The sequence below is a fragment of the Haliotis rufescens genome, unplaced genomic scaffold (assembly GCF_023055435.1).
Source record: "Haliotis rufescens isolate VD_foot unplaced genomic scaffold, xgHalRufe1.0.p SCAF_2, whole genome shotgun sequence".
Classification (NCBI taxonomy): Eukaryota; Metazoa; Mollusca; class Gastropoda; order Lepetellida; family Haliotidae; genus Haliotis; species Haliotis rufescens.
In genome coordinates this window covers 47,599,831-47,650,532 of record NW_025963890.1, presented here as the reverse complement: position 1 = coordinate 47,650,532, position 50,702 = coordinate 47,599,831, and the positions used below count along the sequence as shown (strand labels likewise).

The 50,702-nt window shown below is 37.8% G+C and overlaps 1 protein-coding gene across 1 annotated transcript; it reads left to right on the top strand.

Annotated features, from left to right (window-relative positions):
- Positions 1-1,061: 1,061 nt before the first annotated feature.
- LOC124142220 (sodium-coupled monocarboxylate transporter 1-like) lies at positions 1,062-49,751 on the top strand. Its single transcript, XM_048399339.1, has 17 exons — positions 1,062-1,141; positions 18,667-19,007; positions 20,031-20,099; positions 23,795-23,846; positions 25,568-25,635; positions 26,347-26,427; positions 26,732-26,802; positions 41,927-42,064; positions 42,527-42,662; positions 43,425-43,513; positions 44,195-44,307; positions 44,830-44,903; positions 45,096-45,182; positions 47,244-47,440; positions 48,559-48,659; positions 48,818-48,900; positions 49,358-49,751. Exons 1-17 carry the CDS (start codon positions 1,126-1,128, stop codon positions 49,460-49,462), a joined length of 1,821 nt encoding a protein of 606 aa, XP_048255296.1. The 5' UTR covers positions 1,062-1,125; the 3' UTR covers positions 49,463-49,751.
- The last annotated feature ends 951 nt before the right edge of the window (positions 49,752-50,702 follow it).

The following is a 50,702-nucleotide window of genomic DNA, read 5'->3' as shown; positions in this document are numbered from 1 at the left end:
TTATCAATTTCGGTCAAATCAATTTTATGAATGAAATCATCTTTCTTGTAAATATCATAACGTTTTGGGGCATTTGTAAGTTCATCCGAATGTTGATTATCGTTAAGTGGGGTTTCGTCTTTCATTGTGGAAGATTTAAAGTTACATTGTATGGGACAATGAGCATCAGAGTACAAAGGGTTAAAGTTTAAAACGTTAATGTTTGAAAATAAAGATAAGCATGAGTGACTACACAAAACTTAATCAACTGTACTTTTGTCACAACATGTTACCCTGCCTTCCGAACCGTCATGTCAGTAAAACATGTACACAATCGCACATGCAGTAAAAGTGCACATTCTCACATTCAGTAAAACACTAACATAATCGCACCTATTGTAAGGCAAATACGTATCCATACTACTGTGAAACATATTGTGTAGTCTAATAAATATAGTGACAAAACCATTTCCATAATTGTATGCACACTAAAATATTATAAATTGTTTCACATTCAGTAAACACATTTAGTTTTTACCATAGTGAAATAGGTAGATACTTGCACATTCAGTATGTTATATATTTATTGTTCACACACAACAAAACATTGCCATTTCCTCACATACAGTAAATAATGCTATATATCCACGTCTATTTTATACCAACTAATGCACTGCGTTTTACAATTTTTCAGTTGTTTTCAAGTTTTTAATTAAACTAACTAAAAATAATATTAATGCCTTTTCTATAGCGCAAAATTCAACATCAGCGATTTACATGCTCAATGCACATATTATAAAGGTCGAATGCGTAATGCATAACTCGTGACAGCGCGGCGGGAGAGGCTTCAGTGGTTTAACCTCACTGTGCCCTCACCCCAAATGTTGTAACAGTGAACAGAGTTCACCCTCAGAAGAAGGTTCACTTTAATGACACAGACTATACAAAGCGATTCAGTGATCTGTGTCTCTCAATCCCCTATAATCCAGTGATAGGTGAAGGCACAGTGAGGTGTTCCCGCTTCAGTGCCTGTGCAGCGTCACTATCCATATATAACCCGAGTCGGCCTGACCTGCTTCAGTATCGGTGTTGAAGCTGTGTTGTGAAGAACAGAAGCGTTTCCACCAGCCTCACTACATTATCATCATGTCCAGTCCCCAAGGTAGGCGTGTCTCGACATTGTTGTACCTGTTATCTTGGTTACACACAACCAAATGTTTTCCCATAGACTTCTATAGTGACGTTATATTTTGTTTTAAAATAATTAACCATTCAACGGCTATTACATGTATGTGTGTGCACAGTTTGGGTTAAGGGCAGCAATAAAAAAAAAAAAAATGCATATGACTATCTTAGCCAGTTCCTTTTCCGAGTACACCACCCCCAGTTCCGCACCAAATGTCACCTACTTGAAAACATCTGTGGTCACATTCAGCATGAGTCATCATGTTAGAAAAGACAGTACTAAATATAGAAAAAAACATGGTCACTGTTAATAACTGGATGGATGTACATTTAACCCTCTGGCTGCCACCTAAAATAGCCTGTGTACTATCGCCGTGCCGAGTTTATTGGCGAGTGACGTTCTGGAAACTGCACATCTTCGTCTAAAAACGACGTAACGTAACAACGGTAAAACCCACAATTTTCAAATTTCACACTATAACAGTACAACCATTTCCCTAACTGTCTATGTAAATATTGTAAAGCATTAACGTGATTACCAGTAGTTTATAGCTCGGCAAACGTATTGAATATGCGATTGTTTACAAAATGTCCATGGCGGCTGTTTTGTTGACATTACGCACTGGATAATTTGTGCGTCTCGTCAGGTTGTAAATCTCCACTAATGTAAAAACCAAAAAGATTATGCGAAAGCCTGTTTGTTTCCCGATTACCGTGTTGAAAATGAAACATCTCCGTGGAAAATCGTCCGCGAAATCGTCGATTACGAATTTGTTCAAATATGTGTGACGCCATTTTGTCCGTAATTTAGTGAAATTGTAACGTTATCGTTTGCATATCATATCGGAAAATGCATATTAATGAAAAAACTATTTATAAGTAAGGAATGAAATCTCTGATCCATAAAACCTGTTGTTTATTACCTACATGCTCATATAAATTGTAATGTGTAACTTTAACTATGAAATTTAAAATTACGTACTTTTAGAAAGAAGAGAACGAAACCGCATTTCAGTGTAAAAGTTATACGCGGTGTTGAATAAATCATTATTCTTTTCGGACATTATTCATTTTTTAGTAAGAAAATCACACTAGGTAATCTGCAAAGAACATGCCCTTATGCATGGCATATTTTTACTTATCTGGCACCGAAAGGTATTCCTCACGGCTCATGTAAATCAGTTCACTGAAAAAACTTCTACCGGGCGATGGCGGACATGTCCATTTGCAAGTCGACGAAATTTGCATACTAGACAGACGAATGAACGAGTTAGTCTCGTATCTTTATGAATCCTAAATAACGTTGTTTTATTTTCATTTTTAACTAATAACGATTATACAAACACAGAACAATAAAAAATTCACATGAAGCAGAAACAATACGAAAATGCCTTTTGTGAAGTCGACAGCTTTAGTTTTGAATATTTCAAAATGTCGTCGACCGTGTTCAGCGGTGTTTTGGATTTTGGATTTACTATAACATCTTTGACAGCAACCGAGATAGTAAAGTATATTTGAACATCATTCTGTAAGCATAGCTTAGTGTTCTAGTGATGGTCTGAAATCTGTCGTAATTTGTAGATGTTTAACGCATTGATTCATCAAAGATCCTAACGTTGCGATCTGGTCATATTTTTCCGATTTCCATTTCCGTCCCTGCTTACATCATCAGCCACTGAGTGACCATCAAGCAGTATTAAAGACATGGAACCACTGATCGCAAACCCAAAGGAACTGTATTAGCTAACATGTATTAGAGTCAGTTGGATTTATATGTGATTTTTGTCATGAAATGTTCAAAGTGTAATCAAAATTGATCTCCATAATTAATCTTTCTGTCGGGAACTTTTTGACCAATGATTTCAATGGCGATGTGGTAGACTAGCTGTCATGAATACCATTATCCGAAGTATATTTCCACGGACATGTAATACAAATCAAACTATGTCTAACTGGTAATGTTTGACGAATTTGAAGAAAAAAAAGGTAATCTTTGACGAATTTGAAAAAAAAGAAGGCACAGGTTACCCGCCCGAAAAAACCGGACAATTCAGATTAGCGCAATCCGTAACAAATACGTTCCCGGCTTGCTGTCTTCTCTCACGTCCGCGCTTGCTCGTGGCATTTACCGCTAAATTTTATGGATTACATTATGTCATTTGAGCGAACTTGATCAGAATACGTTACGGCAAAGACGTGCATGTGTTGCAGCGGTTGAAATTGGCACTTGTCCAATAGTCCTTGCCAAACTGACCAATAGTTAAAGCATAATACGCACAAGTAGAATTAGCAATTTTTAAGGGTTTATGATTAAAAGGACTAGAAGAAAAAACATTTAGTTTCTATAGTTGTGTAGATGTATGCACGTCATTGGTTATGATAACATTGGAGAATCCATTTCTATACATCAATTAATAATTAAAAGGTATGCTTACAAATGCATACATGAATAATCTGTGAACATGTTTGAATATTGTGTTAATAAAAGTGCCGCATGTTTGCTGGAATATTGCTGAAAGCGGCATGAATCATACTCACTCTATTTACATGAAGTACATAATTGTGAAGAGAAGAGAATCCATACACAATGAATCGCCACGAATCAACTGGAATATTGCAAATGTGGCGTTGAATCATACTCACGCACCAACATGTCCTTTAATAGATACACAAATCTATTTTCTACTTACAATGAATCGCTGTGATGTTGCTGTTATATTGCAAATACAGTATTGAGTCATACTCTCTCACAGAAATATTCTTATATATATATATATATATATATATATATATATATATATATATATACATACACACACATTGAGTATTTACAGTATGTACATATAATATACAATATATATAAGTCCTACTCACAAACAGATCCTTACATACATACAATAATTACATGTACAATAAAATATAGAACATAATATGAACATATGTACATTAAACTGCCATATTTTGGCGGGAATATTGCTAAAAGAGGCACACAACAAACTCACTTCATTGACAATAAGTACATAATTATATACAATAGACAATGATCTATTTACAATGAACCGCCATGACGTTGCTGTTGTATTGCAAAAACGGTGTAACGTCATACTCTCTCACAAAAACATCCTTTAATATATATACACAAATATGAAATATTTACAATAAGTACATATATACAATATATTTATTATCTATTTACAAGATTCGCTGCGATGTTGCTGGAATATTGCAGATGCAGTTGGATTTCCTACTCACAAACAGATCCTCGCATACACACAATAATTACATTTACAATAAATAGTGGAGGAACCGCATGATGACTTGGGAGCGATTCCTCGGCATGATCCCCCCGAAGGAAGGTGTTGACGCCAGCCAGTTCTTGTCCCCCTCATTCCAATAGGAAGCGATGGTTGGCTTCTTGACGACACCCATGGCCAACAAGAGTCCAAGAAATGCCCGTATTTCTTCCCGGTCTACGGGTCTCCATGCCCGAGCCCTGCTCTTTGGTGATAGAGTGCGGCCCTGCAGGTACTGCTCAGCATACCTGTTTGTCTCCTTGACCAGCAGGTCGAACAAATCAGTACCTCGATCCCCTCCTCTGAGTTGCTGATCGAAATAGCATATAGGAGGGGCATGGTAATCTGAAACATATATCATAATTTATGACCATGAATTATTATAAATCATGCTGACACAAATCATTGTATTTGATTCATGTACATGTAATGATAATCTTAATATCATACAACTTATATCCACATTTATATCTAAACATGTAATTAACCTTGTTCGAGACACCAAATATGAAACAATTCCTTACTTTTATTTTTGGATGACAGGCATTGTCTATGTTGATTATGAATTCATGCACTTAATGATATTTGTATTTATCAATTCTTGTTACCTGGAGGGTTGAAAAGCCCGCACTCCTCGGCAAAGTCAATGCTGTTGCCGAGGTCAAAGCTGTCCGCACAACTGTATTATCAAAATTCAAATATCCAGAAATTTAAAACTTTTCAAATAATTTTAATATTACTGCACTTTACCAAAAACATGTGTAGGCCACATGTAGACATGCTAAAACTTCACTACCCTGAGAGCCTTTCTTTCAAATCATTTCTAAGTTTCACATTTCATGAAATACTAAACAAGGAAGTTGGCTGTTTCTACTATGACTATCATGGTATGGTAGATATTTTTAACATTTGAAACATCACAACTGTCACGAGTAGATCTAGATCTAGCCTACAATTACGAAAATTGCAAAAACATAACAAATTCATATTCCCGCCATTGCTTTGTCACTGACTGTACACATACTCAATTTTACTGAAAATGAATTAATGTTACTTACCGCTTATCTCTTCCTGGGAGTCGGACTCGGAGTCGGAATCGAGAGAATCGACTGATATGTCCGACTCGAAGTCCGACTCCCCCAAATCATCGTCGTCTTCTAGACCCACCGCTGACATGATTCCTGATGGACAGCTTCAATCGCAATGTTGACGTCTGTCACATGGGGCTATTTTTATCCCTATGAATATTCATGCTCTCGGCGGGAAGCGAACGTTTTTCATATTTCATTTGTGTTCATCGCGCTGATTCGATAAACAAAGCACGATGATAAATATTAAAGCATATAATGTATAATTATTTACATTGGATGTCATATTTAACACTGTTGGTGATTACAACATCGAACTTTGTTTTGTTTTACTCGGGCACCTGTCACCTCTGTGACGTGGCATGTCACGGTATTTCGTTCCAGACGAACAATCGGAAATTTGCCGCTCTTGCCAACTCCGAAATGGTGGATGATTGAAACCAAAATGTCGATAACCGTAACAGCTTCATTTGTATTCGTGAAATAAAAAAACCCTTAGTCTTGCAATAACAATAAGGTATTTTACAATAACAAACCGCATGAATACCAAATTTACATACTGAAATTTAACGAAAGATTATTAATTTAATAATTTAGTAATGAATTCTACTGTCAAAGACCTAGCCATTTATATTTAGACATACGAACGCGTTCAGACCGAGGTAATAAATAACTCAATCGGGAACCGGTATTCAAGAAATTTTCACTGACATTTACACGTTCATAATTCGTCTTGTTTATATATTTATATAACCAATAAATTATAAATATAGTCGGCACTGCATGAAATCTATATGCCGTTGTTACCAACCTACTTTTCAACGTCTTTTAATAAATTGGCACGCCTCATTAAACATACGAAAACGTGACTTAATTATAATCAGTCACAAAACATTAACAACACAAACCCAAAAGGGTGTGTCGAAGTTCATCATGTGCGCTTTCGTTTCTTCTAGGAGACATGCTTTCGACTTTTCTCTCTCATGAAAAGTACCGCTAAGCGACCTTCAACTTCGGTCGCCATTTTGTTTAAAGTTTCGGCGAAGAAGTTGCGGTACCTTTTATGTGTTTTTGCAGAATTTGAGGTTTGGAAAGCATTAATGGAATTTCTAAGTATACGTATGAATATGAGAAGTGGCACATTTTCACACAGAATGTTTTTACAGATGTCAGTAGGTATGTATTACTGTATGAATGTTTTTTAATATGCTTTGATACTCAATGTGATGAACGAGGCCTTGAACAAATACTGTGAAGAAAAAATATACACTCCATTCACCATCAATAAACTGGGCATTTAGTGGGTTTCATAAGCTAATTAATACATAGATGTGTAGATGTTTGATCATTTTCAAACTTTTAACCAAAATATTAATGAAGGTTCTAAACATTCCTTCGCATGTGGATTTTCAATCAGTCGGTGCAATTGGTTCAAAATGAAAAAAATATTTCAATGGCGGCACATTTGAACGAAAGTGTAAACTCCATATGCGTTATTTATTGACAGTAGAGTTGTGAAAATGACACAGATGTTTTGGAAATTTACTATTTTTTGCGATGTTGCAATTGCTATGGGCTTGGGGTAATCCAAAAATATTTTATTTCAATTCTTTTAACATGTTTCAGAAGGACATATATGTCCCTCTGGCACAGCAACTGCGTTTTGTGTAGGGACATATATGTCCAAATGGCATCCAGGGAGGTTAAAAGACATAACAATCTTACACAATATCATCCAATCACAGCCTGCAGATATCTCTCAATCTGCACTGAAGGCTATGAAAACCGCACTGTCCCAACTGGTTCTTATTTAGTGTAGTAGAACCTGAAACACTCACCGCTATTCGTGTGTTTAGCAGCCATGTTCAGGCAGACATCGGGTTAGGGTGACGTGTGCACATGTTGGTGATGTGTAACCATGTTAAGGGCTAGTATTCCTTATGCTACACTCGGGATCAGGGAGAACTATGATTTGTGAAAGAATGTATGATGATCGACTTTTTTGTGATGTCAGGCAGTCGAGGGGTGTTGTTCATGTGATGAAGTCTTTGTTTTCTGTGGCACATGCACGGCATTGTGTCACGATATGTCATCAAATAAACATCGTATTTACGGAAATATTTCATTACTGCAAACACGGTAGCACTTATAAAATTAATAAAATGTTCATTGTGCTGGACGTAAACATGTGTTCCTTTGTGCTGGACGTAAAAATGATCTTCGAACCCTTAAAGGGGAAGTTTACACGCAAAAATCACTTTCTTTCTTATTTTAAACGAAAAAACAATTTTGGAATTAGTTAGTATCAGTGTTTGAAAATAGACACTCATTTTTCTGACCGTGACAGTGAAAGTACGAAGCTCAAAATAGTGTGAAAATGTCATGCTGTTATGAGGCCTTCGTTCTCCCCCTTAGATTATGATGTAATTGGTGCCAATTTAACTGGGTCCTAAATTACCTATAGGCTCATTATTACATTTTCAAAAGCGGACACGTAATATTCTGAGAGATTTTTGTCACGCCTGGTAACCCGCATGCTTCGTCAGCTGGCCTGGTAATCCTGATCCACCCTTTTACGACCCTATCGCTGGACTCGGCATTGTCGTCAATCTAAGTTTGTCTTTATATAGGGGAATAGCTATATAACTATTCCCACAACTATAGGCTACAGATCAATGTTACTTAGCAATATCCAAAAACAAATACACATTACCATCTGATTAGGAGATCATATATAGCTTTGAGTAACACGAAAATGGGGTACGCCCTAGTACGTTTTCTAAAGTCGGTTGCCGAGTGGAAACGTACTTGGAAAACAAAAAGATTCTCTTTGATTTTTCCCCATCCGAATTCAAAATAACTGCCATATTTTATGAATAAGTGACTGGATGTCTTACTTCACACCAGCACCAGCCGAACAAAACCGTCCACATTTGAAAGTGAAACGATAGATCAAATTAATGCATCAGAAACTGTTTGAATCGTTGAATAAGAGTCAGAAACTCTTGCCATTTTGTTTGACTTCAATATTATAACAATAATAATAAGTTTTTCACTGGGCTTCAAAGGTCACAATGAAACAATCATCAAGAACGATGCCAAATATTATGACTAATGCGTATCGTGTGTATACACGATCCCTGCATCAACGAAAATCTATCTCTGAACATCCCGCTTAGAACTGTCAGTGAACATGCCATTTTGTCCCAGATGGTCACCGGAAGTAAAGTCATACCTAAACATTGCTGTACATATGTGGTATTTTCATTTAGGTGAAGGTCAGGCGAATATAAGTGCATACAATCATTCCAACTTGTTATTTACAGTTTCATTCATAATGTAGATTTTGCACATCATATAAATGTTTTGTATTATAGTTTATACTTAACCATGATGATATATCAATATACTTTCTCATTCCAAAAGCAGCAAATATATGAACCTCGGATGATCTAATGTTTCTATGTACGCTGTAAACATAAAATTACGACAAATATTGCCTCGTATGCTATATTTCTCATCATTAGATCGAAGATGAAATTCGATTAAGGCAGGGTGTGACAACTTAGGAATGGCCAGAAAGTCCCAACTTGATCAGACAGAAGGAATCGAGCTACAAAAACAAACTTCATATCATTGGAAAGCCTTGGGAATTAGATTTATTAGATTAGATTAATTGATCTGAATTATGTCCAAAATAGTATTTCATTTACCACAAATGGACTTAGAAAATACATTTAAAACAATTTCGGCAGAATTTAATGCTGATCACATATATTCCTTTATCTGTATTATTTGATTCAGAAATATCAGAAATATCACCCATCACTTTATGTAGACAAGAATCTGCAATTGTGTTGAAACATTAAACTCTGTGGTAAATTAATTAATTTGGCAGTGAGTGACAGACAGATGAGGGAATGGGATTACCAGCAAGTACTATTTTACACTCACATTGTTTGAAAGCTACAAACGAAAACAATAAGTTGATACCTCAACGTCAACCCAAACCGGACAGCAAAGGGGGACAGTATGTTGTCCCGATAGAACTGTCCAGTGACCCTTTTTGTGTGTTCCGCTCAGTCATAATAATGCCACCAAATAATACAACCAATCCACCGACAAATTGGTCGTGAGGTCAAAGGTAGACATTGATTTGCCGTTCATTTCGACGTCGGCAGGAACGACAGCGCCTATCAAGGAAGTGCAAAGTGACTCGGGACTATCTGAAAACATGAAATGTGTCAAGCGACGATTACCCAAATTCAGACGTCTTGTGTATGATTGACGTTTGTTGGCAATATGACGATTTGTAAAGGGCGGCACAACGCGTGGCTGTCGGGCATGGACATGAGCTGCATGTAAACAATTTCTAATCGTCTGGCTCATAACTCGTACTCCAGTAGCCTGGTGGAAGTTTGCAGCAATTTGATTCGCCGTTTGAGCTCGATTTTGTTGAGCTTGGTTTGGGATCAATCGACCCTGTACTCTTGCCGTTGACTTGGGACGCTCTGAACGGTGTGGATCCTCAACATTTTGAGTATGTTGGTACCTGTTCCATAGTCTTCCAATTACAGGGGATTATGGGGATTAAGATTTGTTATCATTGATACTTAGACACCCCAAAATAAGTCATGGCTTATATGGCCTTTAGATTAAACATAGTTTCAAAAGAAATAATTATTCAATGTTTTGGTTAATGTGACAAAGTATTTGTGGTTTAATGTTAAGGTGATTTAGAACGTTGTAATTAAATTTTATTTCAATACTTTATGTATTAACGTATATTTTGTGAATAACTGCTATTAAAGGTTTTCTAAAAGCTTTTTATAGTTTTAAGTATATAGCACTATTTCAAAATTTATGTTCATAGTTAATGCCCATGCTAGTACCACAGGTCAGATATGCATCAAGGATTTATGCTACTTGAGTCCCGCCTCCCGAACAAATGGACTGAAGAATATTTTTGGTATCCCTAACCTCCATGTTAATTTACAACCTGAGAAGTACTAAGTATATTACATCTCATTTGATTTAAACATATTTTATTGCGGAAAATCAAATGGATTAGGCACAAGTGACACACTTACGAAGCCTTCTCCTATATACATTTCCTTACATTGTGGTATGTGAATAATGATAATGCAGAATAAATGTACAGTGCATAGGAATTTCAAGTAATGAGAAAATATAATAACACACATATTCATATATATACAGGATTACACACAAACACAAACACATATTTAAAAATTCAGTTATTTTGTTCTTCGGATAGATTTTTGTTACTTCTAAGAATTGTTTCTAAATTTGGCTGAGTCCCTATATTCCTTATGTTGATAAACAAAGATTGTCTGATTGAAGAATAATTTGTTACATTCAAGAAAATAGTGAAAAGCATTTTCGCACGGGTAACCGCAAGGGCAAGAAATAGTGTCTGACAAATTAACCCTAAATAAATCATCATTTAGATTGCTTCATCTATGTCTAAGTCTTGTGTGGATAATATTCATTTGACGCTTTCAGATATTATTTTTTATATTTTTATTTTGTGAATTCCATTGTTTTAAAAAGTCTATAATAAATGATTTCTGAAATGTACTTGTTCTGGCAAAAGGCACAGTCATGTTCTGTTTGTTACGTAGGTTATAATTTGAAGCACCTGATCTATTGTTGGGTAACAAATCATTTAGATAAGAGGGACATTCATTTATTACTATTTTGTGCACTGTCGTAAGTTATTTAATTTTTCGTCTCTCTTTTAGTTGTATACAGCCGGTTTCGAAATATCAGCTTTCTCTCGAGGCAAATTTGTTCAAACCTGTCACAATTCTGGCAGCGTCAAGTTGTATTAATTCAAGTTTATTTTCGTCATAAGCATAACAGTTGTCCCACACTTCCGATGAGTATTTCAGAATAGCTCTTATAAATGTAAGTTAGATTTTTGACAGATTATATCTATTTAATTTATATTATATATATTTATATTATATGAGATACCCCTGCTTTAGTGATTTTTTTACTTGATAAACTACCATTAATACATACTCTTTGACAACGGGCTGACAAATAACCACGACACCAAGCTAATAATTTACCTGTTATACCATATTGTTAAAGTTTATGCAATATACCTTGGTGCCATACCATGTCGAATGCCTTAAAAATATCGCAGAATATAATACAAAAATATTTATGATCATCAAGCAAATTACAAATGTGATGGTAAATTTCAATTAATTGATATGTAGTACAATTGTTTGGCATGAATCCCGATTGATATTTGGAAAGAAGTTTATTCTCCAGAAAGTAATTATACATTCTTTTAAAAATAAGTCTTTCAAATAATTTCCCAAGACAAGATAACAGTAAAATAGGCCTGTCGTTGGAAGGGTGGGATTTATCTCCCTTTTCGTACAAAGGCATTACATTACCAAGTTTCCACTGTGATGGGAATGTGCTTTGTTCAAGAGACAAATTAAATAACAAGCGTAAAGGATTGGCTATGGATAGTGATATATATTTAAGTACTCTGTGATACAGGTTGTCGGGACCGCTTGCTTTATTTACCGGTAGCGACTTTATGAAATCTGTTATTTCTTGACTTTCAATAACGGTATAATCCAAACTATGATCACATAGTTTAACAAATTGTGGTAGTGATGCACCTTCATCACCAACATTGGAAACTGACGTAAAATAATCGTTGAGAGCTTCAGCTTTATCAAGATCAGAAAATGCTTCAGGTACAGTGTTGTTGTTAGTGACCAGAGGTGGGATCACGGTGCTGGCTCCAGACTCTTTGATCAAGTGACGCAGATGTTTCCAATAATTAGAACTGTTTTCCTTGATTTGTGTAGATAATAATTCATCTAAGTTAAGATAAAAGTTTTCCTTGGCAGCTTTCTTCAAATTGTTTACTTTGTTTTCTATATATAGATAACTCTCGTTCACTGCATGTTCGTCTAGCTTTTTTTCTCAGTCGATCTCTTATTCTTATTTCTCTACGTAGTTCACTATCAAACCATGGTTTATCTTTTGGCCTTGTTGTAACAGCACGGCTTGGTATGCATAAGCTTATATAGTTTTTAAATGGGGACAGAAAAATATCACATATTTCATCAATAGACTCGCAGCTATGAAACATGCACATCCAATCAGTTGATTCAATCAATTCAGTTAACTTCGCATAGTCACACTCTTTATAAATTAGAACCTCTCTTACATAGGATTTTTTCATGTCAATGCAGTTCGTTAGCGAAACAACAACTCCCTTGTGGTCACTTATATCCGTGCTGAAGTCGACAACACCCGACTCTATACAATTGCAATCGTCACTGATAGTGTCAAGCAGAGTTTGTGAATGCTGAGTGACGCGTGTCGGCTCTTTAATTACATTACCTAAACTCTTCCTAACTAAAATATCGTGCAGATGGTGAAGGTTGCTGTTGAGTAAATCTTCGTTATAATCACCGAGTAGAACACCGAAAGGCGTATAATCTAGAGCAGTTTCAAGTGAGTGTTCTAGTTGATCCCAATACAACACAGGGGTGTTGGGTGGTCTGTACCACACACATAATAATATTCTCTTCTGAGGCAAGAAAACCTCGAAACACATATTTTCATAATTGTATGATTCTAAATCTTCCCTACGTTTAACGTACAACAATGCCGAGAAATGTACAATAATACCACCCCACCAAAACAATTCCTATCCCTCCTATAGGGAGAATGATAAAGGTCTATTTTCAGGTCATTTGTGTTTACAGAATCATCAAGGTGTGTCTCTGTAAAACATACAATGTCATATTCAGAGATTTGCTCAGAAATACGAGGTAGTTTATATCGGAGACTTCTTACATTTAACTGAAATATGGATGTTTCCTTATTGTGCGAATTTACTGAAACAGGGCCAGGATTTTGCTCGACATCTCCAGCAATAATGAGAAGTAAGATGAGGATTGGTATACTATTGGAGTTAGTGAAAGACTGTCCCGAACAGAGGTATATTTGAACAAGACTACAGCTGATCGATAAGTAAAAGTGTTTAAAACATCCATGGAATAAACAACTAAAGTAGGCAGTGGATGATTGATTGATAATGCGGAATGTTCCCTTTTTTTAGGCGAGTTGAATAACATTTGTTGTAATGCAAACCTATCGATGTTCTGTACGCACTCAAATCAGTCATTGGCTAAAACAGGAAATACTATTATCCAGGCAAGGGCACCGACAGGTTTGCTATTGTTTATGTTATGTGAATTAAAGTTAATTTGTCTTTTCCAAGTATGAATCGTACACCAGATACAGTATCTCAAAGTTCTATAATTAAAACTTGTAAAAGTAGAACACCATTGTACCACTAAACACATGAGTAAATGAAGGGTATTTACATGCAATGAACTACTTGTGTGTGCATACAGTACAAGGGTGAGTGTGATGAAATATACAGTAGCAGACTAGCAACAAAATGAAATAAAGTGCAGTGATAAACATATACATATATACTGAACAGCATTAAAAAAGCACCACCATGAAAATGGATGTATTTTTATCCGCGCTTAAGTCATATGAAAATATATAAGTGAACGAGTAATATACGACGTTCTGGACGAAGCATGAAGAAGAACAGCTCGTCAAAAAACATTCCTAATTTTTTTGTGAGCGACATCGCCAAAACGCAACAAATTGCGTGCACATCATGGAAAACGTGTTTTGTTTCACGGGAAGCATGCAGAATAGGTCTATAAAAGACAGACTTTTAAAAGCCACATCACTTGTTGCTGCAGACGTAAAGGGTACTGACACAAGAAATGCCAAGATTAACAGCAGAGGAACGTGAACGTGCCTTGGGCATGCTTCAAGTTGAGACGTCAAGTAGAGTCGTTGCACAACGGTTTCAATGTCATCATTTAACAGTCCTCAGGCTACTGAGCAGATCCCAGCAGACAAGAACCACCAGAGATCGACCACGTCCGGGTCAACGTCGTGTAACTACACCACGACAGGATCGCCATATTGTTCGTCGGCATCTTCGTGATCGTACACTTCCGGCTACCAGGACTGCAGCAACCGTACAAGGGACGGGGTTTGATCAGCGCTGACACCGTTCGTCGACGTCTCCGCTCAGCAGGGCTACGTGCTCGACGTCCATATGTTGGACCCATACTCACTGATCGACATCGAAATGAACGTCTGCGTTGGGCCAAGAGCCATCGTCATTGAGATTGCGGCAGTGGCATGGTGTGCTGTTCTCTGATGAGTCCCGTTTTCATTTACGGAATGCTGACGGTCGAGGGAGTGTCATGGTGTGGGGCGGCATCAGTCATAACCATCGAACAGAGCTCCATGTTTGTCGTGGAAGAGTTAATGCCCTTTACTACAGGAATAACATATTGGCAAATCACGTCATCCCATTCTTTCATCAGCACCAGGATATGCACACCTTCCAGCAAGATAATGCGAGAGCGTACACAACACGTGTTTCAACACAGTACCTAGCGAACAATAATGTGCCTCTGCTTCCATGGCCAGCCCTGTCACCCGATCTATCGCCAATTGAACATCTATGGGATTACCTGGGTCAACGCCTCTCACGTCGTCCGCAAGTACAGAACCTGAGGGAACTTGAAGATACACTACGTCAAGAGTGGAATGCCCCAGAACACTCTTCACAGACTTATTCGATCAATGAGAAGACGTTGCATGGCCTGTGTTGCTGCCAATGGCGGACATACCAGATATTGACTTTTCATTTTAACCCTATGTGTCTTCCTTACACTGATGACGTAAATGTAATTACTGTGTGGTATTCCTGTTTCCTTTGTCGTCTTTCTTAATAATCCGTCTATGTCTGTTCTAATTAAAATCGGCCATTGCGCAAGTTGTTTTTGTAATATTTCAAAATTTATTGCTGGTGCGTTTTCAATGCTGTTCAGTATAGTAAGCATTAGGACTAAACGTGCGTTTAAATGCAATGATGTGCGAGATACAAGCAGATGTAGTGGAGTGCAGTACACTGTGCTACTAAGCCATGTTGTATGGATACTGGCAGTTTGTGTTGTGGTCAACACATATGAATGTGTTAGAAAAAATGACATGAGTAATATGAAAGAAAGATATAGAGCTGTATCTCATAATGAGTGCACAGAACTTGCTCTGATATATAATTGAACATACTATTGCAACTTTCGAGTCTCATAAGCAAAATTAATTGTATATGGATGTGAGATCTCAGAGTTTGTTTTGTTCTCCATTCGAGTTTTAATTATTTAACATTTTTTCGATGTCAGTTGTGTTTTTTATCATGAATCGTTTTCCACCTATTTATTTGCAAGCAAAGATTCTCTCATCAAATCCAAAATGAATACAATGAAGTGGCCTTGTTTAGATTTAGAAGTTTTCTCACCAAGTCATGGCGATACTTTGTTAGGTCCTCCGTTACAAATATTCTGGAAGGGTGACCCTTTAGTTTCTTTTTTGTCATGTGGACCTTGGTTTTGGTATTGTGAGCAACAAACTTAACAAGGACCTGTGCTCGGCCATCAATGATCTTGCCGATAAGATGCGAGCGATCAATATCACGCTGAGAGATCTTAACATGGAGACTTGTTTCACAAATGTCAGTGATTATTTGGTCAGTTTGAGCCTTGTCACTTACATCTCACAACCTGTAATAGACGAGTTCAAGGCTAAAAAAAGTTAGAAATTACATAAAATACCATGAACATCATCAACAGTAAGAGGAGATAAATAACTGTCAGTTTTGCCAAGAAACTATTTGGACAGCCATTTAGACCATAAATCATAATACTGACATAAAACTGCAGTTTCTTCATATAGGGGTTTAAAGGGGTAATTCCTGTCGTTGTGAACAATCATCCCATTATTTAGAGTTTTAATCGAGTACCAATTAAAGTAAAAACAACAAAACGACAAAAAAAAAAATATTATTAAAAAATATTACGAAGGTAATAAATATATTGACTAATCGGAGAGCTTCTTTCCGGCACGCCCCCGTTCTGTACGGGTCTAATGTCGGCCATTTGTGCCCATATGGAGTCTACCGCTATCGGTCGATGTTATTTAATAGCAATAAATAATTGGAAGGTTTCATATATTGGGATCGATAGAATGATAACGATAGACAAGGTACATGTAGATATCAACATGGTTTTTTTGCGATTTTACTCTAGAAACAAATGCAAGGCGAGTAGTGTAAAGAAATAAATGTATTTGTATATTTAAGTTTTATTGTACATTTTCATACGGGTACACTTCAAAAGTCAAAAACCTTTTCTTTTAACATGGGTGACACTGCCCTCAATTTTGCCAATCATCATGGGTGACCGCACGTGGTATATCTTGGGCCATGAGTGCCTAATGATAGCTGGGCGTTTTGCCATTTGGACAGCAGTGTTTCAAAGTCTTGGTTGTATCTGAATAAATTTGCTATTTGTCAGAAAAAGTATGCTCTAGTGTACAGCATAAAGTGCTCTGCGCAAAGTTTGAATGGATCAAGTATTGATGATATAATAAACATCAAACAAATAAAGATTGAAATATCCCGGTACACAATGATTGGGTAACTCCTATCGGACCTCAATTTCATGATGAACGGGCAGGGGCATGCTGTCATGGGCAGGACATGGAATGAATACCAGACATTTAGATCAGCAACCCAGCGATATGCAGGTGGTCGACAGCATTCTCCCGACTGCAGCAAGACGACCTTACTTTATAACTGCCATCACATCCAGAAATGACCTGCGGAATGCGTTGATGCCTACTTACAGCAGAAGACCATTGCCCACATGGAGTGGCCAGCCCGGTTACCAGACCTCAACCTTGGGAAAACATGTGGAACGAGCTGCAGATCTCCCTGCCACGGAAACACTACAGGAACTCGGCAATGCTCTTACTGAAGAGTTGGTGAACCGTCCTTTGGCAACCTTCCTGACGATAATTGGAAGCATGAAGCCACGTTTCCAGATTGTGGGCGCATCAAGTGTATCATACGCGCTACTGCGCATCTTTGGACGTTTTAGTTTTGGTCTGATTCTCTCATTTTGACGGGTGATCTTTTACTGATTATTGGTTACATGTTGTTTGTTGGCATTGTGTGGCAGATGGCAGCTGACGTTTGCTCATTAAACGTCATACAATACTGTCTTTGGCTATTTCAACAGATGCACACAATTTGACCTATTACCTGTTGAAGGGGTGCACGTGGTTATTAGCAAACTGAGTAGTATATTTTCAATGGGCCAAGAACAGTAATATATACATTTATAAAGGGGACGATATGGTACAAGTCAACATAGGGAATTGCATCGGACATCATATTTGACACTGATGCGTCAAATTTGGGAATGTCCTCCATATGTGTGCCATAAAAACTTTTTGAAAGTTTTACTGAGACCCTCAATGTTGTAACTTTGATCAATCATCTTCTGAGGAAAATTTGTATAAACATCATGCACGATTGTACCTCAAAACTTGTTAAATGTAGACACCGAGGGCTGGAAGTTAAGGAATTATGCTCGATATAAAGGGGAAGTTGACTTATGGAAAGTATAAGTCATCCCTCTCGTCATACAGTCTTGCGGAGGATGTTCGTTGTCACTCTGAATCATTATGCATAGATCTAATATGAAACGGTCTTACTGGTCTCCTTATTTCTAGTTCAGGTGGGTAAATCAGTATCTTGGAATTGGCTGTTTGACTGTTATTGAACAATATCAGATCATCGATATATCTGAAACTTAAGTTGAACCTCTTGCCCAAATTGCCTTGCTTTTGATCAGAAAGCAGATTCGGTGCACAATTTCGATTCATATGAATAAAGAAAAAATCTCACCAAGAAGGGGCGGAAAATTGGTTCCCACGAGGATGCCTACTTCTTCTCCACAATTTTACATACATGTTCTCAACACGTTTTTAAGCTTGAGACGTGAATACATATATTGACAAACATGTGTATAAGCATGTGTAAAATAGAACCAATATTTGATATGACAGGGTAAAATTGAACCTATACTTAATATGGGCTCAGGTATTGATATGTTGGAAAACCATTTAAATCCGAATATAGCATTTTTGTATGAATACTTTGTTCACAGCGCCAATGGAGTCTCACGCGTTTGGAAAATGGGATTACACAGTGTTTGGTGTCATGGTGGCCGTCTCGGTTAGTATTGGTATATACCACGCCATAGTCGGCAGACATAGTAAACTGGAGGAGTACTTCCTGGCTGGACGCGCAATGCCATTCTTCCCCATCGCATTGTCGATGCAGGCCTCGTTCACGTCGATCGTTACCATGCTTGGAGTATCAGGAGAGGCGTATAGTAATGGCATCATGTGGGCTCTCAATGAAATAGCGTATTCTGTGGGAAACGTTATAGACATGTGCCTCCTGCTGACCCTTCTGAAGAGACTGAACTTATCAAGCCCATTTCAGGTAGTGTTGGTTTCATATTCTCGATGACCATGAACAGTCAGTCGACAGGGAGTAGCTTAGTGTGTAGTGCATTCGCATTTCATATCCCCAACATATTGTTACCGTAACAGCAAAAGTATGGTTGTTAGTTGCTCCTCTCAAAGTTTCGGCAGAACCTATAATTTGTTATTCATCATTTCAATTTGAACTGGTATTTGACCGTTATTTGTTCAAAATTACTTGTTCTATGTTTGAATTTTCAAAAGCCAAGCCTATCGTACGATTCCGACTGTATCACACATTTCAAAATTTGAAGGATCAGTGACACAAATGATGTTCAGTGTTATTGATTATTGTGTCTTGAACTATACGTCCTGGTGTTTGTTCAGGTGAACACTTTACTTGACTTGGCATGTGCTTGTGACGGCTGCCACTTAGAGTGGCAGGATACGGTTATGTTTCCGCGAAAGCCTGTCATGACTGATGGATAGTAATTTATAAATAAAATCAAGAAAACCATTTCCATAATCATAAAAAATCTCTGCTAAAACAAGAGTCCATGTTATGATTCCTACCCCATCATGAGCATATGTGTATGGACAACTACAACACAGTGATGATACCAGGTACTTGCAAAAAGGTGAGCGTATCCTCCCCTGCTGGTGCCACCCGTCACAAACATATACAAAGTCAAGTGTTCACCTGAACAAACACAGGAACGTACAGTGCAAGAAAATACATCAGACATCATTTTTTGTGACCGTTGCCTCAGATTTGGAGGTCTACCATACTCCTTTATATTGTCCGCACAAATGATAATTCTTTTAGCAGAGATTTTTTTTGGATTGTTTAAATGGTTTCGTAACTTTTATTTTTTGTGAATGCACAAACGATATATTCTGTCCATTAGATATTATTTCATAATAATGACACGCCTGTAGTATTTCAATGAATTTAATTGTCTTAGATCGAGTAAACAATGAGTAAAAACATGCGTCAAAATATATTTTGAAAACAGATTTCCATTGTTCTTCTCTTTTCCAGTATATCGAGGGTCGCTTCAAGTCAAGACTTCTCACCCTCATGGTGACGGTGGCGTCTTGTTTAAGGAATGTAAGACCCCTGTTGACATCAACAGTTCGACCTCTGAGTAAAATATATTTCGTGAAGCCAGTGACAGTAAATTATACGTTTTATGTCTAGACATAGTATCATATGTATTTAAGGACAGTTTGGTTGTATGGTGTTTAATGATCATCATAAATCGTATTACCAACTTTCTTTACAAAGACTGGAAACCATGCTTATAACTGCTTTATAAGGAATAACTAGAGAGCCAGATGAAAATGATTCTATATTCTTCAAATTGAAACCTGGAATTCAAACATGTTTTATTTGTAGTACAAATTCAAGTGATTTATATTTTTTGTTAAGAAGCCTGTTATTTAACACACAGAAACAAAGTCTCATGGCTGTTAATTATTTACATTCATTATGGAATCCTCCAATAGTCTGTATATTGTTCACAAACACTCAAATATTTATAAATTAATGTCCACCCTCCACTACATTGATGGCCCTCTAATAGAGTCATACGTGTTTATCAGCCTTGCGCGTATGCAAAACGCACAATTTCCTGGCCATCAATGACGAGCATGTTAAATTAAATATAGACGCAAACAATGAACGATTTTGCATCCTAACAATAGACTCATGTCCATGAAACATGAATTGATCGTGACGATGTCAACACAAGCTGAAATGACGTAGGGTCAATTGTCAGTTTACAACTCAGTATTACGTATGACACCATTTAAAGAGACACAAGCTTGACAACAAAGCCTTATTAGATCGCTCGTTAGATACGTTTTGAAACAACTCGTAAGATAAATGGTATCTGACAAGCACTCGTGTAGTAATCTCTATAGATACACCCCCTTTTGATGTTTGTATCACTTGACTTCCTTGTGCAGAAAGTATGTCTGTGTTGTAGGGTTGGTCAGTTGTAGGGTTGGTCAGTTGGAAGGTCGTTAATGTTATCTCTAACACAAAGTTGTACAGCATTGAACTTGCTGCTTACTATAAACAGTAATAGTAAAGTAAAAGTAGAATGATTTACTTTCTTATCTATCACTACTATTTTCTGTGTTGTGTGTTTTGGTGATCGCTGCGCATGTTTGTAGGCAAAATCTTACAAAATACTGAAAGAATTCCCTCGTTCAAAATCGCTGAAAGTTTTATAGATAAAAACATGTTTTAATGAAATTAGTATTCAGATGGTATATGTTTGCTGTTACATGGAAGGATATTGTATCAGTGAAGATTATCAGAGTCCTTTCCATCATCCATCATCATCTTTATAAGATAAACATTGTGCATATTTGTAATGCCATCTTTTACATTATGCATATGCATACTGTAAATATATATATATATATATATATATATATATATATATATATATATATACCTCGGTTGCCCTGTTATGACTAAATCAAGCACAACGGAACAACGTCGTCAGGCGATTTTTAGTAGCAGAATCACAGTCGACAGTAGCTAGTATATTCAATTTGTACCAGAACACTATCTTTAGAGTTTTGTATCATTAGCAACAGCACGATACATCATATGACTGATCCAAGTCAGACTGACATTGGTTGCCCAGAGCATTGCAGACCACGTTCATAAATCAGGTCAAAGACGCAAGTCAGAGGTGATGTTTTGGTGCAAAGACATGGACATCTACAACGTCATTCTTTTGCAATAATGCAGATTATGGCCTCACCGTCGATGGAAAACTATTTGGTTCAGCGACTAGTAAGGATTTATGCTGCATCAAGCTGATGGTGTACCGACGTATAGGGTCGACAGCTTGGGCGTTTGGCGGAAATATCACCTTGTGCGACTGCAAGGCAGCTTAATTAAGGGCCCCTAACTATCGAAATCATACAGTCCAAGTAGTTCCCATAACGAACCATGTTCACGTCGTCTTTCGACAGAACAATGCTAAGGCATACAGCACATGCAACAACTGAATTTCTATGGGACCTCGCTGATCAGGTAGTTACGTTGGCCTCTAAATGGCCAAATTTGAACCCCTTAGGATAAGATCGCTGCGTCCGACAGAGAAATCCTTAACCAGCAAGAGCAACAGCTTGCACATGCACAACAGGACGAGTTGGCTAACATTCCCCAACGTGTTGTCCGTACTCTCTTTTCGTCCATGGACAGGAGGTGCCAGGCAGTAGTTGACCCTAATTCTCATAACCTTGACCATCTTCATTTTCCATGCAATGTCTTCATATTGGGCACATGTCTACTGACGTCTCGCTTGCAATATGTCATAGCCTGGTGTCTTAACTATTTGATAGTGATTCATAACACATGATCATAATATACTTCCTATGGACACAGAGAGCGTTTTGTTTCTTTTATAACCCTAATGTGCTGTACATGTGTGTTACTTCCCACATCAAACATCTTACCTGGTGTACACTTTGTTTAAACAATTTACTTGGCAATGAATTGCTTTGCAGTTTGCATTCAGATGCTGACCAATTGAGAGCCATTACAGAGATGAATAAGGAATTATGTTTTATGTTATGTGAATGACGGGAACTTTTACAATCTGCAGCATAAGTGATACTCAATGTTTCTATGAGAAAATCAATTTGAAGATTTTCTGAAAGATGTATCCGTCTGCAGTCAACACGACATGTTTGTGTACAGTTAACCAATGCATTCCATTGGATGAAGTTTTGCTTTCGTATTTGCCAAATAGTGATACTAATGTTACCTTGGCTCCAGTCATTGACCTTTATTTTGAATTGTAACAGGTTTCATCTCAGTGAATACTGTACATCCTCAGATTATTTTGTGCCATTTAGTTTGTGTGAATAGCAATAACGTATTTGCCCCCACAGGACGATCTTACTTTCTTTTGGTTTTAATTTATGGTGTTTTGTACCTCCAGCAAATACTTTTTTTTATGAATATTCCTTGTTCAGAAGACTGTCATCGTCAATATGAGTGACATTCATGTGTGGCTTCTTCAACGCTCGGACCCCTAAAGATTCCGGGGTAGAATAGGTCTTCAGCAACCCATGCTTGCCGTAAAAGGTGACAATGTTTGTCGTAAAAGGCGACTAACGGGATCGGGTGGTCAGGCTCACTGACTTGATTGATGCATGTCATCGATCCCAATTGCGTTGATCGATGCTTATATTGATCACTGGATTGTCTGGTCCGGACTCGATTATTTACAAACCGCCGTCATATAGCTGGAATATTGCTGAGGGCGGCGTTAAACAAACCAACCAAACAACGAACCAATCTTAAACGCTCGTAACTGGCAATACTCATGACCACCAAACAAAGAGCACTTCAGGCTTCGCAACATGTTTACATCCCTCATGTATCAAATTGAAGAAATGATATTGGTTTATTAATATGGACAGTTAAACAATACCATTTCATATTGTTTTTTATGTTTTATTTTTCAGTAAAGCAAACTTTTTTATCATCATCGCATTGTTTCATAACATTCGATTTTACTCCCGAAAAGTAACACAGATAACGGTCGACAACGCCTGTGACTACGTGTATACAGGCACGTGCAATACCGGATCCGTCCAGTGAAACACAGGTTTAGCGCTATTATACAGCATTAAAATATTCTGTTGTTTTAAATTGTTAGGTTAACAAGTTGGAGAAACACTCCCCGTTTTCAGTTATATTTATCCAATACCTGATACTTGTGTGTTATATCCTTACATATTTAATCTTACTCCTTATTGTTTATTTTTCAGATGTTCTACATGAGCATAATCTTGTTTGGACAGGGAATGGCATTGCAGGCCGGTAAGACAAAAGGACGGCATTGATTAAGACATCCTTTGTTGTATATTTACCAAACAACGAAGGTGTGCACAGTTGAAACATTCTAGCCTAAACGCCATACCTGTACACCTACAGCTACGCTAGCTATCCCCCACACACAAACAGCACTCATAATACACTTAAGCGACATCCAATAATAGTACTGACACCAACACCATCACTACAACGTTTGTACAATGTACAGAGTTTGTACTCCACTTTTATCAAACCTGCATACAACATGTACCACTCATGTTTCACATGACCACCACATTTCTACTTTTAAGGGCCACAACCCTTCAAGTTCATACCCTACCTGTAGTAAATCATCTTCATCTATGACAGAAAGTATATATTCAGTGGTGTCGTGAGTTGGTCCATCTTAAGGTGGGGCACAACTCCCTAGTCTATGAAAACAACAACCGCAGGATATACGCGAGGAAGCTGGAGCTAATCAGTGAAACAAAACCATAATCTGTAATATTTGCTAGTTTCATAAGACAACACCCTGATACGTGAACAGAGAAAAATATAGGGAAAATATGTGTAACATGTTCATACGTGATTGAACGTAATTGTGTAGCTGAACAAAACAATGTAGACCTATTATCGATCCGGAATGTACCCAGTCAAATGATTCTGCAAGATCTCATGACGATAGCACTAACCAGCTTGGCATCTCTTTTTACGCTTCATTGAAACCCTCAACAATATTCACAAAATGATCGTCGATCCACTACCCCACAACACATGCCTAAAGCAGAGGTGAGTTGAATGGGATCGAGACACTGACGGCGACTTCCAGATGAAGACCGACGTCTCTTCAGACGGGCGAATGCATCCACCAATCAGATACTCAGTCTGGGAAAACCTGAAACAAATTATAATATACTCAAACAATCATGCCAAGGTTTATTATATCTAGAGAGAAAACGTAATACAAGGAAACTTGGGTACACATCTCACTCAAGCAGCCATTGCGAAAGTTACGAGAAAAATCGTCATCAGTGTGATGCGTTCACACTCCTTCATTGCAAGAGGTAATCAGCCGAAGTTAGATGAAGAAGTGTGATGCCAAGATCCAAGGTCGGTGGTTGCAACCTAAAGACAAATTAATGCTAGCCACAATCGTAGAGATATTTGTGACCGTTGTAGTGGCAGCTACGTCGTTGATCGCAGCCAAGTACGTAACACGAAAGAGAATGAGTTGGGGAACCCACGACCTCAGCGCCTATGGGTCAACGGCAAGAAAAGCATGCATGACCCAGGCTGCTTGGAGGTGAACAAAGTGATCATGGGTGTGTTCGGTTGAATTTTTTTTAAGAAGCTCCAAACCTTTGTTCCCACATAGTATCGAAAGAAGAAAGGGAAATGCAGAGTGTGAGATCAATTTTAAGATTATTTTTTATTGCCCATTATTTCTTTCTCCTTTTTAACTCCACTTGAGAAAATGTACTGATCATGACCGCCGTCGTCGTAGAAAACGTATATATGACAGCGGTCTGAAAATAATCGAGTCTAGGTAAGAGAATCCAGGGATTGACATCACTAGATTCCAATGAACCAAGTCACCACGTCTGACCATCACCAAGTCATTTAGTCACCTTTTACGACAGGCATAGGTTGATGTGGGCCTATATTCTTATCCCGATTCCCACAATGTGGCGACTCAAGACAATTTACTTCTTGTGTATATTTTTCAGTGACAGGGTTCTCGACGCTGGGTTCAATCTTAGTGACGTCAGCGGCAGCTGTTCTCTACACTTCTATTGTGAGTTATTCTTTGGCCACGGTCACAAATCATAAAGTGTATTTGGGGATCTGTGATTATTTTGTGTTACAAAAAATATTGTTTCCGAAAATGAATTCATATTTTGCATCTTCTTTCTGAGGTAACCATTGTATGTCTTGGAGCTCTGTCTGAAAAATGAATTTGGTCTTCCACCCCCAGAATATTATAAACGGTCGTTTCCCGATTGGTTTGACTGTATCATTCATTGTTTATTACTTGTGCAATCCTGCATAATTGATAAATATAGTTTGATTTAGTTAATGAAATGTAACTTCGAAATGTACTATTTTCATTTATAAAAAAGTCTAAACAATCAAGTCAGGCCTAGACTTTCATATGCGGGATAACTTTCAAGAGCAACGATCCATTCCATCAAGTCACACTTTATTAGCACCTCTTCCTCGTTTCTTTTCTGAATCTAAATAATAATGGCAGTGACGTGGCATTTGGTGGATTTTCTAAGCGTCACATATTCGCTGGTTTTATGTATTACGAATTTGATGCATCTTTGCAAATACCTGAACATGACATTAATCTCATTTCGATAAATGTACAAGATGTATTCAATATCTGCTGAAATGTTTTCACATGATAACCGTATAGTTCTCAAAATTTATGGAGTATCAAAACCGATATTTTTACATTTCACTTACATTGTTATCTATAATGATATATTTATAATGTTCCCAGGGTGGCCTGAAAGCGGTGATATGGACAGATGTTCTCCAGTACACCCTAATGTTTACTGGAATACTAGCAGTCACTATAAAGGTGAGAAGTATTGCTTCACATATAAGTAGCATATAATAACATCAAATATTTCCAGCATCGTTTAACGGATAAGGTCACATCACGTCACGAAATACGGACGTAGTCGTCCTCGTTTGTCATTGTTAGATTTATGACAAATGTGTCCCTAAAATACCCAAAATTCTACTGTGATGTTGTTTAGGGTGTTGGGATAGGTTCGTGGTCATTCATTACACCCTAACCCAGCCCAAGTCATAATATTGCTTTTTGTAATATTTCCTTTATTGATTGGACTTGTATTCAGATATTAAATGAAATGTAACAGGGCACTATTGACGTCGGAGGAGTGCAGGAGATATGGAGCAGGGTAGAGTCTGGAGGAAGACTTACTTTCATGTGAGTACTGGTTTTGTCATAAGCGAAAAGAGGAGGAGGGTTGGAGTGAATCTGTTACAGGGTTGTTGGAGGGAGATAAGCCTTCTATAAGATGGACTGCAGTTCATGTATTCAGTATCAGCAAGTAATTGAAGTGCTAGTAAAATGCCGACTTCTGTCGTGACCAGATTTAATAAGTGTCATTGGTGTCGAGTGGACTTGTTTATGAACATGACAGGTTTGATCATTTGAGAGGTATCGGTATGAGACAGTTTCTTCCACATGATTTTCGTCTTATTTCGTAGCCAAGTGATCATTCGATATATATCTGAACACAACAATTTACTGCCAGCTTCCAACACTAACCTACATTCAAGAACGGAGAAATACCTACATACACTGCAAACACGAAAACGTCGTTTTTTTCCGTATATGGTCATTGGACGGAAAAACGACGTTATTTGGACGTTTTCAAACCATCGTTTTTCCGTCCAAATAACGTCGTTATTTGACATCGGAATTTACTGGGAGAGAACGATACCGTTAAGCTCCTCCCTTTCTTGATTGACATTGTCAATCAAGCAACAGCGTCTACCGGTATTTCTACTTCTCAGATTTCATTGGTCAGTCCTCGCGTGTTAGATTACAGGCCCGCGTTTGACGCTGCACTCGAAGCGCTAAGCGGAAGTACTGAAATCAATCGTTCTGCGCATGCTGATTACTTAATGCCTTGACCAAATTTCCGTTCTGTGCATGCGCGATTTCGCGTATTGTTTTCTAGATTTAATGTCACCACTATTTGACAATGATTCATAAACACATTTTACGTGAAGGATCGGAATCGTAACAAGTAACTCCATTTAAATTGAAGAGGATCCCCAGTGATATGGGAGATTCCAAGATGAAACTATTCTATGGCTATCTAGACTGCCACCCAAACCGATCTAAACGGGACCCGATAGCTTATTGTATGCTATATAGTCATATAGAAGTGGACAAGAACTATACAATGTATTCCGGCCGATTGTTCTTGCATTTACTTATAAGTCAGGAAAATGGACTTAAAAGGGGAGTTGTTGAATGTAATTATTTTAATTATTAAATGTTGCCTATACACTAATCTGGACGAACTTCTCATTGTTCTGTTTATGTCATCCTATATACTATTAGTATGTTACCGTTCTAAAGTCAACCTCTCACATAACATTATATTGTTCATACTATCAAAGTTTAATCAACAATATCAAGAGCAGCAATTTAAACCACTGAAACACCCAAACACAAGGCTGTTATCAAGCGCTAGTGCAGACGTGATGCATCGTAAAAACTGTATCGTGATGTCTTCAGAAATTCAATTTATTATACTACGAGATAGTACGGCTAACGATTGACTCACGGGGGAACGAAGACAATATCGCTAATACAGATATAACGTATTTGAATGTTAATACTAAAGACAAACAATCATTATTTTTGCAGTGTCGATATAACACTTATACACGTTTATTGGTAACTTTCATCAGTTTTGCTCTTCATTTTAATAACTGTGTTTTCACATATGTATGTAGCAATACCCGACAAGCATGTCATACATAATTATGGGGCAGTTTTCAATCTTGTACTGACTTAATCTGGTGTTAATGAGCGAAGTTTATTGGCTTGTGTGTAAAACCCCGTTTTTCTGGTAATCCTATTATTACTTAGTTTATTTCTATCTAATGACACCCTGTTTTCTGGATCATGGCTCCGTGACTATCCATAACAATTAAGATGAACATTCAGTTCAAGTAAATGAATGAGTTTGTTTTGACGCTACAGTCAGTCAAAAAAACAATGCTGTGAGGTTTGATAACACACTTCTACCAGGTCGAACATCGTGGATCCTCATTTTCTGCCTAAAGAGAACCATAGTTCATATGCTAATCCATCTGCGAATACCCTCCCACTCAAGATGACTTTACTTGTTGCTAAATCTATCATCTATCCCCCCCATCTCACCCCCACGCCCCCACCCCACACACGCAAGCACGCACGCAAACACGTACACACACACACACACGCACGCACGCACACACACACACACACACGCACGCACGCACGCACGCACGCACGCACGCACGCACACACACACACACACACACACACACACACACACACACACACACACACACACACACACAAACACACACACACACAAACACAAACACACACACAAACAACGGACCTAAATAACCTGGACAGTAAATACTGCTGACAGCCTCTAGTCAACTCAGCCGCGCCACCGCAGAATGTTCGTCCAACTCTGCAGGGGGCATTCTCAGTGGCTTCAAACGCGCTGAAATGTTTTCGCCTTGCATCCAAGATGGTGGACAAGTGAAATCGTATGAAATTTGGCTATTTTAGGTCCTTTCTCTTTTTTGATTACCCAATAAAGTCAATTCATAGTTACACGGTTGTGAAGAAGCTTACAACTTTATAAGACTTATTCATCTCATTCCAAAAAAGCTACTCGCACTCACATAAAGTTGTAGTTATTATGTCACTGTTTTATTTCTTTAAATATATATTACATGTTCAACAATAACAATTAAGATGAACATTCAATTTCCGATATAAGTAAATGAATAAGTGTGTTTTACGCCACAATCAGTCAAAGACCAACGTTGTCCGGTCTGATGACACACAATCTACCAGGCAGCATATTGTGTACACCCTATCCCCATTGAAGTCTCCACTGTGGGTATTCCTGGGGACGAAAAGGCCCCATGTACCTAGGAATTTCATCAATACATTCATGCGCGGCATTCTCTGCCTAAAGAAGATCATATAGTTAACTTGCTTATCCAACTCGAACTACCATCACGCTCAAGATGAATGTTTTATGTAACATCCAACAGGCCCACATTTACGCACGCACGCACGCACGCACGCGCATACACACATTTGGATTTACCAGTCCCTGAATTGAGAAGACGTGCGCTACGAAGCTCCTCCAAGTCATCATCAATATCCGTATATGTCTGTGATATCATTACCTATCCAAAGGCGAATATACATTTATTGTGCTTTCTTGACAACAAATGTTATAAATGGGATAACACTTTCGGAGTAAAGTACAGATTCTCGTACTTTCTTGGGTTGAGTCCCGTCCGGGATTTGAACCCACACTGTGAGTGGGGCACCCAATCGCCAGAACACAAAGTTGGCGATCTAACCCAGCCACCGAACCAAAAATGTTAGTCCAGATGACGTATACTTTGTGTTCTCCTCTGACAAGAGAAAAATGGCACGGCTTCTATGGCCGAAAGCTTTGAACCAACAATGCCTTTAAGAAAGTTGTCAACAGTAACACACATTATATTTGGATACCACTTTCTCAGTACACTACATATTTTTAGGGTGGAGATAATAGACGTTGATGGTTGATTATCAATGGACAAATTAAAGCCAAAACTTAACTTATGAATGATTGGTAATGGGAAATGGACAATGGGCAAACGGGAGGCGGGTAAATCAGCGCCAGTTATCTGTTGGCTTCCCTTGTTGCGTTCCCTTCTTTGCTATCTTTTTACTTTTGTTGTTCTTACAGGCAAATATATGTTCTCTGCCTCATAGCATTTAATAATATTCACCTGATGAAGGAGAAAGTATATATTCCGAAACGCAGTGTTCCTCCGTTGACATCCATAAATATTTTTCCTTGTGTGTATCAGTTCTTAATGCCCTTCAAAGACTCAATCTTGCTTTCTTTTTAAATGTGGTGATATTTGCGTAGAATATAATATGGTCATGCCTATATACATTTGGGTCATTGTCTACATAAGCATTTAGACATACAATTTAGAGCTAAGGACATTGCTAATTCTGCAGGAATGAAGTACACGTCATAGCAAGCTGTGATCTTTATTCATACTTCGATATTCGTAATGGAGATCTGTAACTGAAGTTTACCGTAATCTTCCGCAACTCTCACCTCCTGACCAGTTGAACGTCTTAGTGCATTCAGATGCCATTGTAAAATTCCAGGCTGCCCCTCTTTCTGTGATGTTTTGACGGATGAAATCTATTGCGTTATAATACTCTATGTTTGCTGATATATAATATGTACATGGTGTAAAATATTTACGATATTTTAAACGTGTAATTCGATGCATATGCAATGCAACGTGAACATAAGTGCGGATGCACGAAGGCGGTTATAGTCATAGTTATACTGCGATGGATGTAGGGGAATGGTAGGGGGGTGTATGTATGTATGTATGAAAGCACGAATACCGATACATGAGGGCGGATATAGTTATAGTTCGATTGATGTTGGGGAATGGTGGGAGGATGGATTATGTATGAAAGCATGCGCATGGATCCATGCTGGCTGACGTGGACATAATGGTGGGGAAAGAAGAATGTGAATCTTTTGTTTCACTCACTTATAGTGTTTTCTTTCACTCAAATACTGTTTTACGCATTTTAATGACTGAAACTGTAGTGACTCAAAGGTCATACTGGCCGGGCTTTTAACACATCTACCCCAACTACATACGTAGCCATTTTTATGGTGTACACACACACACACACACACACACACACACACACACACACACACACACACACACACACACACACACACACACACACGCATTAATTGTTTTATTAAATGTATCTTCGAGAATCAGTGAGAAACTAGAAATAACTGCCTTTGTTCTGTAAACCTCACCAAGTTTCAGCTTTCGCCTCTTCCTTTGTGGACTGAGGTTTCACATTTGTAAAATGATCTATCTTATCTGTCTGTACCATCAACTTAACTGCCCTCACCCCCTGCAGATTTCCCGTCCCATATTGCCAAGCAGGTGACCCACAAGGAGGAATACCGCCCTCCCTCAGTCCAGTGATACTGTGCCTAGTACAATATGTTGGGGATACGTAGCCTTGCTGTGGGCAAACATTTTGTAACAATTTGGCAAACTTTGATATGTAAACAGCAAATATAATTCAGTTTTATTTCAACAAAAACGGACAAAATCGGATCCTACTTATTTTGTGGATACCATAACAATAAATCAAGCCAATAGATCGTTTGAGCTGGCATGAATATAAAAAAAATAATTAGCAAGTCGTTAGTCATAATTCCCTCTATTGGTCCCACGTGAAATGTTCTTCATGAATAGAATAGATGGCTGATAGACGTTCGACCGAATAATATCATTTGCTAACTTCAACTGTTCATCTAATTTCCATGAATGTATGTTACATAGTTCATATGTTCATGGGCTTCTTCACTGAATGTATAGTGTGGAGGACTACTTCACTTGAGGATAAGTAACATAAATAATGATGATAATTATGATAGTATTGCCATTATTATTCCTTCAGATTATTAAAAAAAAGTTATTATGTTTTTATGGAGAGAAAGAGGTATGGAGATTGTGAGATTATTTTTAGCATCGGAATTGTTAACATAATTCTTAAAGATATTATGTTTTGTTTGTTTGTTGTTTAATGCTGCACTCAGCAACGTAAGGATATTAAAACATTAGATTTAGGTTCAGCTGTATTTTTACATTTGTATCATTTTGCAAATGTTACAGAGACCTGATAAGGGATATAATAATGTATAGTCGCTATTCTTAAAGTAAGAATATGTTAGATTTATCAACCAGAAATATTGCTAACAAGAGGATAATCATATTTCATGACACTATTCAACGTCGAAGTCAACGATATTTGTGTATGTTATTGCTACATGACACGGATACGTCATGATAAAGCAATTAGAAATTGGCATTTGATGATATAAGATAGCTACGCGATGGTGCTGGTGAATCCGAAAGTGAGAGTGATATGACAATTGGTATTGGGAGAAAAGGTACAGATGATTGACGAGAAAATTGTGAGAATATGCGGGACCAAACTCAAATCCTAAAATGGATTTATCTAGCATGGCCGCTGTCGGATTCTATTCAAGGAATCATCATTATTTAAGTACGGGTAAATATTGTAAAGCGTGTATTTTTTCCTAATTTAACACCCTCAAAGAGGCTGTACGTAATGTTGATATCTCATATAGAAATAAACATGTCTCTGGCGTTGTTTATTGTACAATAAACAACTCCCACTCGTCGTTTGTTTCTTAATTACATGACTATATACACTAACATTATATCTTTTGATGTGTATCGGTCAACAAAAGCAACATAAGCATTTCCATTATCATGAGAAACCCTTGCCAAAAGTAGCGCCAACTGCACCATTGCGACAACATCAGGAGCATGTTTCATGATTCATCATAATAAATGATGACATTGGATGCTCGCAAAAACGCGAGCTCATTCCGATCCACTAGTGGCACCCGCCACAAACACATCCAAAGGCAAGCCAATTGTTCACCCGAAAAGGCAGAGAATTGCATCTGACATCATTTTTGTCATTGATACGTCAAACCTTGAAATGCCGTCTACACGTCCAACACAAAGCCCAAGCCAGGACCCAAATCCTTCAAACCCGGCCAAAGTTCTGTTAATTACATACATTTCCCCCTAACCTTAAATAATCTATACAAGTTCCGAAGTAAATCGTATTTACCCGTATGAATCGTCTTATGTTATTTATTGCCGATAAACAGAATATGCGCACTTTCTGAAAGTACTGTGTGATAAGTCACGCACCAAACCTGTACTCTCGATATACATGCTGCTCTTACTTAAAAAAGAATATCGGGTTAACAAGATACGTATATTAAAGTACCATGCTTTCCTGATGTGCTCTCATTCTAATTTGAAATAATGGCATAAATAGTTACCACTCATCTTTCAATATTTTTCAAGGTTTGGTTAATCACGAACATATTTGAATATGTACAACATCTATACTTACTTATCTTTATACTTAAAGGCATCAGGTTTGTCTGTCATAAGACCCCGAAACAAATATGTCCAACACAGCCCAATATTTGGCTCTTGGCTCTTTGTTCTTATATTTTATAACTATTGTTTAAACAACTGTTTTTTTCTGTAAAATATGTTCATTTCAGAAATTAGATGTTATTCTAGCATTAGGTCTGTGGTACGTTTACTGCATCAGCATTACATTAAAACGATATTACATTATATAAATCTATAGAAAGAATCTTAAGAAAGATCATTCAACTATTGATAACATTTTCATTTTGCAAGCTATTATACAAAAGTATACCACTCGCAAAAAAGGAAAAGTATATTGCGCTTTTATCGATTTTCAAAAAGCATTTGATATGGTTAATAGGAGTAAGTTAATGTATATTTTATTGCAAAATGGTATTCATGGCAAGTTTTTATGTATTATCCAGAGTATGTATAATCATGTTAAAGCAACTGTAACATACGATTATGGCAAGAAAATTACTGAGTATTTTGATAGTTCATGTGGGGTAAGACAAGGTTGTACTCTTAGTCCAGTACTGTTTTCTTTGTTTATCAACGAATTAGTTATATGTTTGGAAAGTAAATTCCAGGATGGTGTTTTTATCTCAGAGGAAATGTTAAATATAATTGCCCTGTTGTTTGCCGACGATTTAATACTTGTTGCAGACAATGTATTAAAATTACAAAAGCGTCTTGATGAATTATATTTATACTCTGATAAATGGGGTATGGATATTAATACTGAAAAGAGTAAAATTATTGTGTTTAAAATGGGAGGACCCTTGTCAAAAAATGAGAAATGGTATTATAACGGTGAACGTATGAATACGGTTAACGCCTATAAATATTTGGGACTTGTTTTCACTCCCAAATTAATTTGGACTAAGGCCTGTAAAACTCTATGTGAGCAAGCAAGCAAAGCACTTTGGTCAGCTAAATCGTTAATAAGACGTTATGACATTTCTGTTACGGAAGCATTCTTTATATTTGATAAAAAAATTGTCCCGATATTAATGTATGGTGCTGAGATTTGGGGATACCAAAAATGGAATACGATTGAAATTGTTCACCGCAAATTTTGTAAATTTTTACTTCACACGGGCTACAGGACTGCAAATGCAGTAGCCTATGGTGAATGTGGTAGGTATCCACTTCATACTATTTATTATGTAAAATGCATTAAATATTGGTTTAAGATTTTGCAAATGAGTCCTAACAGATACCCATACCAGTGTTATAAAATGTTATTATCCATTGCTGATAGAAAACGTCCTAACTGGGCATCGCATATCAGACTTCTGCTAAGTCATTTTGGTTTTGGGGATGTATGGGCTGCACAAGGCGTTGGCAATGCAGAATTATTTGTACATATGTTCAGCGAAAGAATTAAAGATTGTTCTTTTCAAGATTGGCATGCATCTCTAGGCAGCAAGACCCTCTCATTCTATAAACTGCATAAATCTAATATCGTTTGTGAAAAATATTTATCAAATATTAAGCATTGTGAATATAGAAGGCTAATAACCAAATTTAGATGTGGACAGAATACTCTTGGTATTCAACTTATACGTAGGGGTGTTGCTAATATTGAGGAGGATGCCGTCTTATGTAAGCACTGTCATGTAATTGAGGATGAACTTCATGTTATATACAACTGTCCTCTTTATGCAAGTCGGCGGGAAATGTATATCCCAAAGACAGTTAATCACAACTATTTTTGTTTAGAAAGACTCTGTCAAATATCCAACAACGATGCAATGATAAATTTTGCAAAATTTCTAATGTACGTGTTCTCAACACACACACACACACACACACACACAAAAAAGTATCAATTAGGTAACTCTTAGATAAATAAAATGTAAATGTATTTTGTACAATGGGTCAAATGGCCTTATACAAATAAATCTGTCTGTCTGTCTGTCTGTCTGTCAATAAATCTATACAGAGGAAATACTTAACATTTATCTTTTAAGGAAGAGTGCAGGACGACTTGCTTTATACATATAAATGTGGACATATATGTATGGACATTTGGATGATACAGATATACCTCGTTAAAGATAGTGTTCGTAGATGACTGTAGAAAGTGGAATAATTATGTGAGTAATCGGGTTAATACCACGTTCAGCAATATTTAGCCATATTGCGATATTGGTTTCCAACATACAAGACGGACCATGAAATTATGACTTGAATTTGGACCTGGCTTTCTGGTGTGATGTAACACCCCAGAATCTCCGGTAGAAAAAGGGCTCAAAGCACGAATTAAGATCACGAGATGATACTGATGTATGCATCTGGACATATATTTGCGTAGTATTACTACCTTAATTCATCAGTATATATGTATTTTGCATAAAAGAATATTATAGGATCGACGCTGACATGCGCATATAACCTATTCACCAGTGCTGTAATATTTCATTTCTTCTGACACATATCGACACGAGAAACTATAATTTAAATTTAAAAGGAGCCCAAGTGGGATGGAAATTTCAGTCTGAACCTGTTGAACAAGGCTTGTTTCATTTTGGGCTATAGCACTGCCGCAAGGCCTGGGCGGAAGGGAACACCTGTTTGCACCCATCAGATACCAATCACAACTTCTCTCTCCAAACGAAAACAAAATACGAAAAATGTCGGAAGTGTATCCTTCTAATTTTCTATTTAGATACATGTTTTAACTTTATAGTAATTATATGTATCTCATGTATTATTGGTATCTGTGATGCTGGTACCGTTTTGTTGCCATTGTGTAGCTTTTGTGGAGTTATTATGAATATCAAATACATGTCTTGAAATATGGACTTGTGAAAGAACTCATCATTGAATCATTTGCATTTAAATTAATGCATATACCATTTACTTGGCGTGTATGGACATATTATCCATCTACTTATACACACTTATTATGGACATATACAGAATTTCATTGTACCTTATTATTTAAAAAAATACCCGTGAAGATCCGGGTTAGAATAGGCATTCAACAACCCATGCTTCTACGAAGGCAACTTGGCTCGCTGACTTGGTTGATGCATGTCATCGTATCCCAAATGCGTAGATCGGTGCTCTTGATGATAATAACTAAATTGTTTGGTCCAGACTGGATTATTGACGAATCACCGTCATATAGCTGGTATATTGCTGAATGCGGCGTTAAACAACAAACAATCAAACAAAATCTATATAATTATTAAACACCTTCCAACAAAGAGAAATTAAACTTATATTTTCTAAATATTCTGTTATATTTATAACATAATTTGATTCATTATTTAATTATTGCGTACGTTGCTTTCTTCCCTGTCATTCAATGTGCATGTTCAAACCCCTAAACTTTTAATATTTCATTTTTCATAAATGGCTACGTTAGTGAGTTGCCTAGATCTCTCGTTACCTACTCACAAGAATAGATTAAAATAATTTGTTTTACTATCATATTTCTGTTTATCTAATTCATAAAACGAAATTGATAATTCATTTATCAAAGTATAGATCATATTCGTGTATATCACTATCTGATGCTAAGGTTTTATTTCAGAAAATATAATTAATTCAAAATGTAGAAAGATACACAATTTGCCATTATTTGACTTTTAAACTGTACAAAGTATGATATAATGATCAGAATGCCTGTAACGGGTAGTATTTAAGAAAGAAATATTTGTCGAGAAGTCCCATTTTTCAGATATGCCCTTCAGTAGTATTATTGTATATCTCCAGAGAGAGGTTTACATTGTAGTTCTTATTATTTGTGGATAATTCAAAAAGCAACATAGAAAATATATATGCTACCATGACGAAAGAATACAGAGTATACATAACTCGCAATTCTATATATTCAGCAAACAGCCCAAAACCGAAACTCCACAACATATCCGATTACACTGATTAAGGCTGTCCCAGTTCTCCATGCGATACTGACGCCCGTTCGTCTCCCAGACCATACAGAATAAATTTAAAAGGAATCCAGCTCAAGTCTAGAACGATTTGGCAAGCCTAGATTGCCTTAATTCTATCCATGAAAGTAAGCATTAATAAAAAAATATTGTTCTTGTCTGCTTCAGATTATATTTTGTAGATACTTATTTTAACTAGGAAAATTGTACTGACACCGGCGCTGTCCCTATTGAAGCTATTTATAAGAATTTCGAATTGCCGTCCATTGTTCGATGTCAATACATCGATGACAAGTGAGGATATCATAAAGTAATCGTTGATGCCGCGCTACACTTTGATAAAAAATATAATCAAGTTGACTGGTGTGTACATTACTACAGTGAACATGTACATGATCATGCCCTAATAATCAAATGCCGTAATGTCAAATACTAATTTATTATTGTGTGATGAATTTAACTGGATCACTTGTAACATGTGATATTAATATTCCATCAATTTCTTTCCTGGTTGGTCCATCCATGTCTACAAAATGAAAACAATACAATTAAAATGGAGCATAGAACAATTCTTAATTTCAGGCTAGAGCTGTGGAAATCTAGACTTTCCCAATCATTATAGACTTGAGTTGGTCTCATGTTTTACTTTTTTCTCTTGGGTCAACGTCACAGCTCATACCATACACTAACAAGACCAGTTTGACCCCCGCCGGAGCTCCCGGATTTTGGTTATATCATCTAACATGGCCAACTCTGCTCTTAAGTAAACAAGAACCTAATCAGCGTGGGGTCCTTTATCATCCCTATGTGGCTGCTTATAAAAATCTGATATCTTTTCCCAAAGACCTGGTTAATAATATATTTTCTGCTGAATATTCGAAACAAATAGAGTAAGTTGGTACTACATGTACATATGTATACGGTTCTATTTTAAATGACTGCAGCGCTCCATTATGAAAACAATTTGTTTTAACGCCGCTCTCAGCAGTATTCCAGTGATATATGACGGCGGTCTGTTGTATATGAAATATATGCAAATTGAATCTTGAATCTTGAAATTTCCGCAAATAAGTATCACATGCAGTATACAGTATATCAACTGCAATATACTGTATACAACATTCAGTATGTCGTGTGTCGCGAGCTCTGCGCTGGGCTGGAGCACACACTTCCTACACCTCTCCCTTCGGCAAACACATCACGAGGGTTGCAACGAGGTCACAGGTCAGGCGTGCACTCGTCAGTTGTCTAATACGGTCAAGAGTAAGATCTTCTGGAAGACCACTGCACTGGAGGTATGTGGATTATTGAGGAGGTACTACGTGTTTGGAACTGGGAGTTGAACACTAAACACTTTTAGAGAAGAGCTCACAATAAAACGTTATGGACTCGCGGACGGACTTGTGTTTTCATTTCAAGACGTACATTTATCAGGTTGAACTTCCTAACTGTAACAATAACTGAACTTTACGCCTTTTATACACACTTGGGATGGGGCGACAATGCGACAACGAGACATATTTTGACCTTGAAAATGTCGCGTTACGGCATCGTCGCCCTTTTGTAAAATAAAGAAAAGGATTATCAAAGAGCAACAATGCGAACACGCGACAATGCGACAAATGGCCAATTGTCGCGCTTTTGTTAATTTCGACACGTTTTGCTTGTTTTTGTAAAGGCGTCAATGCGACAATGCGACAACGAGACAATGTCCCTTCCATAGTAATCCGTGCAAATAAAACTGAGTTATGAAATAGAAGTCTGACATGCCAGTTAAAAGATAGAGTGTTGCATAGATCTTCAAGAAGGGTTATCAATAATGGGGCGGGTGATGAGTTCAACTGCATACGCTGTGATTAACAATAAAGCTCCGAGTCAATACACATTTTGTCAAATGTATGACATGTATTACGTGAATGAAAATATTGTTTATACTCGTCCATGTTTTTGACGGACAAAATAATTTACATGCTCGGTAAAAGTGAGGACGGGCATCACTGTGTGTTTCCGTGTTTTGTTCAGGTGAACATTTGACTTGTCCTTGCATGTGTTTGTGACGGGTGCCACTTGTGTGGCAGGATACGCTCACCTTTTCCCGAACACCCATTGGATTACCTGAACCACTTCGGATTTTTATCCCACATCAGTCTGATACACCATGATATAACTGAAATACTGAAATACTGTACAGTTAAAAAAGATGTTTAATGCGATTACCGTAGTGTGTTACTGCAACTGTTCATATTTTGTGCAGTGATGTTATGTAATATGTAAAAGAAAGCATATTCAATTATCCAATTGATTTGAATAGAATATACTTGCGTCAGTGTATTTTATTAACGCCCCAAATCGTTATTTAAACACATAAAATAACAGATCACGCATGGTGCCTTGACTTACTACTAGATTTAATGGGCCACCCCGGAATAAAATAGTTCCCCCAAAGCGAGGAACATATGTTTTAGTATGTTTACAAGAAATATATTCCAAACAATATCCTCATTAGATGAGAAGATCTTTTACAGAATTACCTCAGTAAGTCAATTACAATGACAGAGCGTTGTAATACATTTACATCAAGTACAATACGTCAAAATGGCCGACACGATAAACGTGACGGGAGATATTTCCGAAGTTGTTAATTAACCTGTGGCTATTTCAAGCCTTTGGCATCACTGATCAATTAGCCGATCATTGAAAGGTGATTGTGAAGATGTGTCAAATAGATACTAAGGTAAATTCATAGATTTCTGTAAATTGTCACTGCGACAGTTTGGATTTTTTTTTTCGTGTTTTTTCTCTCTGGGATGGGTTGTAGCGAGGGTATTCTTAAATTGGCTTGCAACCACGCTTCTGTATGAATTCGTACCAGGAAATTCCAAGGGTTTTCCCCAGGAATGTGGAAGTAGTCAGTGTTTGCGCCTTTTCAAGAATACAGTCACGTGAAGAACGTCATTTGACCGACCTCGCGTCCAAGTCGTATATCTTGTAAACTTCACATTAAAAAAATTAGTTATTGTTATAACCAAATGAAACACAACCCATTATCCGATAGGGTAACTGTACATAGCCGTTACCACAATAAACTTAGTAACATTGTTTGGTTTGACTTCTTGGCGCGTGTCTGAATTCCATTAACATGTTACATATCCTAAAACTAGCTTATCAGCAAATCTCGCTGCACTGCGCGCGACAGATACTAGAGCAAGGCATGCCAGAAATACGAAACCTAAAGCTTCCGAAAGGAAGCCTTGGATATCACGTGCGTCGGGGGACCAGCGCCATCTGATTGGCCGTTAACAGTTGTACAAGGCGGAGCAAAAAGCATCGTTTTTCCGTCCATTTTACGCTTGAAAAACTCGACCCTTTTCTGGACACTTTCTAGACGCTGACCAATTAATCAATTTTAATGAATTTTAAGTCGTTTTTCCGTCCAATGACCATATACGGAAAAAAACGACGTTTTCGTGTTTACAGTGATAGTCTGAACAATCACGAACTTTCATTGTTTTGAGGGCCTGTTATTAAATTTTGCTGAAACTTATTTGGCCCGTTGTATTTCCTCTTTTGATCTAAACTTAAAGAGGCGTGTTTGAATATATCCTACGATTCATCTTTGATCTTGTATGGTCTTCTACTGATTTTACAATTTTGTTCTGTGCGAACTGAATTATGGGTTAACCTGTGGGTTTCAATGTTGAAATCACCCGCAACACTTCATATAGGGCTTGAGGTTTGGGATGGATCTGCAGCAGGGTTATGGGCATAGGAAGATTATCCTTCATATGACCTCAGTCGTTAGAGGATAATAAATTAAAGCAACAAAACCCTTTCCATATTCAAACGATTGTACGATTCCGACAATATCATGAGCGTGTGTTATTCGAATTGTGATGAGATCAGGTGTTCGCAAAAAGGTGAGCATATCCTGCCCCCTCCGGTGGCACCCATCACAAACACAGGGTAACGGTAAGTCAATTGTTCACCTGAAAAACATATGTGGAAGGTCTGCAGGAGGGTATAGTGTTGTAAGGGTCTTACTCATGTTACCATGTTACTAATCTCAACAAATATATATCGGCTGATTTGTCTGGTTAATTTACTCAGCATTATGATCATGGATTTTATACATACACACCATCCATCCTGTGTTGTGTTGTTACCGCCCAGTTACTAGTACCGCTGATACCATTGTTTGAACCTACTCGCACAGGAAATAAATAATAAGTTAGCCTACATATCAGGTGGGATTGAGATCCATAGCTATACCACTTACTGGTCAAAGATAGGCCACCTGGTACATGTCCATCATGAAATGCCCACACATTTTGTTTGTGTTTTCAGATATGACTTTGACCCGACTATCCGCCACACTGTGTGGACCGTGGGCTTTGCCAGAATATTTAATCCACTTGGTCTTCTTTTCCGACCTGCCTATCTTCAGCGTATTGCCGCCACGAAATCACTCACTGAAGCAAGAAGGTATGGACTCATGTTTCCAGTTTCTTTTGCTTTCATAATTTAATAATTGTAAAGTAATAGCATCATAACTGGAGTGGACTGTTGGTTACAGCCTTCAGACAGGGGTTCTTTACACATTCTGCGTAATGCTAAAGGCGCCTTAAAACATACTTATTCATAGCTTACAGTTTTTTAAAATGTTTTTGCAATATTTATTGCCATAAAAAAAAACAGTGATGGTGCGACGACGTTAAATTTTAACGCATTCATTTATGCAGGGATACTGTTTGACAACCATTCCTACATACATTCATATTATAAGGATGTATATCATGCTAATATCCAGTTATACCAAGCTTGAATATTACTTTGACTGATGGACATGTACGAAGACAGCCTCATGTTAAGATCAGGTTGATTTGTCTACCTTCCTTCACGTTGATGAACGTGCAATAACAACAGTACTCTATGTTTATGTTAAAGGGCGATTGTGGTTGGCCTTTTCTGCAGTCCCTTATTCGGAACCCTTTGCGTCATCGGTGGTCTTGTGGCATATGGTTACTATGACTTCAAGAGATGCGACCCTGTAGCATCCAATCGTATCGACAAAGGTGATCAGGTATTGGTCAAAGCAAAAGTTAAGCACCTTAGGTTTAACATGAAAGAGTACAGTTCTAACCGCTTCAGTTCAGTGGGTCGGCACTTTTAAGTTTTGATTCAATCATACATGCGCTGTAAATACTGAAATTCTGTTTATATAAAATATATAAACAGTAATAGTAAAGTAAAAGTAGAAGTGATTTACTTTCTTAACTATCACTACTATTTTCTGTTTTGTTTACTTGGGTGATCGCTGCGGATGTTTGTAGGCAAAATATTAAAAAATACTGACAGAATTCCCTCGTTCAGAAAAACATGTTTTAATAAAATTAGTATTCAGATGGTATATGTATGCTTCTACATGGAAGGATATTGTATCAGTGAAGACTATCAGAGTCTTTTTCCATCATCCAGTCTTAATAAGATGAACATTGTGCATATTTGTAATGCCACCTTTTACATTATGCATATGCATACTGTATATATATATATATATATATATATATATATATATATATATATATATATATGTGTGTGTGTGTGTGTGTGTGTGTGTGTGTGTGCGCTGAATAAAAAAGAACAGCTTTAAGAATGCATCTACGTAGTTCTTTTCGCAAATATTTAAAAATCTATGTTCCTGTTAAGACTCGGAAGTTGTTGCCAATGTTTATACAGGCAATGTTGTTTACGTATTTTCAACCGAAACTGTTAACGAATATCTGAAACTGGGAAAGAAAGTGCTGAGTAAAACACATTCCACTAACCTCTCTCTTTTCCCTAGGTATTACCTTTCATGACACTCGACATTTTCCGAAACCTGCCAGGAATGCCAGGACTGTTTCTTGCAGCACTCTACAGTGCGTCTCTCAGGTCAGTTTTGGTCATATGAGTTTTTAGACCATAGGAACGTGCTACACGGCCACACAGAGGGTATATCAAGTCATATTCACAGATGGATAATCTTACAACGAATATATTTTACCACCATGCTTATCACTTTTCACAATTTGAAATCAAATGAACATTAAGAAGCCAAAATGCCCGGGTATGTTATTTCCAGTTGAATAAAAATTCAAGAATTGCATATCAAGTAAGACAATAATAAATATAAGTGACAAAACGATCTGCTGATTCATTGTCCATTGTACGATTCCGACTACATCAGGGGCTATGTTCATGAAATTGTGATGACACCCGATGTTCGCAGAAAGGTGAGCGTATCCTGTAACCTGTGAGTGAGTGTGAGTGAGTTGGGTTTAACGCCACTTTAAACAGTATTCCAGTTATATCACGGCGTGTGAGCTTAATGTGGGAGGAAAGCCCGAAGTGATGCAGGTCTCAGACGTTAACCACTTCAGTGAAACCTACGACCACAGGTATGGTGCTAACAACCCCCAACCCCCCCCCCCCCCCCGTAACCTGTAAATAAATAACATTATCCATGTAACCTGCATCTATCGATCTATCAGCGGTTTCTATTAGTGTCGGAAAGTGTATACGTTAACTGTACAACCACAAACACGTTAACTTGACATCTTGTTAATTTTTCAGCTCATTATCATCAGGACTATCGGCCCTCGCGAATATAACATGGGAGGATTTCGTAAAACCCCATGTTTCTGCAATGTCGGAGTTCAAACAAATGGCTGTGGCCAAAGTATCAGGTATAACAGAGTAATACGAGTCATTGATTCTGAATTATATTTTACATTCAAGTACATGCAAGTACTCAACGTCGTGAGTTTGGGGTGGAAGTTAAATGGCACAGGAGAACACAACTCATCATCATCAATGGCAATTTGAATGGCGTACGCCTCCGGGGCGGCATCGTTAGAGATTATGTTCTCTTTATATATTAACTTTTGTGCAAGTGAAGGGACGTCGCGTCACGTTGCAGCACGATAATGCCCGCCCTCACGTTGCGGGTGCATTAACATACTTTTTGAGGCAGCACATCACTACTGTACTGCCGGATGACCACTCCCCCATAGAACATGTCTAAAATGAGATGGAGCGACGCTTACAACGGGACCAGAATAAACCCATAACGCCAGCTCGTACCACAATCGTAAATGTACGCCTCAACGGTTGCTTCAGTCAAGTCATTAATTCCCTTATTTCTGTCGGTAGCATATTTTGATATACGTAAATATTACGAGCGCTCTTGTGTCTGCTTCTCTTTTCAGTGGTGGCGTGGGGTGTTGCTATTTGTTGCGTGGCGATATGCGTGTCATCCATGAAATCCATCCCCCTACTTCAGGTGATAACAGGATAAAGCGTCTCTGGAGATATTGAAGTGATATCGTCAAATAGTGTATTGATAATTAGTCCGTCACTTTTTTTCATCTTCCTACTCCAGGTGATAAGGTTTCAAGGCAATTATCTGTCTGAGCGTGTTGAATTATATTTGATTCAATCATTTACATATTTTCTAGGAGGAACTTTGTTTCAGATCTATTACAGCGCCAACTCAATCATTGCTGGGCCAATGTTCAGCCTATTCTACCTCGGTGCCATGTTCCCGTTTGTCAATACAAGAGTAAGTATACATTGCTAAAATGCCCCGGAACTGTAGATATATGATTCATCCCGGGTGTCCCCATATGGGAATTATCAGGAAAGTTATAGTTTGCAACGCCACTGTTGAGAAATACCGATTGAAGAGACAAAGTTGCCTTGTATCATATAAACATGAAAGCTTGTAAATTATATGTATCATTTTCAAATTTCATGAAACAACCAACAGATTAGTATAATACATCGTCTTCTTTTCCAATCGAAGTATCTACAGTCGTATTATTAACAAACCTAATGAAATTGCTTCAACCTCGTCTAAGCAAATATCATGCAATACACTGTGGCGTCATTTCGCCTCAGAAAATGTCAACATCAAATTAAATTGAAAGACCTACGTGCTTGCTTTATCACGGCAATATCGCAGGGTGACGTTCATCCAATTGTCATGACCGTTTTGATCATAAACACTTCCATGAAACGGGACTGCTTTAAGGTTTCGTTGGCTGCCTCAGAATTTTTCTAGTGGCTACTATATACAGAATAGTGATGTCCCAAACCCTTGGTCATGCCTTTGACATATGTTATGAAAATGTCAAAGTTCAAGGTCACGAGGTAGAAAATGTCCACCTAAAAGTGTCTTGTTACACTTTTTTCTCTCAAAAAGCATGAATGGATGTAAAATTATACTTGGTATATACTTTCATTATAACGAAGCCCTGCTTTGAAACAGCTTTAGTCAAGATTAGTCAAAGGTAATGAATGGTCAGTGTTCAGGTTCTTGTAAAACATAATTATAACATTGTTAGTTTCTGATGCATGATTACATCATCATTCTTTATGGCTTGTTGTTTAACGCAATATTGCAGCTATATGACTCTTGTCTGTAAATAATCGAGTCTGGGCCAGAAAAATCCAGTGATTGACAATTCTACGCAATTCAGATACGATGACATGCTTCAACGAAGTCAGCGAGCCTGACCACACGATCCCGTTTGTCTCCTCTTACAACAAGTATGGGTTTCTGGAGACCAATTTTAACCCGGGTCTTTACGGGTGTCATCTACAAAGATAACACTTTATGTTTGCATGTATATTTACAAATCCTAAGATATATCATGTTGGTGCAATGCTTATCAAAGGTCATTGTCACCCTTGAGACTATTGTGAAAGACGGGTGTATCATTCATTGCCAGCTACTGTTTCACTTATACTTTGAAATCCTGATAATTGGCAATTGTTGGATCTTAAGGAATTGCCTTGATTAAGGTCAAGGTCTGGACACAATGATTTTGAACTGGAAGGGAATTATAGTATTTTATGACTTTGCATGTTTTAGGATATGGTGGTGAAATACTGGTTCTGTGTTTGCAGGACCTAGTTTCTATATATCTTATGACATACTATTTCTCATCTACTTCGCTTCTTTACATATTATGAAAGTAACCCAGACTGTGTCATCAATTAATACTACATCCATCTCCAAATATCCCATGAACGTGGCACCGTGACTTTCTCCTAATTAGTCCTTTGTCGTCCTCTACTGTTTGGCAGTCTGGTATTCTGATAACCCATGTATGGCAGCCACGAGTAGGGCACGCTTCCTTGCTGGACTATCATAATTACTCCCATATACGATTCCTCTCTGTGTGGTCACACAATCACAGAAGGTCCAAAGTTGTTTACCTTAAATGTGGTCTCCGAGGTCTGTAGCTCATGTCCAAACTTGTCCATACTTGTTTCTGTACCCTTTTATGAAACTGAATACAACAAATATATAAGCATGGCACATTATGGTGTATTCTGTGTTCCTGCTGTAGATGAGATATATACTGTTCATGCATCGCATATGTGGAAGACGATTAGAACGTAACTAAAAGATTAATGTGTTTCTCTGTTTCTTATGACCAATTGAGTGGGTAAATTCGACTTAAATATCTTACAGTATGTGTCTCTTCGACTGTCATTGCTGCACTGAAGGCTGAAAGTAAACTGAACATATATGGAATATATTCCACTGTGACCACTGGCTGATTAAAACGGCGAGCTTGTATTACTATATATAGTATCCATACTCTCTCCCTAGAGCGCTATTGTTGCACTGCTGGTTGGGGTCAGCTTCCTGACGTGGCTGGTGGTAGGTGCTAGTATTTCCCCAGGGGTGAGGAAGACGCCCCCTCTACCACCTGCCCCGACTGATCACTGCCCGGGTGTCAACCACTCTCTGCCATACCCCATGACGACACTGAACTCAACCAGTGATGATCTGCACCAATATACTGGGTAACGCATTTTGCTATGTTAAACAAAGAAACAAACAATGTATACTCTGCAAAAATGTCACACATCATTGTCATTGACCCAGGTTCCACATGGCACACATGGAACTGTAGATTTTCATGGTGAAGGTCATCTGTTCTCAATATCTTTTAAGGACACCATTCGAGTCCAAAACTGACTAGCATCGTCGTCCCATGGGAGCAATCAGATCCCGACTTGTGGCCTGGGGAATGTTCACCCACACCGTGGGCAATGCTCGTGCCAACTGTTGGAGTTTCTGTAATTGTTTTCTGACGTGCTCGCAGTCGTTGATCCAGTTCATCACATAAATGTTCGATTGGGTTTAAATCTGGAGACGTGGGGGTCATGGCAGGGCATGACCCGAAAATGACGTTCGCTCGGAAGGAAGTGTGGCCAAAGAATCTCACAGCTGAATATGATTCTCCTGTTTGCAGTCGGCCGATGACGTTGTTGTGTTGGGCTTCCGTCAGTCGTGGCATGTTTTCGCTGTTCACTTACTGTAAAATTGTGATAGAATGCAAATGAAAACCCAACATTTTTATTACCCAACAAGTGATATTGAACCTGCATATCAGGTCGGTGTGTTTCGGCGCCAGGCTGTCATTTGGTTTGGGTTTTGCGATTTGTCCATCGTTTTACCTCATTTCTGCAGTATCTCATTCTTTCCAAACAAATCAATCTCAGTCCATGCAGAAATGACCAATTCATTTTGGTAATAATTTTGTATGGATATCGGCAACACTGTTACATATTTACGATTTTACTACCTTTGCGGATTTTTCTCAACCAGTGATGATCTATGCCAATATACTGGGTAACACTCGCGACGCTTTGCTGTGTTAAAGAAACAAACAATGTATATGATGGTTAATACCCTTCAAACTGTATACGTCAGCTGCTTATGGCTTACATAAAAGAGTATCTTGAATTGTTGATATTTGTTTTGAAAAGAGAAATTACGTTTGTTATGGTAATAAGAAGGATGAAGTCAAATATGTCTCCACCCTGAGAGGCAACACCTCATGAAATTCACCCCCAATCATGACTTACTCCATGGTTTTTTTCTGTCAGTGTGGTAACTAAGTATGATTTCCTGTCAGGTCAGGTCTTGACGCCTTCTACAGCCTCTCCTACATTCTGTACCATGTGTTTGGATTCCTCATCGTGCAGGTGGTGGGCGTTGTTCTCAGTCTGGCCACAGGTAAATGCCAATATGACCAACTAATATACTATCTTCACCCTTTCAGGCTTCATTTTATGTACGTTCGTAGAAAATATTCAATTGAACACCATATTTATTCGAGTGGAAAACGAATCAAAACATCGCTATGAAACACACTTTTTGACTGAATACTGCAGGTGGAAACAAGGATGGAGTTAACCCTCTCTACGTCAGAAAATTCTTCTGCTGGAGGAGTGAGCCGGAAGAAGAACATGTGATGGTCAGTATCATGGACCAGAACACAAGGAGGTCGTAGCTACTTGCAGAATTATAACTTTGTGAAATGGGTACCAACTACTCAAACATAAATGTACAATTCACCTAATCTGATCCTTCAGAGATTAAACAAGGAAACAACTGTGAAACCGTATTAAGCATATTATCCAGATCTGTGCAAGGAAATTCATTGTACCAAGCTGGATAACAAGATGATTTTGATTTTCTAATCTTGAATTTCGTCGTTATGCTATGAAATATACCATTAGTTCCAACTTATGACGTCTTCATTTCTCAACGGTTTAGTTACTTTAAATCATTTAACATGTATTTCATGACTAAACTTAACAATAACAAACAAATAAATGACTAGCATGTGACCCATGCATCCTGTCCTAATACCAGGGACTTCGTAGCTATGAACCTAGGCTTCAACATGTGCTTCTCTGTTTTTCTTGCAGACTTCAGGAAGGTTTGCTGACACATCAGATGCCCAGGTGAAAGGACCAAGTAGCTCAAACGATGAGGAGCAAACAGAATCCTTCATCACGAACAGAGTTTTATGATTATTGGAATTAATTTTCATATTATTTACACATTAAGGACACGGGATCCGCATTCACTTAACTTCTCTCAGGATTTGTACATCATATTCAAGTAATTAAGACAATACTTAGTCGTTACTCTACTTTTCTAACATCCTCTTCCAAACACAATTGTGTTTAATTCACCTGTATTCACAGAAGGTTTCTCTGCATTTATTTGGGGGGGCACAGGTGGCCCAGTCGTCTAAGGCGCCGCGATTCGCTGTTCAGAGTTGCGTCCCTTGGGCACGCAAGAAACCTATGATTGTGGGTTGAATCCCCGAAAAATTTTCTGGGTTTGTCAGCACCATGACCGTGCTTGTGGGGTTCACTGAAGTGGTAAAGGTCTGAGAACTGCATCACTTCGGGCTTTCCTCCCACATTAAGCTGACACGCCGTGATATAACTGGGATACTGTTAAAAGCGGCGTTAAAGACACTCTGCATTTATTTAGCTGATAACAATGCAATAAACCAACGTATTTTATTTATTATGCTTATTATTATTATGCTTATTATTATTATTATTATTATTATTATTATTATAAATTGCTATGGACAGATGCAGCAAAGAGGGTTTAGGTGATCCTGGCACAGTCAGGCTTGTTAGGCTCATCATCAGCTCTGAGCCCTAGCCCCTTCACACGCAGCCCAGACAGCGAATGGGACTTCTCCCAGGAAGCGCTGCCTAGTCAAACCCACCAAGAACGTCCGGAGAATGTGAAGACTCCGCAACACTGCAACCTTCTGCATTACCCAGATTATGAGAAGGGCTGTATTCCTGGTAGCAAACAAAATCAGCTCGGTGTGCTTTAAAACGACATGATTTTTCACGTTTCCGATCATGGTCCGTATTCATAAAACATCACAGAGTTTTCTAAAGAATACTCTTATCTCGTTAACAAAAAATAGTTCTGACTTTGGAGGGAACAATAGATATCATGTGATGTGTCATGTGACTAAACGACAAGCACCTGTTCAGAAATTGAGTGTTTAAAAGAACACTACTATTACAAATCTGACGCATCAGTGACAAAAATGATAACCGATGCAATTCCCTATTTTGACTTGTACCCCGTGTTTTTTCAGGTGAACAATTGATTTGCCTATTCATGTGTTTGTGACGGATACCACCGTTGAGGCAGGATATGCTCACATTTTTGCACTGTAAATAACAAGTTTTGCGTATGGCTCTATGTGCAAACTGGAGGAGGTCAGGGAGA

Excerpts from the sequence above, each read along its gene's own strand:
- LOC124142220 (XM_048399339.1), top strand. Across the intron at positions 42,663-43,424 it reads GTATCGACAAAGGTGATCAG|GTATTACCTTTCATGACACT; the intron begins GTATTGGTCAAA and ends TCTTTTCCCTAG. Across the intron at positions 44,904-45,095 it reads AATCCATCCCCCTACTTCAG|ATCTATTACAGCGCCAACTC; the intron begins GTGATAACAGGA and ends ACTTTGTTTCAG.